General features: G+C 41.4%; 2 protein-coding genes across 2 annotated transcripts; one reads left to right on the top strand and one right to left on the bottom strand.

Moving 5' to 3' along the window:
* Window positions 1-887: 887 nt before the first annotated feature.
* tm2d2 (TM2 domain containing 2) lies at window positions 888-25,365 on the top strand. The gene is given in 6 exon segments (XM_064947437.1): window positions 888-971; window positions 6,415-6,743; window positions 8,330-8,408; window positions 8,608-8,656; window positions 8,659-8,713; window positions 22,985-25,365. Coding segments are annotated over 6 exon segments (747 nt in total). The 3' UTR covers window positions 23,136-25,365.
* Window positions 25,366-26,094: 729 nt separating this feature from the next.
* On the bottom strand, window positions 26,095-41,143 carry htra4 (HtrA serine peptidase 4). Its single transcript, XM_064971386.1, has 10 exons — window positions 40,356-41,143; window positions 33,498-33,597; window positions 33,047-33,251; window positions 31,620-31,709; window positions 31,361-31,465; window positions 31,026-31,058; window positions 29,281-29,395; window positions 29,029-29,086; window positions 28,649-28,744; window positions 26,095-26,800 (listed from the first exon to the last, which is right to left on the bottom strand). Exons 1-10 carry the CDS (start codon window positions 40,774-40,776, stop codon window positions 26,635-26,637), a joined length of 1,389 nt encoding a protein of 462 aa, XP_064827458.1. The 5' UTR covers window positions 40,777-41,143; the 3' UTR covers window positions 26,095-26,634.
* Between the last annotated feature and the right edge of the window lie 19,805 nt (window positions 41,144-60,948).

The following is a 60,948-nucleotide window of genomic DNA, read 5'->3' as shown; positions in this document are numbered from 1 at the left end:
TTCCGCAAATGCTCGTGTGGCAGGGTCGATTTCCGTGCTTATAAACCCAGGGTCATTACATTATACTGAACAAAAATGTAAAGGCAACATGTAGATTGTTGGTCCCATGTTTCATGAGCTGAAATCAAAGGATGTGCGTATGACCACAAGCTTTTCTGAAATAAAAGATCCCAGAAATGTTCCATATGTGCAAAACGTTGGGGGTGCTGAGAAGTATTTCTGTCTTTAATAAAGCCATTTTTTGGGGAAAAACTAATTCTGATAGGCTGGGCCTGGCTCCCCAGTGGGTGGGCCTATGCCCTCCCAAGCCCACTCATGGCTGCGCCCCTACACAGTCATTTGAAATCCATAGATTAGGTCCTAATGAATTTATTTCAGTTGACTGATTTCCTTCTATGAACTGTAACTCCAAATCTTTGAAATTGTTGCATGTTGCGTTTCTATTTTTGTTCAGTATAGCATAGACACTTCTAGTTGCATCAATCAAAGCAGTGGAGCGTGGCCAAATCATTCATCTTGGGGCTACGGGGGGAGCGGGATTGCTAAGACATGTTTAATGAAACTGGGGTCCCCTTGATCTCCCTCATAATGTAATGAGCACTACATTATTATTTTTTTGCAACACTGTCAGTCAATTCTCATTGCTTTCACACATAATGCAAATGCATAAGCACATTTTTTCAAAACAGTAAACACAACTCTCTACAAAAGATGCAAAAGTCAGCTGAGTAAATCATGTCAAACAAAATTAAAACATTTGGTCACGGCTGATACAAATTACTCCCATTAATATGAGCCTCTTCTGCATGTGTGCAAAACCTTTTTTTTGCACAACGAGTCCTTATTCATGCATAAATGAGGTCACCTCTGATATACTGTTTGCACGAATGGACCAAGATGCAGAGGGCAAGGACAAAGGAGAGGTAGAGGGGCCCATAGAGGAAGATCGCTCTCAATTCAAATGGAAAAATGTAAAATAGTGTAAAGCCTTTTGTTTTTGGATATTCATGCTCTTGAGTGACATTGGTCATCTTTGGTAAAATAATTTTATGAAAACAGAATATAGCCCATGCTGTGAAATGTGTGCTTGCCTTTTATGGTGCGTACTATAATTATAGAATCAACAAATGGCACAGACATATGCAAGCGGGTTATGTTAGGGTATATTGATAGTTGTAGTTAGTATTTATTGGGTCATTGTGTAACGCTTGATTGAAATAGCTTTTCATTATATAACAATGTGTAGCTTTTGATGGGAGGTAGTTGATTTTGTGTCATCATTTAAAGTTTTGAAAGTTAATGCATTTTGCAAATTAGATGTGTCATTTATGATGCCATGATATGTGCCGGCATTGATTGTGTGTTATGATCCCATATACTGTTGAAATTTGGATGAAATGTCCTAGGCATGTTAGTGCAGTATATTGAGATGTGTGATTTACAACAGTCAGAATGGCACCCTCATTAAAATGACAATTGAACAGGAAAAGAGGTATGCTTAGATAACCTATGCAGAAAAATATACTTACAATTTTTTTTTTTTTTTTAACATTAGGCATAATGATTATGGCTCTAGATTGCAGGAAAGCTGGTTCGGGTGTTTGAAGAATTCTCCAACTTCCAGGCCAACCATCCTCTTGTACTTCAGACCTCCTATAAAATAATGGGTGCGTGATGCTCCTGCTTAGAGGTAACCCAACTTCAATTCCCCGCGTCTCTGCATGTCCGCAATATTGTAACAAATAGTATCAATTATTCCTCATTCGCTATCCCTACATTGTTGTATGACACTGATGGGACTTTTGTGCACTTGTAGTTACTGATTGCTGGATACAGTCTATGCAATTGCACACATTTATCTTCTGATGAAAACCAAGTGTTATATTCTGTGAACAAAACACTGAACAGTGAATTTTGTATTCACTGATGAACGGGAAAGGGGGATACCTAGTCAGTTGTACAGCTGAATGCCTTCAACTGAAATGTGTCTGACATATATATTTAAAGTTCATAAAAAAGGGGTCAAAGATCTGCAACTCAGTTACAAACGAAAGAACAATGATCAGAAGTTCTGTAAAATGTACAGTATTTGATCATTGCTGTTCTGCAATAGATACAGTTGAACTCGGAAGTTTACATACTGTACACTTAGGTTGGAGTCATTAAAACTCGTTTTTCAACCATTCCACAAATTTCTTGTTAAAATCGGTTAGGACATCTACTTTGTGCATGACACAAGTAATTTTTCCAACAATTGTTTACAGATTATTTCACTTATAATTCACTGTGTCACAATTCCAGTGGGTCAGAAGTTTACATACTGTATACCAATTTGACTGTGCCTTTAAACAGCTTGGAAAATTCCAGAAAATGATCTCATGGCCTTAGAAGCTTCTGACAGGCTAATTGACATAATTTGAGTCAATTGGAGGTGGATCTGTGGATCTACTTCAAGGCCTACCTTCAAACGCAGTGAGTCTTTGCTTGACATCATGGGAAAATCAAAAGAAATCAGCCAAGAACTCAGAATGTTTTTTTGTAGACCTCCACATGCCTGGTTCATCCTTGGGAGCAATTTCCAAACACCTGAAGGTATCAATTTCATCTGTACAAACAATAGTACGCAAGTATAAACACCATGGGACCACACGGCCGTCATACGGCTCAGGAAGGAGACGTGTTTTGTCTCCTAGAGATGAACTTACTTTGGTGCGAAAAGTGCAAATCAATCCCAGAACAACAGCAACGGACCTTGTGAGGATGCTGGAGGAAACAGGTACAAAAGTATCTAAACTCAGCAAAAAAAAGAAACGTCCTCTCACTGTCAACTGCGTTCATTTTCAGCAAACTTAAATGGGCTGCACCAGATTTGCCAGTTCTTGCTGTGAGATATTACCCCACTCTTCCACCGAGGCACCTGCAAGTTCCCAGATATTTCTGGGGAGAATTGCCCTAGCCCTCACCCTCTGATCCAACAGGTCCCAGATGTGCTCAATTGGATTGTGATCCAGGCTCTTCGCTGGCCAGGAAATCATGCACAGAACGAGCAGTATGGCTGGTGGCATTGTCATGCTGGAGGGTCATGTCAGGATGAACCTGCAGGAAGGGTACCACATGAGGGAGGATGTCATTGCACAGTGTTGAGATTCTCTGCAATGACAACAAGCTCAGTCCAATGATGCTGTGACACACTGCCCCAGACTATGACGGACCCTCTACCTCCAAATTGATCTCGCTCCAGAGTACAAGCCTTGCTGTAATGCTCATTCTTTTGACAATAAATGCGATTCTGACCATCACCCCTGGTGAGACGAAACCGCGACTCGTCAGTGAAGAGCACTTTTTGCCAGTCCTGTCTGGTCCAGTGACGGTGGGTTTGTGCCCATAGGCGACGTGGTTGCTGGTGAGGACCTGCCTTACAACAGGCCTACAAGCCCTCAGTCCAGCCTCTCTCAGCCAATTGCAGACAGTCTGAGCACTGATGGAGTGATTGTGCGTTCCTGGTGTAACGCGGGCAGTTGTTGTTGCCACCTTGTACCTGTCCCACAGGTGTGATGTTTGGATGTGCAGGTGTTGTTACACATGATCTGCCACTGCAAGGACGATCAGCTGTTCATCTTGTCTCCCTGTAGCGCTGTCTTAGGTGTCTCACAGTACGGACATTGCAATTTATTGAACCTGGCCACATCTGCAGTCTTCATGCCTCCTTGCATGCCTAAGGCACGTTCACGCAAATGAGCAGGGACCCTGGGCATCTTTTTTTGTGTGTTTTTCCGTAGAATGGCCTACTTCGTGTCCTAAGTTTTCATAACTGTGGCTTTAATTGCCTACCGTGTGTAAGCGGTTAGTGTCTTAATGACGGTTCCACAGGTGCATGTTCATTAATTGTTTATGGTTCATTGAAAAAAGCATGGGAAACAGTGTATAAACACTTTACAATGAAGATCTGTGAAGTTATTTGGATGTTTTACGAATTATGTTTGAAAGACAAGGTCATGACAAAGGTATGTTTCATTTTTTGCTGAGTTTATATATATAATTTTCAGAAAGCGCATATTTTCTTTAGTTCTGCAAGAACTGGCAAATCATGCACTGCTGTCCTTAATGCAGCTGGTGGCCACACCAGATACTGACTGTTACTGGTGATTTTGACTCCCCCTTTGTTCAGGGACACATTATTCAATTACTGTTAGTCATATGTCCGTGGAACTTGTTCAATTTATGTCTGTTGTTGAATCTTATGTTCATACAAATATTTGACACATGTTAAATTTGCTGAACCCCCCCCCCCCCCCACAGTTGACAGTGGGAGAACATTTATTTTTTTGCTGAGTTTAAATAGATATATAGTGCTGTTAAGGTAATCAATGGATTATGGAAGTATAGCATATGGATCAGCAGCTCAGACATCTTTAAAAAAAAAGAAGCTAGATGCACTATTGTAAAGTGGCTGTTCCACTGGATGTCAGAAGGTGAATTCACCAATTTGTAAGTCGCTCTGGATAAGAGCGTCTGCTAAATGACTTAAATGTAAATGTAAATGTAATCCAGGCCAAAGCCCTGTCGTGGAACAATGCAGGTAGAGTTGGGAGAGATGCCGTTAAAGTTGAGACAACAGCTAGCTATGACATATTGGGTAAATCTACAAGGACAGAAGGCTACACATTCTACAAAAAAAGGTGCACATACAGTGTACTAGGAACATGAAAAAAAATCTGAATACAAGCTTTGGGTGGATAGGCAATTGCATGGTAAGAGAGATGGGGTTGTTTGGGAGGGAGTTTAGCCCTTCTGTAGTTCTTCCTGCTATCCAACCTGGGTTTCTCTGTGACTTGGTGAGGTTGGACCCAGGTGCAGAGAAGAGACCAGATGAGGAATCAATAGTTAAGGATAAACATAATACTTCACTGCGAAACCGTAACAGAAGGATCACAGTAACACTGACAAACCATACAAACACAAAGTCTCAAAATCACTCCGGAGACATATGCATACAGCACATACTTTAAGCTTCAGCAAAATAACAACAACCACACACCTCTTTTAACAGGGAAATAATCAAAATGAGTAAATAGGACACACCCGAGTGTCGTTAATGTCTCTAGGACGGTCTCTGCCCCCCTCTGGTGACAGGTGGAACCATGACATTCTCCCTCTGCCAGTGATAGATCTAGGGTTGCCTGAGAGGAGTAGATTCATTTGTAAGCGAACATTTAAGAACACAATACTATGCTTTCTTGAATATATTCAATTATGGATCTAAGGACCCTAAAACAGGGAGGACAGGAGCATATTTTAGTGTTCCTGAGTTTAAGGTGGCAGTGACAAAAAGAGCAACTGATAATTTACACAATTAAGTTGCTGACCATACGTTTAGCTGCAGGGTGGGTGGAGGAGGTGAGGCCAGAAAGGGTAGTCATCTGCTCTGACTCCTGTGCAGCACTGATGAGCTTAAATTCATGTGTCTCAGGGCAGACATGATGTATTGTATGTATTGTATGTTGTTTGCAGTGCTTGTATAGAGTGAAACTGTTGGGGTATTTGTTATGTTCCTCTGGGTACCAGCTCACGTGGGAGTGGAGGGGAATGAGGAAGTGGATATTATCGTCAAACAGGCTCTTAAACATCCTCATGTTGAGATGGAATTGTCAATCAGTAAAGCAGAGGCCAAGGGGTTAATAATAACAGTGGTTAAAAATAAGTGGCAAGAGTTGTGGAACGGGGAGAGAAAGGGACACAATCCAGGAAAAGGTGGGGAGGTCCTCCGGCTGAGAGAGAAGGGAGGATAGTGTAGTCACAAGCCTGGGACTGGAACACACAAGGCTAAATATAACATTGAAATTGGTGGAGAAACAACCGACTGGGAGGTGTGATCATTGTCAGGAGGAGATGGAGACAGTGAAACATTTTCTATTTCAGTGCCAGAAATATGCGAGAGAAAGGGAGTGATTGTTATTAGATTTGAGGAGTAATGGGGTTGAAGAGTCAGGATTAAGTGAACCTGCTGGGGAAATCTGACAAATCTTCAGCGATGTAGTATTTTATTATGTATGTCGTTTCCTTTGGGAGACGAGATTATTGGGTAGGATTTAGACCTTCACTGTCTCTGGTTCACACTCCAGTCCAATTGGTGGCGGTAATACACTTTAAAGTTGGTTGCCAACTGCGATATAAAATCCACATAAATTTTTGAAGAATCAGCGCTTTTGATGACGTCACATCCAGTTTCTTCCCAGCTGGATAAAATAACATAACTCATATTTGAATAAACTATGAAAAAAGATTGTATGCAACATTAATCAATGTAATCTATCTATATTAACCAAACTATCTGGCAGGATACTGGTAGATAGCAATAAAATATGATCAGTTCTAAGCTAGTTCTAACGTCACAGCTAGCTAACGGTTAGTTAGTCATTGCTTGCTGACGTTTCTCCAATCCAATGGCGCAACAAGCAAGCTATAGCTAGTAATAGCCGCAGTTCAACCAAGGTTGAGAAGGTGGCTAGGATTTCGGTCTGCTACATTCTTCTTTGCGGTCAAGTTATCTTGCTACTAACAGTGTTGCTTTTGCAATGTTTGGAAGGAATACACCAGACACATCCGGAGAGAGCAACAGCTGCATTCAGTGAGCAGCCACAGGATAACGTCACGTCGTATCATATCATACCAGTTGAATGCGTGAGTTATACGGAACTATATGAATATAGGCCCCCGTCGCCAGTTGTATTCTGCAGCCATCTGTAAGTATAACATTTATACACTAAACAAATAAACGTAACACGTAAAGTGTTGGTCCCATGTTTCATGAGCTGAAATAAAAGATCCCATAAATGTTCCATATGCACAAAAGTGTTGTTTCTCTCAAATGTTGTGCACATATTTGTTTACATCTGTGATAGTGAGCATTTTTCCTTTTATCAAGATAATCCATCCTCCTGACAGGTGTGGCATATCGAGAAGCTGATTGAATGGTATGATCATTACACATATGCACCTTGTGTTGGGGACAATAAAAGGCCCCTCTAAAATGTGCCATTTTGTTACATAACACAATGCTAGAGGGAGTATGCAATTGGCATGCTGACTGCAGGAATGTCCACCAGAGCTGTTGCCAGAGAATTGAATATTAATTTCTCTACCATAAGCTGCCTCCAATGTCGTTTTAGAGAATTTGGCAGTACGTCCAACCGGCCTCACAACCGCAGACCATGTGTAACCACGCCAGCCTAGGACCTCCACATCCGGCTTCTTCACCTGCGGAATCCTCTGAGACCAGTCACCCAGACAGCTGATGAAACTGGGTTTGCACAACCAAATAAGTTCTGCGCAAACTGTAAGAAAGTGTCTCAGGGAAGGTCATCAGCGTGCTCGTAGTCCTCACCAGGGTCTTGACCTGACTGCGCCATAACCAACGTCCACGAGAGTTGTTGCCAGAGAATTGAATGTTAATTATTATACCATAAGCCATCTCCAAAGTAGTTTTAGAGAATTTGGCAGAAGGTCCAACCGTCCACGTGTATCTAGTTGTGTGGGTTAGCAGCTTGCTGATGTGCCCCATAGTGGCGATGGGGTTATGGGTAGGCATAAGCTACGAACACAATTGCATTTTATCAATGGCAATTTGAATGCACAGAGAAAGCTTGCCAAGATCGTGCCATTCATCCACCACTATCACCTCATGTTTCAGCAGGGTAATGCACAACCCCATGTTGCAAGGTTCTGTATGCAATTCATTGTCCTAGATCTTCCATGGCCTGCATACTCCCAGACATGTCACCCATTGAGCTTATTTAGGATGCTCAGGATCTACGTATACGACAGCGTGTTCCAGTTCCAGCCAATATCCAGGAATTTGCACAGCCATTGAAGAGGAGTGGGACAATATTCCACAAACAACAGCCTGAACAACTCTATGTGAAGGAGATGTGCCGCGCTGCATGAGGCAAATGGTGGTCATACCAGATACTGACTCGTTTTCTGATCCACATCCTTTGAAAAAAATAGTTTTAAAGGAATCTATGACCAACAGATGCATATCTGTATTACAAGTCATGTGAAATGCCTAGATTAGGGCCTAATGAATTTTTTTAATTGACTGATTTCGTTATACGAACTGTAGCTCCGTAAAATCTTTGAAATTGTTGCATATATTTTTGTTCAGTGCCACAAAAAATTGCTTTGAGACTGCTCTCGAAGTTGGTCTGTGACCTCTTGCTTTTTTTTGAGTGTCTTAGCACCCTGTTTGCCCAGCCCATTTTCTAACGTGGTACACAAAAATAGACAGAATACACATTTAAATGTTTCCCTTTTCTGTCGGCATGTGAAGACTTGAGTTCATACCCTGTCAATATCCAGTGGACCATGCACAGAACTCCACTGCCATTCTGGAGATGGGACATCGTTGTTAGAAGGTATGTCAAACCGTAGTGGATAGGCCCTCTCGCTCTCACTCAATCTGTGTGTGGCTTTCTATTCTGCTAGTACATTGACTAGTCAGTCAAAAACAGATGTGCAAACTGGCACGGTTGAACATCGTTTCGATTTCTGTGTGTGAACATTGTGTGATTTCATCTGCTATTCAACTAAATCACCACCTTTGTTTAGTTTGGAGTGCAGGTACACAAAGATGTGAATCACACACCAGTCATCTGCACGACATTGAGTGCGCTGGACCCAGGGAGTTCCTGAGAGGGAATGAGCCGTGCATCAAGTAAGGGAGAATCTAGCTGCTGTACTTGACTGCAGTTTCTGACAAGCTCATCAGTCATTGTTTAATTGTTACATGATGATAGTCATTCCCAGTTTACGCTACTGAGACACCTGCCTGACTTCATCATTCAACAGATTTGAAATACCTGCTTGGAGGTCAATGCTATATATCAGAGTTGTTCAATTCTGGTTCATGAGGGCCGAAAAACTTACAGTTGAAGTCGGAAGTTTACATACAACTTAGCCAAATACATTTAAACTCAGCTTTTCACAATTCCTGATATTTAATCCTAGTTAAAAATTCCTTGTCTTAGGCCAGTTAGGATCACCACTTTATTTTAAGAATGTGAAATGTCAAAATAATAGAGAGTGATTTATTTCAGCTTGTATTTCTTTCATCACATTCTCAGTGGGTCAGAAGTTTACATACACTAAATTAGTGTTTGGTAGCATTGCCTTTAAATTGTTTAACTTGGGTCTAACGTTACAGGTAGCCTTCCACAAGCTTCCCACAATAAGTTGGTTTAATTTTGGCCCATTCCTCCCGACACACTTGGAGTAACTGAGTCTGGTTTGTAGGCCTCCTTGCTCGCACACACTTTTTCAGTTCTACCCACAAATGTTCCATAGGATTTGGGTCAGGGCCACTCCAATACCTTGACTTTGATGTCCTTAAGCCATTTTGCCACAACTTTGGAAGTATGCTTGGGATCATTGTCCATTTGGAAGACCCATTTGCAACCAAGCTTTAACTTCCTGACTGATGTCTTGATGTTGCTTCAATATATCCACACAATTTTCCTACCTCATGATTTTGTGAAGTGCACATGTGCACATGTCCCTTTTGCAGCAAAGCACCCCCACAACATGATGCTGCCACCCCTGTGCTTTACGGTTGGGATGGTGTTCTTCAGCTTGCAAGCCTACCAATTTTTTCTCCAAACATAACGATGGTCATTATGGCCAACAGTTCTATTTTTGTTTCATCAGACCACATTTCTCCAAAAAGTACGATCTTTGTCCCCATGTACAGTTACAAACCGTAGTTAGGCTTTTTTATGGCGGTTTTGGAGCAGTGGCTTCTTCCTTGCTGTGCGGCCTTTCAGGTTATGTAAATATAGGACTTGTTTTACTGTGGATATAGATACTTTTGTACCTGTTTCCTCCAGCATCTTCACAAGGTCCTTTACTTTTTTTCTGGGATTTATTTGCACCAAAGTACATTCACCTCTAGGAGACAGAACGCGTCTCCTTCCTGAGCGGTATGATGGCTGCGTGGTCCCATGGTGTTTATACTTGTGTACCATTGTTTGTACAGCTGAACGTGGTACCTTCAGGCGTTTGGAAATTGCTCCCAAAGATGATGTTGTTGATTTTCCAATGATGTCAAGCAAAGAGGTACTGAGTTTGAAGGTAAGCCTTGAAATACATCCACAGGTACACCTCCAATTGACTCAAATGATGTCAATTAGCCTGTCAGAAGCTTCTAAAGCCATGACATAATTTTCTTGAATTTTACAAGCTATTTAAAGGCACAGTCAACTTAGTGTATGTAAACTTCTGACCCACTGGTATTGTGTTACAGTGTATTATAAGGGAAATAATCTGTAAACAATTGTTGGAAAAATTACTTGTCATGCACAAAGTAGATGTCTTAACCAACTTGCCAAAACTATAATTTGTTAACAAGTAATTTGTGGAGTTGTTAAAAAACTAGTTTTAATGACTCCAACCTAAGTGTGTAAACTTCTGACTGCAACTGTATACTTTTTTGGTGTCTACCTGGTAGTTAATTGCACTCACCTGGTGTCCCAGTTCTGAATTAGTCACTTATTAGGAGAGGATGTGGTCACTGAATGGTTTGATAAGCATGAAAATTATCCAAACCAATGGTCCCCAAACTTTTTTCTCAAGATCACTTTGAGTCAAAAGGCAAACTGATCTACTGCTCAGATTTTTACATTATTTTTGTAAGCCTATGCAACATTAACCAATTCTGTAGTAATGAGGTTTGTGCAGTAGGCTATAAGCCCAATAAATTATCTCTGCATATTGTCTATACTTGAATGGTCCGGACAATTTTGTTCTTAGCCTATTTAGAAATTGTATAGAATTTGTTTTTAGGTATAGAATCACACTGGTCATAGATCATTTCAAATAAAATGTTGGTCACATACACATGGTTAGCAGATGTTAAAGCGAGTGTAGCGAAATGCTTGTGCTTCTAGTTCCGACCATGCAGTAATATCTAACAAGTAATCTAAAACTTTCACAACAACTACCTTACACTTGTGTGTGTGTGTATAAGGAATGAATAGGAATATGTACATATAAATATATGCATGAGCGATGGCCAAACGGCATAGGCAAGATGCAGTTGATGGTATAGAGTTCAGTATATACATGTGAGATGAGTAATGTAGGGTATGTAAACATTATATAAAGTGGCATTGTTTAAAGTGACTAGTAATACATTTATTACATCCAATTTGTAGGTATTTGAATCAGTATGTTGGCAGCAGCCACTCAATGTTAGTAATGGCTGTTTAACAGTCTGATGGCCTTGAGATAGAAGTTGTTTTTCAGTCCCTCGGTCCCAGCTTTGATGCACCTGTACTGATCTCGCCTTGTGGATGATAGCGGGGTGAACAAGCAGTGGCTCGGGTGGTTGTTGTCCTCGATGATCTTTTTGGCCTTCCTGTGACATCGGGTGGTGTAGGTGTCTTGGAGGGCAGGTAGTTTGCCCCCGGTGATGCGTTGTGCAGACCTAACTACCCTCTGGAGAGCCTTGCGGTTGTGGGCAGAGCAGTTTCTGTACCAGTCGGTGATACAGCCCGACAGGATGCTCGCGATTGTGCATCTGTAAAAGTTTGTTTTTGGTGACAAGCCACATTTCTTCAGCCTCCTGAGGTTAAAGAGACACTATTGCGCCTTCTTCACCACACTGTCTGTGTGGGTGGACCAATTCAGTTTGTCTGTGATGTGTACGCCGAGGAACTTAAAAACTTTCCACCTTCTCCATTACTGTCCCGTCGATGTGGATAGGGGGGTGTTCCCTCTGCTGTTTCCTGAAGTCCTCATCTTCTTGTTTTGTTGACGTTAGGTTGTTTTCCTGACACCACACTCCGAGGGCCCTCACCTCCTCCCTGTAGGCCGTCTCGTCATTGTTGGTAATCAAGCCTACCACTGTTGTGTCGTCTGCAAACTTGATGATTGAGTTGGATGCGTGCATGGCCAAGCAGTCATGGGTGAACAGGGAGTACAGGAAAGGGCTGAGAACGCACCCTTGTGGGGCCCCAGTGTTGAGGGGCAGTGGGGTGGAGATGTTGTTTCCTACCCTCACCACCTGGGTGCGGCCTGTCAAAGTCCAGGACCCAATTGCACAGGGTGGGGTTTAGATCCAGGGTCTCGAGCTTAATGACGAGTTTGGAGGGTACTATGGTGTTAAATGCTGAGCTGTAGTCAATGAACAGCATTCTCACATAGGTATTCCTCTTGTCCAGATGGGTTAGGGCAGTGTGGTTGCGATTGCGTTGTCTGTGGACCTATTGGGGTGGTAAGCAAATTGGAGTGGGTCTAGGGTGTCAGGTAGGGTGGAGATGATATGATCCTTGACTAGTCTCTCAAAGCACTTCATGATGACGGAAGTGAGTGCTGATAGTCGTTTAGCTCTGTTACCTTAGCTTTCTTGGGAACAGGAACAATGGTGGCCCTCTTGAAGCATGTGGGAACAGCAGACTGGGATAGGGATTGATTGAATATGTCCGTAAACACACCAGCCAGCTGGTCTGCACATGCTCTGACGCAGCTAGGGATGCTGTCTGGGCCGGCAGCCTTGCGAGGGTTAACACGTTTAAATGTTTTACTCACATTGGCTGCGGTGAAGGAGAGTCTGCAGGTTTTTGTAGAGGGCCGTATCGGTGGCACTGTATTGTCCTCAAAGCGAGCGAAAAGGTTGTTTGGTTTGCTCTGGGAGCAGGACATCGTGGTCTGCGATGGGGCTGGTTTTCTTTTTGTAGTCTGTGATTTGACTGTAGACCCTGCCACATTCCTCCCGTTGAATTGCGACTCTACTTTGTCTCTATACTGACGCTTAGCTTGTTTGATTGCCTTGTGGAGGGAATAGCTACACTGTTTGTATTCGGTCATGTTTCCGGTTGCCTTGCCCTGATTAAAAAGCAGTGTTTCGCTCTTTCAGTTTTGCGCGAATGCTGCCACCAATCCACGGTTTCTGGTTGGACTGTTTTAATAGTTGCTGTTGGTACAACATCACCGATGCAGTTGCTAATAAACTCGATCCCTGAATCAGCGTATACATCAATGTTGATCGACGCTAATCAATGTTGTTTGACTCGTTAATCATAAGGCATATACACCCCCGACCTTCTTCTTACCAGAGAGATGTTTGTTTCTGTCGGTGCGATGGGTGAAGAAACCAGGTGGCTGTACCGACTCCGATAACGTATCCCGAGTGAGCCATGTTTCTGTTGAAGGAATTTAATTCCTCTGTTTTAATTCTCAATTAAAATTAAACACACTGTCAATTCATAAGAATTTGTAAGACCCTTATTTTATAGGAATGGACAGAGCCCCGGTCTTAAAGTCAAGTCACAGCCTTTATTCAAGAGAGTACTGCCAGAATACAGGTTACCACAGGTTATAAACTGAAAATGACGTCATTAGTTCTAACACTACCCCGTGCCATCTCCGTTCCAGTACCAAGGCTGTGTTTCAAGCCTTCCCACATCCGTCTCCCTACCAATTTAATATAATTTACGAGTCAAGGTTTTCTTGTGTAGATAAGCATTCTAGCCAGTCTGATTCATTTGTACCAAGGAACAGACCGTCATTGTTACTAAACTCTTGACCACATTCACACACATTATTTTCAGTACTGGGATCAGATAAGAAAATTCATACATATACAGTAACATAATAGTATTCTGATTAGTACATCCTGATTGATATGTATACATATTTAGTCATTATAGATAAAAATTCCCTTAACAGTTTCTTTGAAACAGAATGTTACTATCTCTGATGTCTCTCTGGAAGGCAACCCTTGCTCGGATTTTGTCTACCTGTTGTCAAGAGACTGTACGTTGGCTGGTAGTATACTCGGGAGCGGTGGGCGATGTGCCTGACCAGAAAACCCCCCCCCGTTGCCCCTTCTGCGGCGCCGTTGTTTTTGGTCTCCTGCTGGGATCCGATCCATTGTCTTGGGTGGTGGACCAAACAGAGGATCCGCTTCATGAAGGTCGTATTCCTGGTCGTAATGTTGGTAAGTTGACGTTACTCTTATATCCAATAGTTCCTCCCGGCTGTGTGTAATGAGACTTAAGATTTCCTTGGGTAACAGTGTAAGAAATAATACATTGAAAAACAAAATACTACATAGTTTCCTAAGAACGCGAAGCGATGCGGCCATCTCTGTCGGCGCCTGAAGTGTCTGTTGTATTACTTGTGAGGCCCAGCTGAGTGAACATAATATACAGTACAAGTCAAAAGTTTAGACACCAACTCATTTAAGGGTTTTTCATTATTTTTATACTATTTTCTACATTGTAGAATAATAGTGAAGACATCACAACTATGAAATAACATCATAACAATCATGTAGTAACCAAAAAGTGTTTAACAAATCAAAATATATTTGAGATTCTTCAAAGTCGCTACCCTTTGACTTGATGACAACTTTGCACACTTGGCATTCTCTGAACCAGCTTCATGAGGTAGTCACCTGGAATGCTTTCCAATTAACAGGTGTGCCTTCAGTTAATTTGTGGAATTTCTTTCCTCCTTAATGCGTTTCAGCCAATTAGTTGTGTTGTGACAAGGTAGGGGTGGTATACAGAAGAGAGCCCTATTTGGTAAAAGACCAAGTCCATATTATGGCAAGAACAGTTCAAATAAGCAAAGAGAAATGACAGTCCATTACTTTAAGATATGAAGGAAGGTCAGTCAATCTGGAAAATGCCAATAACTTTGAAAGATTCTTCAAGTGCAGTTGCAAAAACCTTCAAGCGCTATGATAAAACTGGCTCTCATGAGGACCGCCACAGGGAAGGAAGACCCAGAGTTACCTCTGCTGCAGAGGATAAGTTCATTAGTTACCAGCCTCAGAAATTGCAGGTCAAATAAATCAGGGATGCAAACTAGACACCTTTTGGCGAAATTCGCCGTTTTGAATCATAAATAGATAACCTACGTGATTCGTGTAAATCCAATAAGAAAGTTCACTACTGGCTGTCAGCGAACAAGTGATGCGCGTTTGTGGTAATATTGGCTGTATCTGAAGAGACAACCAACTTGCTAGTTACAGCATCAGCATGCACTCTGTAAAGGCAGAGGAGAGTGGGCAGGCAGGTTGCCAGTTACAGCAGCGCGTCCCCAGAACAATAACGAAGAGATAGGTGAGAAGCCTGACCACAGAAACAGGGGTGAGAAGGTAACCGAAAGATGGGCTGGCATTTGGAAAGTTTGAGGTGATGGAGCAAGTGTGTTGGAACAAGAATTGTTAGCTTTGTTAAGTATCTTGCTAGCCAGAGAAATGTTGAGCAACATTAGCCAACTTAGCTGATGAAATAATTGAGTTTATGGTGTGAAAATTAGCTGGCTAATAAAGTCAGACAGCTAGCTAACGTTACAACATCAGATGATCTAACGTTAGTAACCTAACCAATTCGCTATAGTATTAACTGGTATACGACTCCTTGCCGTTTCTCAAGTTATGTTAGTTGCTTACTGGACCCTGGCAATATGTGTGTACTGTTAACTAGCTAATATACTAATGTTTTCCCTCTACAGTATGTGGTTAATTACCAGAATGAGAGAATTAGGTGAAAATGAGGCGTTGCTTGTTAAACAAGTGGATTCAGGGATCAAGTGTAGCTGGAGCTGGGCCTAGCTTAACTCTTGAAACTCCCCATCCCGGATCCGGGATTGTGACTAAGCCTCAGGCTCATTAGCATAACGCAACGTTAACGATTTCTGAAAATCGCAAATAAAATTAAAATAATGCGTTTGCTCTCAAGCTTAGCCTTTTCTTAACAACACTGTCATCTCAGATTTTCAAAATATGCTTTTGAACCATAGAAATTGACTAATTTGTGTAAGAGTATGCAAAGCTAGCATAGCATTTTGTGTAGCATGTAGCACGCAACATTTTCACAAAAGCCAGATAACCAAATAAATAAAATCATTTACCTTTGAAGAGCTTCTGATGTTTTCAATGAGGAGACTCCCAGCCACATACCAGATGCGCAGTGTTTCCTGAAAGCGTCTGTGTGTAGGAGAAATCGTTCCGTTTTCTACATTGCGCCTGGCTACCGAAACGAACCGAAAATGCAGTCACCTACAACGTGAAACTTTTCCGGATTAACTACATAATATCGACCGAAACATGGCAAACGTTGTTTGGAATCAATCCTCAAGGTGTTTTTTCACATATCTCTTCATTGACATGCAGTTCATGGAAGCTTGCTTCTCTCTCTGTGCCCCATGGAAAAATAGTGGCAGGTGACTTTTGCGCACCAATTTCGGCGCAGGACACCGGGCGGACACGTGGTAAATGTGGTCTCTTATGGTCAATCTTCCAACGATCTGCCTACAAATACGTCACAATGCTGCAGACACCTTGGGGAAACGACAGAAAGGGCAGACTCATTCCTCTTGCGTTCACAGCCATATAAGGAGATCATGAAAGACAGAGCCTCAAAAATCCTTGTCATTTCCTGGATGCCAAGTCATCTTGGTTTTGCCTGAAGCTCACGTTAAAGGGCACGCACAGAGAAGATATTTGTATTTCTGGACACGTCAGAGTGTTTTCTTTCGAACAGTAGCAATTATATGCATAGTCGAGCATCTTTTTGTGACAAAATATCTTGTTTAAAACGGGAACGTTTTTCTTCCAAAAATGAAATAGCGCCACCATAAGTGTAAGAGGTTAAGCTGGATGGCACTATAGAGGTGAAATGATCACAACACACTTTCCCTATTTCTCAATTTTTCCAATACAGTGGATAAAAAGGGGTATGCCACAAATGGTCTCGTGTCTGCTGGCACATTGTAGAACAGATGTCCACAGGCAAAACGTGTACAATGTAATAACGTGCAGTGTAGCCCAAAGATATTGCTTTTGTTGTGTTGAATTTGACAGTAAAGTGTGTGAGTGAGGGGGATAAAAAAAATGTATTCAGTGAATTATTTTTGCACACATGTAGGCTTGTGCACTTGATCGATGTCTACTATAGTGGCCACCTATAATACAGCAAAAATAGAATGCTTGTTTTGTTTAATTCTATTTCCACTTTAAGATGTTTTTTCCCCAAGTGCAATATTTAGATTGTGTGGGGTCTCAAGCGTTCTATGTGTGTATTGTTTTTGCTCAAGACTTGAGTGTCATTTGCAGTAAAGTCTAGGCAACAAATTACATTGGATTGTGTTCCTTTTTAGCTGTGTCAGGTTCACATTAACCACTTTTTTTATTGTATTTTACACACTGAGACTGATCATATAGATCATATTCTCTGTTGTTTAATTAGTTAACCTGCATTTCCCCCTCGCAGGGATTTTTTTTGCATGTGCAACAACAACAAAAAGGTGTCACCTTTTTGGGCCCTCACCAGTTTGCATCTCTGCTAAATGCTTCAGAGTTCAAGTAACATCTTAACATCAACTGTTCATAGGAGACTGGGTGAATCAGGCCTTCATGGTCGAATTGCTGCGATGAAACCACTACTTAAGGACACCAATAAGAAGAGACTTGCTTGGGCCAAGAAACACAATCAATGGACATTAGACTGGTGGAAATCTGTCCTTTGTTCACATTTGAGATTTTTGGTTCCAACCGCTGTGTCTTTGTGAGACGTGGATAAGGTGAACGGATGATCTCTGCATGTGTGGTTCTCACCGTGAAGCATTGCTGGTAACACTGATTTATTTAGAATTCAAGGCACACTTAACCAGCCTGGCTACCACAGCATTTTGCAGCAATACGCCATCCCATCTGGTTTGCGCTTAGTGATACTATCGTTTGTTTTTCAACAGGATAATGACCCAACACACCTCCAGGCTGTGTAAGAGCTATATGACCAAGGAGAGTGATGGAGTGCTGCATCAGATGAATTGGCCTCCACAATCAACCGAACTCAACCCAATTGTTTGGAATGAGTTGGACTGCAGAGTGAAGGAAAAGCAGCCATCAAGTGCTCAGCATATGTGGGAACGCCTTCAAGACTTGAAAAAGCATTCCAAATGAAGCTGGTTGAGTGCAAAGCTGCCATCAAGGCAAAGGGTAGCTACTTTGAAGAATCTCAAATATAAAATATATTTTGATAACACTTTTGAGGTTACTACATGATTCCATATGTGTTATTTAATAGTTTTGATGTCTTCACTATTCTACAATGTAGAAAATAGTAAACAAGGAAAAACCCTTGAATGAGTAGGTGTGTCCAAACGTTTGACTGGTACTGCATATTTTGTTTACTGGACTGATGCCTGGGTCTGATGGTCAGTCTGAGGTGGAGGGAGCAGTGTAGGGATGGGCGATTCACGATATCGCTTTTTCTTCTCTCTAAATAAGTTTTGCTGTACAATTTTAAAGGTCAAATACACTGCATTTTAAGTCAGCAATAATCTAATGAATTCAGTTATACTTAGGCTAAATCTAAGCCTTCCACAACCATAAGACCCACTAATATTTAAATTGTATCAAAACAGTTTAACATGCTTTTTTTTTTTTGCAACAATCATTGATCTGACTTTCAAGTCTGTATGGAAAATATTTTTTTTGTTTTGTTTCAAATTTAAATAGAACCATCCGTAACGCACATACACTAATGATGACTAAATTCTTGTAGCAGGCAGTTAAATTAAGTTCTCATCAATCTCTCAAGCCCATGTATTAGTTAGTGATTAGGTGGTTAATCTTTATATTTACATTTTAGCCAACTTGGATCTATTGACGTGATAATGCCTGAGAAGTCGGTGTTGTAGCTTATATTGGCACGGGGCGGCAAACCATGCCAATATATATCCTCCAAACACTGGCTTCCCGGGCATTATCACTTTTATACAACGTTTTACCAACATTTTTTAAAATTGAACCTTTATTTAACTAGGCAAGTCAGTTACGAACCACCTACTGGGGATTAGTGGGTTAACTGCCTTGTTCAGGGGCAGCACGACAGATTTTTACATTGTCAGCTCGGGGATTCGATCTAGCAACCTTTCGGTTCCTGGCCCAACTTTCTAACCACTAGGCTACTTGCCGCCCCAAATAATGATTGACCTATTTTCATTGAAGTTGTTTTTATGAATTTATTCATACCATTTCATCCTTCCACAAGATGTAATGGAAGGTTCGGTTGCCAGACACGCAACCCAGTCGTTCGTTGTAAAAATTCCATTGCCATACAGGCTGGAAACGTTCTTATCCCTTGCTTACTAGCTAGCCAACTATGGCTAACTTAGTCACGTCAAACAGTGCAGCCAGAATAACAACAGTAGCTGCATTTGTTTAAGCTGTTTTCTAGTGACATTTTAATTGGATACATCCATAAGCATGAGCTAATGAGGCACAATTTCACCCTGGCATAGAAAATGTGCTCACTCATCTGGACACTGTTGTTCAGAGGAGCTAGACAACAACACAGCTTAAAAGATCACTTCAACTGGAAGCTGGAAAGACTGCAAACTTGCTGCACTTTGTTTTGTTTGACCTTTTTTTAATTGACATTTCTTTGTATATATCCATAAAAATGCCAGATGATTCATGATTTAGACTGGCTGAGAAACGCTTCCTGTCTGTCTTGTCCTGACTCCCGACACGTTGATTACTATGGGACAGCTGGAGATTGAATTTTAATAATGAAATAATGTTGCAAATGTTGGAGAGACAGACAGTAGGGTTTATACAAATCAAATATCTGCTATTGAAAACTAAATGTTAGTCTAAAAGAAATGTGAGATAATGTCTAGATGCTTTTTATAGTGGAGCTCAAGTTCATAAATTGCCTGGCTGGGCTGATGACAGTGGATTGCGCAGTCAGATGGTACAGAGTAAATAGGCATTTTAACGACATAGACTTAGCCAGTGGTAAATTGTGGAATAGATACTGGCTGGAATGCGGTTTTAACCAATCAGCATTCAGGATTAGAACCACCTGTTGTATAATTGCTAGCTAACAAGGTTGAACAGTTGAAATGTTATGAACACACATCACTTCTGTTTGAAAAGCATGTTAGCATGTCCACTTTGTTCAGATGTTGAAATCAAGTGGCCTACCTTATTTCTCAGAATGAGAAGGAGTTGCCAATTCCTAAAATAATTGTTTTATGCTTATTGCACATTTATAAAAGACTAGATAGCTAGTATAACAGTCTTTGGCTGAAATGCTGCTAGTGGTATGTGGTACCCCAAGGACAAACTGAGCATTCATTTCCCAGAATCAATGTTCAGTGATACTCTTGTTTTAGTAGTGTCTGCTCTGCATGCAATTTGAGGAGTTGAGACACAAAAAGGGTATTGTTAGAAAAGTTATCACAGTAAAATAATGTCTCAATGTGTTTCGGTGTCCATATGACCGATTTTGTTGGACCAAACTTCAAATGCAAATAATGAGTTGAAACCGCTTGTCAGAGAGGAAGACGTGGTCTCTCAACTTGGTTGGTGTGAGAGACAGGTCAATGGGTTGGTGTGTGTAAGCCATAGAGGTTTCACTCTCGCTAAAATCTGTCCAAAATAAATCCAATGTGTTTCTATGGGCTTATTTTGGACCTGAGCTTGTCGCCTGCCTTCCCGCCTTTGGGACAACGGCTCCCATTGTTAGGGCCGAGACGTGCATCTCTTCATTATATACATCTCTGTGGTAAATGAGAGTTCCACACAGCACAGAGGAGCGAAGGAGATGAGACCAAAAAATACAACATGAGAACAAACACTCATAAAAACGAAAAACAATAACCTTGCGAGACAGGCATTTGGAATATCGCTCAAAACCATACATTAGAATTAATGCCATATCTCCTAGCCCTAGAGCAGTGGTGAGGTTGCCTCTCACCTGACTCACCGCCCCTCCACTCTCCCTCTGCTGAGAAAAGGGGAGACAGTCTTCTGGCTGATGGCGAAACTCATGTCGCACTGCATTATTTCTACCTCATGCACCAATTCCTGTTGTTAATCCTATGACTGGAGAAAGTAAAATATTCTTCCATATTCAAAAAGACACAAGCTGCAAATAATAAGAAAGCTAATCAGAACACTTTATTCTGCTCATTCATTGCAGCTGCAGCGCTGGTTGTGGCGTGAGTGGAAGTAGGCGAACGTACACTTTATGGCTTATAAGTGTTTTTGTATGTTTTGACAGTGCTGAATAACAACTTTAAACATGAACATACTCATAAAAACAGCAGCTCTTTGCTGTATATTCGTTGAGTCTCTCTCTAGTCATGGTTTTGAAATCTCACAGTATCATCTTTGCTGTGCGTTTTGAGGTTTCTTTTTACAGTCTATGGCTCAAGAAATCTGTGCAGACGTGGTGATCTGAGCTGTCTGATTGGCCAGCGGTATGCCTATAGGCGCACTTGATTTGCTCTCCGGGCCTGCTCTCCGGATGGGCGCAATTCTACCTTCAGACACATGAAATGGTTCAAAACAATGGGAACACTATCCTTCCCGGTGCTAAGGAATGTAATGTTGTTGTTTTTTTTACAGAAATGTTTGGTGATCGACTAGGAATGCCTTGGAGATAGAGCGTGATCGACTGGTCGAACGGTTTGTGACCACTGATCTAAACCATATGCCAAGGTTGTCTCGATCACCAGATCTCAACCCAATTTAACCCGTTATGGGAGATTCTGGACCGGCGTCTGAGACAGCGTTTTCAATCAACAAAATACCAAATTATAGAATTTCTCCTGGAGAAGGGTGTCACATCCCTCTGAGTTCAAGACACTTGGAGCATTGACACTGTTCTGGCAGCTCGTGGTGGCTCAACACACTAAGATACTTTATGCTGGTGTTTCCTTTATTTTGGCAGTTATATGTACATTTACTTGGGCTTGAAATGGAAGTTGTTTCAGAAGCTATCATACTTCTGTATATATAGTGTATGTGGACACCCTTTCAAATTAGTGGATTCGGCTATTTCCGACCACACCCGTTGCGGACAGGTGTTTAAAATCGAGCATACAACTATGCAATCTCCATAGACAAAGATGGAGATTGGACTCAGTGACTTTCAACGTGGCACCATCATAGGATGCCACCTTTCCAACAAGTCAGTTTGCCAAATTTCTGCCCTGCTATAACTGCCCCGGTCCACTGTAATTGTGAAGTGGAAACATCTAGGACCAACAACGGTTCAGCCGCAAAGTGGTAGGCCACACAATCTCACAGAACGGGACCACTGAAGTGTGCATTGCGTAAAAATCATTTGTGCAACGCTCACTAACGAGTTCCAAACTGCCTCTGACAGCAACGTCGGCACTAATTGTTCGTCGGGAGCTTCATGGAATAGGTTTCCATGGCTGAGCAGCCGCACACAAGCCTAAGAACGCCATGCACAATGTCAAACGTCAGCTGGAGTGGTGTAAAGCTCGCTGCCATTGAACTCTGGAGCAGTTGAAACGCGTTCTCTGGAGTGATGAATCACGCTACACCATCTGGCAGTCTGACGGACAAATCTGGGAAATCTTAATGCTACAGCATACAATGACATTCTGGATGATTCTGTGCTAACAGTTTGGGGGTCATGCTGTTTCAGCATGAGCCCTGTGCACAAAGCGAGGTCCATACAGAAATGGTTTGTTAATCGGTGTGGAAGAACTTGACTGGCCTGCACAGAGCCCTGACCTCAACTCCATTGACCACCTTCGGGATGAATTGGAACGTCGACTGCGAGCCAGGCATAATTACCCAACATCACTAAAGCTCTTGTGGCTGAATGGAAGCAAGTCCCCGCTGTTGGACCATTGCATCTAGTGGAAAGCCTTCCCAGATCAGTGAAGGCTGTTACAGCAGCAAAGGGGGGACCAACTCCATATTAATTCACATGATTTTGGAATGAGATGTTTGACGAGCAGGTGGCCACATACTTTTGGTCATGTGGTGTAGCTTCACCACTAGAGAGAATTATTTACAAACCAATATATGAATGACATTGGAAGTTCATAATAATGCGCCCCATTAGGAGACCTTTACATCACTTTTCATGGGCTCACCTGGCCATTCCTTCATGTTATTGACACCTCTCCCTTGTGATTTCAGATACGCTGGCCACTATTTCATCACCACTCTGCTGTATTCCTTCTTCCTGGGGTGCTTTGGAGTGGACCGGTTCTGCCTGGGGCACACAGACACAGCTGTGGGCATGCTGCTGACCCTAGGAGGCCTGGGCATCCGGAGGCCTGATGCCTAGTGACAACAGCAACTGGTGCACCTTCTACTGAGACCAGCAAGCATGGGTTGAAGACCTTTTCAGGTGGGTTTACATTGCAGAGATGCAGGCCGAATATTTACCTTTGCTTATTTGTGAATTACAGTTAAGAGCAGTTTTGACCAGGTGTTGGATGCCTTTCTATCCGATTCTCCTAGAGAATCTTGACACCTGACATGCTATCACTTTGTTTGCACATGCCACAGATGACCATTAATCGCACCATAATAACCAACGTGTCGGCCGTTAAACGCAATTTCCTCAGTCTTTTCTCTCACCATGGGAAAACGAGAAGTATGAGCAAATGATGTCTGGACCAGGGGCATGGTTGAGTGGCTGGCATGTTCGAAACCTTTTGCCTTCAGTAGGCTGCTATAGATTTCTCTGCTTTGTTTTGAAAGACTTTGGGTCGAAAGGTTAGACCACTGAACTGTTTTAAGCAAAGGAAATGGTTTGCTATGTTGTCTATATGAAAGCTTAAATCTATATGTTTCATTTATGCAATTGTATGCGTGCACAAGTTACACAACATCTACGATGTCCGAGGGTAATTTCACAACACATTTACTTGAAGAACAGTGCAGATGCAAAGTTTAACAGGATGACTGCCCAAACGGCACACACTGTCCTTCTGTTATCGAACTTTGCACCGCCACTGCTCTTCAAATAAATGTTTTTGTAAAATTGTCAGTGGGAGTTGTTAAAAGTAGTCCTTGTGCATCTAGTTGTATGGTTTGTTTAACTTTGCAATCATTGGATTTTGTTTTGACATTTTAAAGTGAAAAATCCAAGTCCCCCGACTCATTCTGTTACCATGGAATTGCCCATGACCATATGATGAAAATTGTAATAAAATAATAAATATATATGTTCTCGCTCATCACTGAAGCTTTGCAATGTTCTAAAGGATTCATTTGAGCTGTTCCCCTTTCATCGTACTACATGTTGATCATCTCTGCACAGTCCTTTTCTTTACATCTGATGTATACTAAAAGTACATAATATTGGATGTTGGCATTTGCACCCTTCCGTAGTGCTGGTTGCATTAGCCTACAGGGGTCACACCTACTGATACTGTTCAAATTGCATACATGTAATTCCAAATGTAGTTCTGTTGTGTTCATTTGAAAATAACTTCATGAACCAGAGGTTAAAGACACATTTAGGACCCTATATGTAATGCTGTTCATATCTACCCTCAATAATTCAATGATTGTTTTCTATTCCTTTGTTATGCATTGAAATGTTTGTCTTTTATTTATACTTTAACAGAAATATAACAACTTGCAACAATTTCAAAGATTTTTACTGAGTTAATGAGGAAATCAAATAAATAAATTAGGTCCTAGTCTATGGATTACATATGACTGGGCAGGGGTGGAGCCATGGGTGGGCCTCCAAGGCTCACTTGGCAGCCAGGCCCGGCCTCAAAAAGGCTTTATTACAGATAAATACTCCTCAGCCCCCCCCCAGGAGATCCCTCAGGTGAAGAGGCCGGTTGTCGAGGTCCTGGGCTGGCATGGTTACACGTGGTTGTTAGGCCGGTTGGACGTACTGCCAGATTCTCTAAAACGACGTTGGAGGCAGCTTATGGTAGAGAAATTAACATAATTATCTGGCAACAACTCTGGTGGACATTCCTGCAGTCAGCATGCTAATTGCACACTCCTTCAACTTGAGACATCTGTGGCATTGTGTTGTGTGACAACTGCACATTTTAGTGGCCTTTTGTCCCCAGTACTAGGTGCACCTGTGCAATGATCATGCTGTTTAATCAGCTTCTTGATATGTTACACCTGTCAGGTGGATGGATTATCTTGGAAAAGGAGAAATGCTCACCAACAGGGATGTAAACAAATTTGTGCACAAAATTTGAGAGAAATAATGTTTTTGTACTTGGATTTTTTAAAATTTCAGTTCATGAAACATGGGACCAACACTTTTTACATGTTGTGTTTATATTTTTGCACTACCTTATTGTCTTTTAAGTGATAGGCTACTTGAGTAAAATGACTGCCTTCTATAAATATGGACTGAAAGCTGAAATTGATACATTTGATATAATATTATGTCTTCCAAAATGTGACATTTTGGGAAAAAAGGTTGGCAAAAATGCATCTTCCTAGGTGTAATGTGAGAGAATGCAGACTGTGTTTGCCATCCCTGCACATCAAGTGTTTGTGGTTCAATAAAATGTTTGTTTGATTAAGTATTTCTATTTGAATCCTGTTCTGAATCTATGATTTGTTCAAAATGAACAATGTATGAGATGGGTCCTTTTTGTTCTGTGCCTGCATCCATCCATGCACTTCACGATTCATTGTGTGTCTGTATACCTGATGACCTAGGCTTGTTCAAAGCACAGAGATATTTTTACTGTGACATACAGGTAACTGCCAAAATAAAGGAAACCCCAAAATATTGTGTCTTAATAGGGCATTGAGCCAGAACAGCTTCGATGCACCTAGGCATAGATTTTTACAAGCGTCTGGAACTCTATCGGAGGGATGCGACGACATTCTTACATGAGAATTTACATAATTTGGTGTTTTGTTGATGGAAAATGCTGTCTCAGGCGCTGTTCCAGAATCTCCCATAAGCATTCAATTGTGTTGAGATCTGGTGACTGAGACGGCCATGGCATATGGTTTATATCGTTTTCATGTTCATCAAGCCATTTCAGTGACCACCCGTGCCCTGTAGATGGGGGCCTTTGCCATCATTTGGGGTCAAAGCCATGGTAGCCAAAATAATGGCCTGCCCATAATGTTTATACATGACCCTAAGCATGAGATGTTAATTGCTTAGTTAACTATGGAACCACACTTGTGTGGAAGCACAGGCTTTCAATATACTTTGTATCCCTCATTTACTCACGTGTTTCCATTATTATGGCAGTTACATGTACTTAGAGGAAAGGAATCAAGATTTTAGAGCCAAGCACTATAAAGACTTTATTAAGTGTCCACAAATGTCATATTCACCACTTCCAGAGGTAACACATTGTACATATCATGACTTAAAAAAACACAAACCATGCCTCTTAGAACTGCCTATACAGACTGGAGCTGAATGTCTCCTAAGTACATTGGATTCTATAGTTCTGGCAGAGAAATGGGTGTGGCACAGTTCATAAGGGACTCCCATCACCACAATGTTGCATATTGTAACTACGTATATTGCTATGGGAGTATGTCAGCGCTAACACGTGCATGTATGGCATGAACCACATTCACTTGTGACACACAGGCACCATAAACAACCGACGTACAATGCATTTGGCACAACCGTTGTGATACAACAGAGTAAAAAAAAAAATCTATATACAAAATAACACAATCGTCGTGGAAACATGGCACAATGGTTGTGTAAACATTTTGGTGCAGACAAACTGTTGGATCACAGTTGTATCACAACCGTTGTGTCAAAACCTCCGTGTGTGTACGGGGGACACAATGAGTGGAGCGAGTCAGGTAGCCACTCAGTCGATTTCCTCAGGGACAACCTTAATCATGACGTCTTCGTTAGCTCGCCGCACTACCACGGACAGCGGACTGCCTGACTGGACAGCGTCACTCACCTCGTCTGTGGTCTGGATGGGTTGACCGTTGATGCTGATTATAACATCATGGTTAATCATGCCAGCACTGCATGGGGAACATGCATTAGAAAACAATTAACACCACACACACCTAGCCTGCTCCCAGATCTGTTTGTGCTCTTGACAACTCCGTTGATTGCCGTCAAGCCAATGTTTGGCGTGACACGGACTTGGCATGATCGCACAAATACTGGCACTCAGGCTCACGCACCCTCGCTGTTACACGAAACTCAACCTTTCTCTGACTTCTCATCTTATACCCTAAAGGAACAAGCATTGACCTTTAGACTAAGTTGCAGATGCTGTGTCTTGATCTGATAGAGAGAGATGCCGGTGGATTCAAATCCAACAGATAATAGGCCAATCAGTACCATTCACTATAGTTTTGTAGTGTTGGTTTATTATTATTATTGGACCTAACATCTATTAGCCATTTTGATTGGCATTCAGATTCAGAAGCATTTGTTTAAGAGGGCTGCTGCATGCATGTTTGTGTTCCATAGCTGTGGGGGCTACTTCCTGCTATTACCCACAACGACAACATAGCACACAGAGCTATTGAGACAGATTTGAGCTCCTAGCTGTTCTAGCTTTTTTTTTGCATGGGCTAAGAGTGGATGTGGTTGAAAGTAATAGGGCTCTGTTCAAAAGTAGTGCACTATGAAGGGTATAGGGTACCATTTGGGGCATGGCCAGGAAGAGGACGTAATCAGAAGCCTGTCTGTGGGTGACTGCTGGCTGGAGTGTAGTAGAGATCTGGACCAGCGTCTAGTCTAATAGCCTTGATAACCACAGGCCTGTCATTCCGTTCCTTTGAAAATATCCTGATGCCTCCAAACCCCTTTGTGCACAGCACTGTCTGCTAAACCATTTGACCAAGACCTAATGGATAAACAGACAAGTATCCTACTGCGCAGCACAAATCATACAGACTTGTTTCAGGTTGTGTCCAAAACCTTTTAATAGTGAGTAGTGCTACTGTTTCCTCCTTATGTCCCATTAAAACTGCTTTGGTATTATGAATTTAATAATGTTCCTATTCAAAAAGCGCAATGTAACAGGTAATTGTCAGATTTATAGGTCTCTATACCACTCAAATACACAAAACTATCATCTGCGAATAACATAGTAATGGCGGTATTGTCCCATTATCAGGCCTTCTGTGGGTGTTCCCACCATATGCAATAATGAGAAGAAGTCTAAACTTGACTCGGCGTGTGTCCTAAAATAGCCGCCTGTCCCCTGTCTGGCATCGGCACACATTTCAGCAAATAAAAGCAGGGTCTTAATGAATTGTTTATGAGTGAACTTCAGTGAGTACCGTAAAGATTGTGTAAAGTAAGATAAAGGAGAGCAATATCATTGCGGCAGGGTAGCCTAGTGGTTAGAGCATTGGACTAGTAACCGGAAGGCTGCAAGTTCAAATCCCCGAGCTGACAAGGCACAAAACCCACTGTTCCAAGGCCGTCATTGAAAATAAGAATTTGTTCATTAACTGACTTGCCTAGTTAAATAAAGGTAAAAAAATGGATGAGCAGTCGGCTTAACTACGGGGGATACAAGGTGCAACGAGGTGTGTGTGAGAGAATGGTGCTAAAGCACAAAATCGGGGGTGTGTGATTGGCAGCCTAGTCTTTACAAGTCTGATCTGCGATGGATTTGTTATTCTAATGGTCACAATAAGAAAAGCAAGCAAATGCTGTGTGCGTTAAGGAAATAGATCCCAGTCTCTAATAAGCACCGGTTGTGTTAAGTGATTAGAGGCAAATGTCTGGGATATTAATTTAAGTTTTACGGTAGTGCACTACTTTTGATCAGGACCCATAGGACTCTGATAAAAAGTAGTGCACTTTATAAGGATAGGGTGCAATTTGGGATGCACACTCAGTCTTACCTGGAGGCAGCTGTTCCTGGGATCACTTCATAAACGTACACTCCTGAGCTCACATCTGGGAAGCTGCTCTCCCGCTCCCTCAGATCTCGGATCAAACTGGGAGGAGGAAATGGAGGATATTACACACAGTATGGCAAGACTTGGAAATGGTCACACACAAGATTTTAGCCAGCAAAATTTTGAGAAAGGCAACAATTTGACCGTAGCCTTAATATAGATTGTGGCTTAATCGGGATCAGCATTTATGGTGCAGAGTAAACCTGCCAGTAATAATGGCAAGGTCTGCATCCCCAATGGCACCCTATTCCCTATCTAGTACACTACTTTTGACCTGCCATGGAAAAGTGATCCCTTTTGACCAAAAGCAGATCTTTACTCACTGAGTTGAGAGTTGAAGCATCCGGACACCCATGTATTTCTTTTTTGGCAGTGTCTTTCCTGATAACAATGCAGTAAAATAAGAACGGTTATAGAATACAAAATAATTGTATAGAAATGTGCCAAAGAAGAATTTGATCTTAACTGACTTGACTAGTCAAATAAAAATGATCCGCAATCTGAACAAGAAAAGCTGTCATGTAAATCATGGGGTATATTAGTGAAATCTGTAGTGAAGAATTAGTCATACAAACCCTTGATTTGTCTGTCGTAGGAATCCGCAAGGAATTGCCGTATTCTGTCAGCAGGAATTGCAAAGGATATTCCTGCTGTGACCTTCAGAGTATTTATGCCAATGACATCCCCATCCTGGAAACAAGTCAAATTGAACATAACAAATAATGAATATAAACAGAACTGTAGCATTCAAATATGAAAATATGCATTTGATATACAGTACCAGTCAAAGGTTTGGGCACACCTACTCATTCAAGGGTTTTTCTTTATTTTGACTATTTTCTACATTGTAGAATAATAGTAAAGGAATCAAAACTATGAAATAACACATATGGAATCATGTAGTAACCAAAAGCTTTAAACAAATCAAAATAGATGTTATATTTGAGATTCTTCCAAGTAGCCACCCTTTGCCTTGATGACAGCTTTGCACACTCTTGGCATTATCTCAACCAGCTTCATGAGGCAGTCACCTGGAATGCATTTCAATGCCTTGTTAAAAGTTAATTTGTGGATTTTTTTTCCTTAATGCGTTTGTGCTAATCAGTTGTGTTGTGACAAGGTAGAAGTGATATACAGAAGATAACCCTATTTTGTAAAATACCAAGTCCATATTACATCTCCATGTGTGGTTCCCACCGTGAAGCATGGAAGAGGAGGTGTGATGGTGTGGGCGTGCAAGGCTGTGTAAGGGCTATTTGACCAAGGAGAGTGATGGAGTGCTGCATCAGATGACCTGGCCTCCACAATCACTACCGACCTCAATCCAATTGAGATGGTTTGGGATGAGTTGAGCCACAGAGTGAAGGAAAATCAGCCAACAAGTGCTCAGCATATGTGTGAACTCCTTCAAGACTGTTGGAAAAGCATTCCTCATGAAGCTGGTTGAGAGAATGCCAAGAGTGTGCAAAGCTGTCATCAAGGCAAAGGCTGGCTACTTTGAAGAATCTAAAATCTAAAACCTATTTTGATTTGTTTAAAACTTATTTCAGATTCCATATGTGTTATTAATAGTTTTGATGTCTTCACTATTATTCTACCTTGTAGAAAATAGTAAAAATAACGAAAAACCCTTAAATGAGTAGGTGTGTCCAAACGTTCGACTGGTACTGTACATCCATGGAATATGTACTTTCATTAAAGAAAGTTCCTTTGAACATGTCAGTCAACATTGTGTAATTTTCTGTTCTTTCCTGTGGTTCCAAGAATGTTCTGTTGTTTCCATGTGTGATGCTAAGCATGGTAATTCTCACTGAGTGAAGGAACAGAATGAGATGTGTATCCTTTTGGTGTATTTGAAAGCAAAGCAATCTTTTTACAACATAAAGCTTGAGGCCACTGCTTTGATATATCCTATATAATTGCACTGCACCAATGCAATGTTGTGCAAAAGCCTTCTGTTATACACCACAAGGACTTAGATGGAAAAAAATGATATAGCGGGTGAAGAAAGGCTTCGTCAAGGGCGACTCTAGGAGAATTCTTCTGCTTTGAGATCAATAGGCAGACATACGTCATCACTATTACAGGAGTCTGCAGATAAAGAATGTTTCCTGTGGCGGATTTTAAAACAACAGATGTCACAGTAAAACATAGAATGGGGACATTGAGCAGTAAGCCACATATAGAAAACAGAATTATGACCTTGCAAATCTTTCTTAAAAAAAAAAGAAAAGAATACATAGCCTGACTGCATTTCAAATGTGCTGATTTACATATTACAATCCTCTCAAATACAATATCAAGTAGTAAATCCCCTTACCAAGTTAACAAGTGGTCCCCCTGAGTTGCCATACTATAAAAGAACAGAGCAATAAACAAAAGGTAATGACAATTGTATTGCAGTGCAATGTTTCATCCAAAACAGAAACAAGAAGAGAAGATGGACACATACAGTATGTAATGATATGTAAAGTGATGCACATGCAGTAAAAAAACATTCTCAAAATACTGCTGCTTCACGTTTGCATCCTAAATAGCACCCTATTCCCTATATGGTGAACTACTTTTGAACATGCAGGGCCTATAGGGCTCTGGTCAAAAGTAGTGCACTAAACAGGGAATAGGGTGCCATTTGAGTCACAGTCTATGACTCACGTTGATGATGGCGTCCGTCTGGATGTACTCCATGTCAGAGTCTTTGAGTCCCAGCTCCAGGCCATTCCTATGGGCCGTGCTGATGATGCCTGTGGTGACCGTGTTCTGCAGGGGGAAGAAAATTCAAACAAAGCTTCAAAACTCATATCCAAGTGAGCGCTGGCCTTTTTCATGTTTGTTGTGATCTATTTGTGGTTCCAATCATCCTTTCATGTGTTTACGCAAGAGGATAACAGTTGAGCATGTTCCTTCCCTTTACCTGCAGGGAGAAGGGACTGCCCACTGCCACCACAAACTCCCCCGGCCGAAGGTCAGACGAGTGGCCCAGCAGAAGCACCGGCAGTGGACTCTACAGAACAAGGCAAACATAGAGATCATATCAATCACAAATCCACTGTTTCATGTTGCTGGGATATCAATGTTCATTCTAGTGTTCTATTTAATTATGTGAAGAAAGTGAGTTAGCATCGCTACTGCCTTCCTGAGACCTGTAGTACTGTCCTGGAACCCAGAAATGTTTGGGCTTTTCTTCAAGCTGTGTCCGAGCCAGAACGGCCCATAGAGCAGGAACCTGTTTCTGAAGCTTGAGGCAGTTTGATGTAAAGTACACCCCCTGAACAGGGCGCTAGTTAGCTTTTCTGGGACAGTAGTATTGATGTTGCTTCTGGAGTATGTTGTGTCAATAAGGCGTGGGTTTGAATCCCAGGTCTGCCATTGTAGAGATGGACTGTGTTGTAAATGCAACTGTGGGCTTACTGACTGACACATTGCTAGCCCTTTTCATTGAGTCATCACAGCTACTTCCTGATACTGTATATGCAGTAAGGGAAGACAAATCACCCCCCCAAAAAGGGAGAGAGGCTTTCCAACTGCTCTGTTATACATTGTCCCTATCAACAGAAGACCCTATGGCACTGAATCATCAGTAAAGCCAACAAGGCACTCTCACTCTAACCTTCACGCCCAGCCTAAGCGTGTATCCACATGCCTTTTCTTGTCGTGGGTTGAAGTATTTGTATTGCTGGAATCTGACGATAACAGTTTATTTCCATTGCCAGCCCCTCTAGGGCCTAAAGCCTTGTTCCATCAGAGCCACACTTTACAGGCAACTTTTGGGGTCTGTTGCAGCCAATGACCGCTTACTGCCTGCCATCACAACTCATTCTACCTAATCCCTTTCTACTGCGTTTGTAGTCTCCACGGAAGTTTCGAGTCTTCTGAAGTATATTGTGTAGTGGTGAGCTGAGTCAAAATGATCAGTTGTATTGCCTGTATGGTTTGGCCCTGGCCTAGATTGGGTTTTAGTGGACTGTGCTTTGGCCAGGGATCCCATAATGCCACACAAAGTAGCTGTTTAGCCAAGCTCCTGTCGTTGCGGTGACAAATGTTTTAGTAACAGCACCACTTGCGAATGCTGGAAGAAAAAAAGGGCTGAAGCTGTGAATTTGTAAGACCAGAACAATAGCCCCTAGAGGAAAACTTGGCGACAAATTGACCATGTCAAGGAGTGCAATCCAATTTTGGTCAGGCGAAAGGCCCTCGTCGCCTTTTTTATGTTAGTCACTGATGACAACCCAGTCGGCCAGTGGAAAACACCAAGCAACATTTTGTTTAAGGACCTGTGGAATGAGAGAAGGCCCTTGGAACAGCCTCATTTTAGGGAGGAGGAAAAGGAAGAGCACTCACATCCGACTCAATTTTGATGAGTGCAATGTCTAGCTTTGTGTCCACGTCCTTGACGGAGGCATCGAATTTGACACCGTTCTTCATCTCCACTTTGATTCTCTGCTTGTTGGTGAGAACGTGGGCGTTGGTGACAATCCAGCCGTCCTCTGACACGATGAACCCCGAACCACTAGAGACGGGGACTTCCTGGTTTGAAAATGCCAACCTGAGTGAAAAGACACAACAACCAATCAGGTTGCTTTCATCGTCATACCAAAATATAATGGAATCAGTTCCAATGAAGGGTTTGCCAAAAACACCTAGTCAACAAAATGCGGAGCTTGAAAATGAAGTATTGGTCACAACTCTGTTAGACGCCTATTTCAATATGTTGCTGCAGAACGCATTGGAAGAGAGGCACATTACTGACAGAAAGATTAAAGGGCTCCAATACTGTACTTGCGGCTTCTACCTCTTGAAAAGCTCTAGGTGCACCACAGCAGGGGCTATCTTATCCACCACATCAGCAATGAAGTTGAATTTGAAGCGGATACTTCCTGGGTCCAGGGAACCTGAGGGGACAAAAGACAGAAATACAGAAAGGAAGGTTTATTCATGTGAAACCAAGTTCATGCATATATTGGAGGTAGGTTTCATATGTTGTTCATGAGCTGTAAACCTTTTTTTAAATATAAAAAGCATAACATCTGTCAGACTTTTTACAGCAGTTAAAGAATAGTGGGAGGGCAAAGTGGTAGGATTTAAAGCCCTCTCTGAGCCTGATATGGGTATGCAAATTTCTGAGCTTTGGGTTTGGTGCATGGTCTCCTTATGAACACAATGACAAATACAGTGGGGCAAAAAAGTATTTAGTCAGCCACCAATTGTGCAAGTTCTCCCACTTAAAAAGATGAGAGAGGCCTGTAATTTTCATCATAGGTACACTTCAACTATGACATACAAAATGAAAGAAAAACCCCCCAGAAAATCACATTGTAGGATTTTTTATGAATTTATTTGCAAATTATGGTGGAAAATAAGTATTTGGTCATCTACAAACAAGCAAGATTTATGGCTCTCACAGACCTGTAACTTCTTCTTTAAGAGGCTCCTCTGTCCTCCACTCGTTACCTGTATTAATGGCACCTGTTTGAACTTGTTATCAGTATAAAATACACCTGTCCACAACCTCAAACAGTCACACATGTATCATACAGGGAAGCACTTAAGGCAAGTAGTAGCATATCTCGGCATTTTTAAATGTTTTCATTACAGTTGAAGGAACTTAGATAAGTAGGGAATTGCCCACAGGACCTGCGGGTCCTGACAAAGATCATTGCAGCACAGTCTGCATTTTTCATGCTGTGGTTGGGAGCGGTCGGGCCGACAGACAACTTTGGGATAAAAAATATTTAAGTTGTCTCGCAGACTATTTGGAAACAGAGACATTGTATTAAAATCACATCTTTGTTGCATTATTCACACACACTGCGAATTCGCTGCTTCAAGTTCAAGTCTCCTAATTGGGTGTGTGAGATCAATTGTGCCTAGTACAGTTGAAGTCAGAAGTTGATATATATCTTCACATGACCTCAGTATATACAGTATACACCCGTTCTGAAAGGCCCCAGAGTCTGCAACACCACTAAGCAAGGGGCACCACCAAGAAAGCTGCACCATGAAGACCAATGAGCTCTCCAAACAGGTCAGGGACAAAGTTGTGGAGGATTACAGATCAGGGTTGGGTTATAAAAAAATATCCGAAACCTTGAACATCCCATGGAGCACCATTAAATGAAAAGAATATGTCACCACATCAAACCTGCCAAGAAAGGGCCGCCCAACAAAACTCACAGACCAGGTAAGGAGGGCATTAATCAGAGAGGCAACAAAGAGACGAAAGATAACCCAGAAGGAGCTGCAAAGCTCCACAGCGGAGATGGGATTATCTGTCCATAGGACCACTTTAAGCCGTACATTCCACAGAGCTGGGCTTTATGGAAGAGTGGCCAGAAAAAAGCAATTGCTTAAAGAAAAAAATAAGCAAACACATTTGGTGTTCGCCAAAAGGCATGTGGGAGAATCCGCAAACATGTGGAAGAAGGTACTCTGGTCAGATGAGACTAAAATTGAGCTTTTTGGTCATCAAGGAAAACGCTATGTCTGGCGCAAACTCAACACCTCTCATCACCCTGAGAACATCATCACCGCAGTGAAGCATGGTGGTGACAGCATCGTGCTGTGGGGGTGTTTTTCATCGGCAAGGACTTGGAAACTGGTCAGAATTGAAGGAATGATGGATGGAGCTAAATACAGGGAAATTCTTGAGGGAAACCTGTTTCAGTCTTCCAGAGATTTGAGACTGGGACGGAGGTTCACCTTCTGGCAGGACAATGACCCTAAGCATACTACTAAAGCAACACTCAAATGGTTTATTGGGAAACATTTAAATGTATTGTAATGGCCTAATCAAAGCCCAGACCTCAATCCAATTGAGAATTTGTGGTATCTTAAAGATTGATGTACACCAGCGGAACCCATCCAACTTGAAGGAGCTGGAGCAGTTTTGCCTTGAAGAATGGGCAAAAATCCCAGTGGCTAGATGTGCCAAGCTTATAGAGACATACCCCAAGAGACTTGCAGCTGTAATTGCTGCAAAAGGAGGCTCTACAAAGTATTGACTTTGGAGCGGGGGTGAATAGTTATGCATGCTCAAGTTTTCAGTATATTTGTCTTATTTCTTGTTTGTTTCACAAGAAAAAATATTTTGCATCTTCATAGTGGTAGGCATGTTGTGTAAATCAAATAATACAACCTCCCCCAAAAAATATATCTTAATTCCAGGTTGTAAGGCATCAAAATAGGAAAAATACCAAGGGGGGTGAATACTTTCGCAAGCCACTGTATCTTATATGCAAAACGTGCCGACAGAATTTGATCTCCCTGTGCTGCTGACGGCTATTTTTTCTATTTGTATTATACATTTTTTAGATTTATCAGGGGGTGCTGCAGCACCCTCAGCACCCTTACTTTCCGCAGCTATGCTAGAGACCCCTTGAGCCTTCGGCTCCTATTCTGCTACCTGTTTGCTTGGATAGCTTGTCAGGTTGGTTTCCAGGGACCAAATTGATATCAGCAAGCTTCTGCCTGCTGAGCTCATGGCCTTGTTTGCCCACAAGGCAAATCAAGGTTTGAATGCAGCGAACACCCAGCCTGTAAGCCCACCTGATTGGTTGGCAGGAGGTGGCGCGCCTTTATAGGCCACCTAGCTCTCCTCTTCTACTTAAAGGTTATTTATGACTCTCTTACTTCAGGCGAACTTGAAATCTTTGCCCCCCCAAAAAAACTATTCCCCTGCAGTATCTCCTCTTCCCATTTATTGGGCATTTCTTCTCATGTAGGCTACGGCACGTTGCTCTCACACACACGTTTATCACATGTACTTTCCCTAAAGCTCCTGTGCACCACACCTTATCCTTAATGCATTCAGACACACGGTTTTGAGATTGATATTTGCATAGCAGCACAATGAACTAATCTCTGCGGAAACTTCTTTGAATGCAAATTTAAGCATGGCAAACAAAGGTACTCCTTTTGGCAAGACATATCCTTGGCAGGACACCGAATATTTTTTGCCTTCACCCCCCACCCCACCCCACCCACCCCCAAAAACAACTTCTTATAAGCTACTAGTGCACTCTTTAAAATCATTGCCGTTTTACAAACATATCCAAATGTTTAACACTTTCTACATAAGATGATTATCAGAACTGGGTGCATTCTCCTGGTGCTGTCAGAAGCCTGGGCCCTTTGGGAGACTGAGGCTGTGTCCAACATGGTACCCTATTCCCTATACAGTGAGTATACCAAACATTAGGAACACCTTACTAATATTGAGTTGCATCCTCCAGAACAGCCTCAATTTGTTGGGGCATGGTGTTTAAAGCGTTCCACAAGGATGCTGGCCCATGTTAACTCCAATGCTTCCCATAGTTATGTCAAGTTGGCTGGATGTCTTTGATAAATTCTTGATACACACTGGAAACTGTTGAGCGTTTGTCAAACCGGTGTTCCTGGCACCTAGTACCATACCCCCTTCAAAGGCACTTAAATATTTTGTCTTGCCGATTCACCCTCTGAATGGCACACATACACAATCCATGTCTCAATTGTCTCAAGGCTTAAAAATCCTTCTTTAACCTGTCCCCTCCCTTTCATCTACACTGATTGAAGTGGATTTAACAAGTGACATCAATAAGGGATCATAGCTTTCACCTGTATAGTCTATGTCATGTGGAGTATAGTGCATTACTTTTGACCATTTGGGACACAGCTGAGCGATTGACTTGAGGGAGGCCATGGAGTGCACTGCATCTGTTCATGGATACTGTCCCTAGGCTCCACTGCCAAACCCTGATGATTGGTCAGAGCTTGGAATGCCTTGAACAATATAAAAATACTGGGTGCACTGCACGCATCACAAATTTAGTATTTCAGATAACATGCACTTTGAATGGATTCCTCTGGATATTACTTGGACAAGATTCAGCTTGTTTATTTTCTCATTTTGAGATATAATTCTATTTAAAATTGTGATTCAATTAATTAACTATACCGGAATAACTTTGGTGAACGTGCCTTCCATCACTGTGTTGTGTCAGTAGTGATGGGGAAGAAATAAAATCGATATAATCAAAAATCAATCGTATTTGACTATCACAATATTATTTTTTTGCGCTAATTGACTGTACCTGCACCAAAAGATTCCAGTATTTTTATTTCATAGCGTGTACTCCGTCTTTTTAAACATGGAGACAATTTGTTTTCAACACTTTTATTTCTATGACTGATCAAAACTAGTTTTCTCCAGGCTCACTGTTGTCCCTCTGCAGCAGACATGGTGAGCAATATGTTTGGAACATCGAATCGCAATAATATCACATTATCGATACATAAAGAATTGTGAGAATTGCAATACATACTGTATCGGCACTTAAGCATCATGATAAAACTGTATCGCAAGGCCCCAGACCTATATTTCTAGCCATATTAGACTGTTATACTCCTCCTGTATGCTAGGCTACGAATCAACTAAAATCTCTGTAACAAATCCACAGAGACATAAAGCATAAATAACACACCGCCTACAGCTTTTATACAATGAGCAAAGAAAAAGCTGTCAACACATTCAGCGTGGCTACTTATTCAGGCTGGTGTTATTACTAAGAAATGCTAAAGAGAGGTGATGAAACAATGTGTTAACACCTTTCTTGCCTGTAGTGTACATCTGAGGCCGTATGTATCAAGTTTCTTAGAGTAGGAATGTTGATCAATGATCAGGTCCCCCGTCAATGTAATTTTTATTAATTGTGATCTAAAAGGCAAGACGGATCCTAGATCTGCACTCTCGTCACTACTCAGACACACTTTATTAATACAGGCTCTGTAACTCAGTAAAGTGTTGAATGTTGCTGCAAAGGTCGTCGACACAGCTCTGTTTTGTACACAACTTTGGCTCACATGTGGAGGAATCCTGTCATGCAGTGAAATCTGAAGTACTGTTCTCTCTACGATTGCTCTCTTAACCCCTCCACATGCTCCAAGCCTTTTATAGGCTGCTTCTCATTCAGGTGATTACTCAGTCCAATCACCTCATTCTTGTGCCAGTCCGTTAAACATTATGTGACACCCTCCAAAGCACACAGTAATTGGAAGCCATGTGGTTTGCACACCTGCTTTTCTTAGAAACCAGGAGGGGATCTAATGCATGATGAATTTCTTATTTTCTCCATACACATTCTACTGTGGGTATAGCAACAATAAGTAACCACTTGCTATGAGTAATAGGCCTAGATTGTGTTGCAATGGACACATTTCCGTTTAGGCATAACAACAGTTTTGTCAATAATAATGAAACCATTACCATGTCTAACACTTTCTGGCTGGCACAACATGGAACAGCAGACTGTAAACTGGCATTTGTTATCGTCTCAGATCCATCAAGATATCAACAGCTTGATCATGGAGCAAGTACGGAGGCCCAATACCAGATCATTCACTCCTGCTCTCTTTGACTACAATGACTGTGTACAATTCACCATCTCAAACCGTGCTAGAAAGTAATAGCCTACATCCCGAATGCCTCCGTATTCCCTATATAGTTCCCATAGGGCTCTGGTCAAAAGTAGTGCACTATATAGGGAATAAGGTGCCATTTGGGATGGACCAACATAACATGTAGGCCTATGCTTATGACCAAAAATCGATTGAATATGCTCAGGATCCATGCTAGATGAGGAAATTAATTGTATTGTAAACAACATCTACCCTAACGCATGTTGCATTTTAGCATCGGATGGCATGTTAACAGGATCAACCTTTATCAAATAAAGTTGATCTGTCGATCCTTTATTCAATGAAATAATGTTTTACTGGTGGGCTTGGTTGGAAGTAATGTTGTAGTTCTGCCAAGGCTCTGGTCAGGGTGTTTTTTTCTCTATTGGAGAAAACAATTTAATCAAGTTTTCCTTTACATAATTGGATCAGAGAGAGAATGAAAAGTGAAGCATTCTTCAGTAGACTGTCAAATAAGATGATGGCTTGACCTTAGAGGGAAACAGCAGTTTAGCCTTCCTACTTAATAGGTTCATTACAATCCCTAACATACAGGATGTAGGCTACATGCAGCCTGGCTTACACATTGCAGTAGAGCACAAATACCCATGTTGGGTCAACTTGATAAGTAGTTAGGACTGTACAATCCAGTTATTCAACATTTAGGACTGTACAATCTATTTATTCAACAATTAGGACTGTACAATCTATTTATTCAACAATTAGGATTGTACAATCTAGTTATTCAACAATTAGGACAGTGCAATCTATGTATTCAACAATTAGGAATGTACAATCTATTTATTCAACAATTAGGATTGTACAATCTATTTATTCAACAATTAGGATTGTACAATCTATTTATTCAACAATTAGGATTGTACAATCTATTTATTCAACAATTAGGATTGTACAATCTATTTATTCAACAATTAGGATTGTACAATCTATTTATTCAACAATTAGGATTGTACAATCTATTTATTCAACAATTAGGATTGTACAATGCAGTTATTCAACAATTAGGATTGTACAATCCAGTTATTCAACAATTAGGATTGTACAATCCAGTTATTCAACGAAGAAAATGCATAACACATAAACACAAACTAGTGTCTTGATAACAATAGGCTACTTTGCATGGTTGACTGGAGATGAATAAATGTAGACTGAAACTTTTCTTCCTTTGGCCCTCAACCACCACTAGGATACTCACCCGAATCACAGTGGCCTTTCTGAATCAAGATGACCGGGGGATTTATACTGAGTTCTGCTATTTTGTTCTCGGCTCTCAAACGGCACATACTGGGGTAAGTCCTTCCATCACTTCCGCACACCGGTTCTGCAAGGGTGCAAACGCATGAACCGCGAACTCTGCGCTTTCCCGCTGGATACTCGCATGTCATCCCCTCGCCACAAAGGCCAATACCGCGCTCCCCGCAAATGTCACCTTCTCCAGACGCGCATACTGTGCAGCATCCGCAGCTGTCCTTCACTACACCGTAGTAACACCGTGATTCAGGTGCGACAGGACAGCGGGAGCCATCACAGACTTCCGGACACGGAGTTTGTCTCTTGCGAAGTAACCGCGCATGAACCACAGAGGCGAAGACAATGCAAACCACAAACTTTATCATGTTCCAAAAAAAGCGGATAACTCTTGTAAATTCAATTCGTAACCAACAATGAACAAGTTCAAGTCCTCCTGCCCGTTTTGCCTATACCTGTCTATATCACCTCCTATTTTTTAAATCTAAATTATGCCTTATTTGAAAAGAAAATGCATGTGCAAAATGTGCATTCAGAATCCACCGCTTCTGGTTGGTCTAGTTTGCAGTTTAAATGTCCTGTAACTATGTTTCCAGTAGCTGCAGTCTGATTTTGAGCCTCACTCTTGCTTAGTCCTTTAAGTGCCTCAAGTGAACTCTCCGGAATGCAGCTGTGTGACTTTATGTAGAGGATTTGAAGAGACCCACAAGGAAGGAGCACCCTTTCAGTTTTCAGTACAGCTGTCTCCTGTGTGGATGATCAACAACACTCACATCACTGTAACTCACTTGATGACATATGACAGCATAAACCTCATTTTTTTGTGATCATTTTGAAGATTTAAAAATTACAATTTCGGTGGGTAACCATGTCTGCATAATATCTGCCTGGTCTATTTAGTATAGTGGATGTTACTTGATGTTAGGTTACATTACATTGATTAGATGTAACACAGTAAATACGGAACACTCAGATTACACTGAACAAAAATATAAAAACGCAACATGTAACAATTTCAAAGATTTTACTGAGTTAGAGTCAAATGAAATAAATGCATTAGGCCCTAATCACATGACTGGGAATACAGATATGCATCTGTTGGTTACAGATACCTTAAAAAAGAAAATAGGGGCGTGGATAAGAAAACCAGTCAATATCTGGTGTGACCACAAACCCATTTGCCTTATGCAGCAAATAGAGTTGATCAGGCTGTTGATTGTGGTCGGTGGAATGTTGTTCCACTCCTCTTCAATAGCTGTGTGAAGTTGCTGGATATTGGCTGAAACTGGAACACGCAGTCGTACACGTCAATCCAGAGCATCCCAAACATGCTCAATTGGCTACATGTCTGGTTAGTAAGCAGGCCTTCCAGGAATTGTGTGCAGATCCTTGCAACATGGGACCGTGCATTATCATGCTTAAACATTAGTAAATGGTGGCGGATGAATGGCACAACAAATGAGCCTCATCATGGTAGCTCTATGCATTCAAATTGCCATCAATAAAATGCAACTGTGTTCAGTGTCTGTAGTAAAAGCCTGCCCATACCATAACCCCACTGCCACCATGGGTTCACAACGTTGACATCAGCAAACCGTTCGCCCATACGATGCCATACACTGTCTGCTATCTGCCCTGTACAAATCGGGATTCATCCATGAATAGCACACTTCTTCAGCATGCCACTGGCCATCAAAGGTAAGCATTTGCCCACTGAAGTCGGTTATGACGCCAAACTGCAGTCAGGTCAAGACCCTGGTGAGGACAACGAGCACTCAGATGAGAAATTCTTATGTTGTGCAAGCCCACAGTTTCATCAACTGTCCAGGTGACTGGTCTCAGATGATCCCCCAAGTGAAGAAGCCAGATGTTGATTTCCTGGGTTGGTGTGGTTACGCGTGGTCTGCGGTTGTGAGGCCGTTTGGATGTACTGCCAAATTCTCTAAAACGACTTTGGAGGCAGCTTATGGTAAAGAGATTAACATTAAATTCTCTGGCAACAGCTCTGGTGGACATTCCTGCAGTCAGGAATCTCTTGAGACATCTGTGGCATTGGGTTGTGTGACAAAACTGCACATTTTTGTGTGGCCTTTTATTGTCCCCAGCACAAGGTGCACATGTGTAATGATCTTGCTGTTTAATCAGCTTCTTGATATGTCACACCTGTCAGGTGGATGGATTATTTTGGGAAAATGCTCACTGACAGGGATGTAAACAAATTTGTGCACAGAATTTGAGAGAAACCTTTTGTGCGTATGAATTTTTGTTCAGTGTAGTATGATATTTTATGTTTGTTATGGACAGTAGGTTATATATAACGCAAAAGTTTAGTAAGCCAAATGTTTTATGTTCGAATCTCAACACGGACAACTGTAGCATTTTATCTAACTAGCAACTTTGCAACTACTTACTACTTAGCATGCTAGCTAACCCTTCCCATAACCCTTTAACCTAACTTCTAACCTTAACCATAATCCCTAACCTAACGTAGCGTATCATACTAAAGCAATCAAACGTAATATATCATACTAAACAGATCAAATGCGATCTATTTAACAAGTGACATCAATAAGGCATCATAGCCTTCACCTGGATTCACCTGGTCCGTCAAGGTCATTGAAAGAGCAGGTCTTCTTAATGTTTTGTACTCTCAGTGTATGACCGCTATTACATTGGTAGGCCAATATTATGCAAACTTACAAAGTAACATATACTAAATGGAGTGGCATGATTTTAGTAAAATATAAAATGTTTTGCTCTGGGACCAGGTTCCAGCATTGGCCTGCATTTCCGATTAAGTTTGATTGATCAAGGCAAGATATTAGCTCCATATTATCTGGACTTTAAAAAGGCAAACACATACAAAAAGTACAAATAAAGTAAAGTAACAATGTTGGGAACTTTATATAAGTGATCTAATTCTTTCCCACATAAAGCTCTCCCTTTACCACTAATGGCTTATTCATCTACCAAATGTCACCACCCGAAACAATACAATCCATCACACACATCCACATTCTTGTTATGAGCAAGGACTATGTATTTAAAGGGATACTTTATGATTTTGGCAATGAGGCCCTTTAGCGTGCTAACAGATACCCATAGACTTCCAGTCACTGCGCTAATGCCGGTTAGCGTTGGCTCACAAAACTACTTCTAACTTCCATCACATTGGACACAGAGACATACAAATGGTATCAAAGAGTTGATCTGACATGTGTAAAGGGCCAAAATCATTGCCAAAATCCCGAAGTATCCCTTTAACCTAGCCTGAAATACCTGCAGTGTCATTTAGTACAAGGCTGGGTTTTTATCTAGTTGGCAGCTGCTAATATAAAGATGGATGTTGCGAAGTGTCCTTCCTGTGTAGGCCTAGGAGGAGACCCTATACTCCGCATTAAAAAGAGCCAGTCCTAGGTTTGATGCAATGGAGTGAAACCCACCTGGTGTATTCCAAGCATGTAATTCTTGGAGCAGATACAAAGCAATGCTTTTTTGGAGAGAACAGCTCAGTGTATAGGCTGTTTTAGTTGTCACTGAGAAAAGTATTTTTTGTGGTAATTTTATTCACATTATTAGCTTACATTTAAAAAGGAAATGTGTGATGGCGACAGGAATGCTCAAGTTCAATCATCGCTCTCCCTCGCACTTGAGCCTAAATTGTAGGCCCTAATATGTCAACCTTTCTACTGGTTTTAACATATGTAGGCCTAGGCTACAATTGCAAAATGATCTCCATTGTTAGCAAGTTATGCTGGTATCTTTGTAGCTCCAGTGAAATAATTTTATTTCAGTTTGTGCATTCATTTGAAGTGATACTTGCATTCGTCTCGCTTGCTGCTTGTCAGAGCGCCACTCGTGGCACATTCACGTTCTACTAAGGATGCCTACGAACATCTGCGTGTAGGCTACACTGCTGCAAGCTCGACAAGCACGCACCTCTTTTACCCACTGGTTCTGTTATTTTGTCCTTCTTAATTTAATTTAACGAGATCTCTCGTTTTAGGAATGTAACTGTGAATATTATGTGATGTTATGACGGACCCTGATTCATTTCCCCATAGTCTTTGACCAATGAGCCATGGCTAACTAATTTCTGTTTTTTAGGAGTACAAGCTGGTGAGCTCTATTCTGGCTAAGGGGGAAGTAAAGAAAACAAAACAATATTTTTGGTCAATGTTGCTCAAGATCACTTTTTGAAGTGAATTGAGTCCCCTTTTGTCTATACATATATATAAAAAGGTGTTTACTCTCTTTAAATGACAATTGTTTTATCACACAACTATTTACTTCAAAATTCTGAAAAATAAATGATAGCATAATCAAATGATGGTAAATGACCTTTTTAGTACTAATGTAGATCGTATTTTGGAAAAAAAGCTGCACCTTATATATAAACAAATATATATTTAGCTAATTAACTGTATTTTTGCTAACACAACAGTCTGTTTTGGTAAAGAAAAAAATGGGATAACATTAATTAATGTCTGTGAAATAAGTTGATATTTGCTATTGCTTTTTCCAATAAATTCTTCTTGGGGTCAAAATTTATTTTGAATATTTTGTTACTTTACAGCCTTAGTCTAAAATGGATTGACAAAGCAAAAACAGGTTTTGACATTTGTGCAAGTGTATAAAATAAAAAAATGGAAATATCACATTTATTAAGACCCTTTACTTTGTACTTTTTTGAAGCACCTTTGGCAGCGATTACAGATTTGAGTTGTCTTGGGTATGACGCTACAAGCTTGGCACACCCATATTTGGGGAGTTTCTACCATTCTTTTATGCAGATCTTCTCAAGCCCTGTCAGGTTGGATGGAGAGCGTCACTGCACAGCTATTTTCAGGTCTCCCCGGAGATGTTCGATCGGGTTCAAGTCCGGGCTCAGGTTGGGCAACTCAAGGACATTCAGAGACTTGTCCCGAAGCCACTCCTGCGTTATCTTGGCTGTGTGCTTAGGGTTGTTGTCCTGTTGGAAGGTGAACCTTTTCCTGAGTCTGACGTCCTGAGCGCCCTGGAGCAGGTGTTCATCAATGATCTCTCTGCACCGTTCATCTTTCCTTTAATCCTGACTAGTCTCCTAGTCCCTGCCGCTGAAAAACATCCCCACAGCATGATGCTGCCACCACCATGCTTCACTGTAGGGATGGTGCCAGGTTTTCCCCAGACGTGATGCTTGGAATTAAAGCCAAAGAGTTCCATCTTGGCTTCAGCAGACCAGATAATCTTGTTTCTCATGCTCTGAGAGTCCCTTCGGTGCCTTTTGGCAAACTCCAAGCGGGCTGTCATGTGCCTTTTACTGAGAGTATGGCTTCCATCTGTCCACTCTACCATAAAGGCCTGATTGGTGGAGTGCTGCAGCAATGGTTGCCCTTCTGGAAGGTTCTCCCATCTCCATAGTAGGAACTCTGGAGCTCTGTCAGAGTGACCATTGGGTTCTTGGTCAACAGGTCTAAATACTTTACGAATGCACTGTAGAACCCCAAAAAAACCTTTCTTCTATGAGTGTACAGTATATGGTCACCATGTGGAAATGCAAGACAAAACCTCTACTCATCCATACGCCAACTTGTAAGAAGGAAAACTCTGATGTTTCTATGTTGAAATAAGCATCACTCATTTTGTCAAAATGTTACATTATCTGCCATTGTACACATGGAATTTAGTTTGGGGAAAAATGCATTCTAATTGGCTGGGCCTGGCCTGCTGTTTTGCATTGACATTTATATCCATATGAATGATCCTGCTGCATGATTTCACAGTTGGCAGGGGAAAGATTGAATTCCTATTTTGCAAGATTGGTGCTGAGGTCTGAGTGGCAAACAGCTAGGTTCATACAAACCTGTGCTGTTGCAATCTAAATGCTAGCTAGAAGCAAGAGGATATAATGTGTTTAAAGTGGAACTGACAGCGTTTAGCAACATAAAATCTTATTCAAATCTGTTCATATTCCTTCAAGGAAGAATTACACTTTTTTTCTGACAAGCATGCACTTAGATTCTTAGAAGGTTTGGGGAATGACGCAAGTAAGGCATTTGTGAAAATTCTTCTGAAATATAGTGGGAAAGCAGCTGTGCATTTGGACAATTAATAGACACTGCAGCAACTAAAAGCTAATAAAAACATCTGATTCGTCCTGGATGGAGTCTAAGCAGACCCGTGCGCCATAGCCAATTAGAGCTACAGCAGGTCTTTATGCAAATAGCCATTTGGCACAGGGGCCTGCTATCCTTCACTTTGAACTGGACTGTGTGTTTACAGGCAGTAACAACAGCGCGACTTTAGATCATTAGAACCACAAAATACATGGAACCATTTCGGTTCAGTGAAGAAGATCCTCTAGGGTTCTTATCGGAAGCAAGCGATGGAGCCCTTTTGGTTCTACAAGGGACCTTTTTTTCTAATAGTGTAGGTATGATTATGCAACAGCATAATTATAGGTAGGTGTGTGTGTGTGAGAGAGAGAGATATGAGGGCCCAGACAGAGCTGAACTGAGGTGAATTTGGCTTCTATTACTATCTACAGTGTCTGTGCTGTGAGCAGGAGATAAATGGCTTAGACATGGCACTGGCACGTAGGTCATGTTCAAGGCTGAGCGCTCACATAGGGATAGTTTAATTAAATTGTTTCAGTGGCAATACACCATAGCAGGGCCTGCATTGTCAACAAATGAAGCCAAAACAGACAGTTACCATCAGCCAGGTTTCGCTAGCTCTGAATCAAGTGATGTAGTACAAAAAGTAGGCTTACTTACTTAGTTGTTTTAGTCCGCAATGATGAAGAAAGATTTAGCAATGTTAACTTACTTTAAAAAAAAGTAAATTAACACTATAATATGGACAGACAAATCCCCATGATCTTCGAGGAGCTCCACTTTAAAGAGCCAAACATAATCGAATGACATTGATCATGCCCTGATGGTGGTTAAAAGGCGAGTCATGGAAAGCTAAGACCGTGAAAAGGTTATATGGAGACCACAGGAGTTTGGTGGCACCTTAGTTTGGGAGGACAGTCTCGTAGGAATGGCTGGAGCAGAATCAGTGTATCAAATACATCAAACACATGGTTTCCAGGTGTTTGCCACTATTCCATTTGCTCTGTCCTCCTCTCAGCAGCCTCCTGCGTTTGTGACATGGGGCAACACAACTTGTCACACTGCCTTTCAAATTCACTTTGTCACAACTAATTTAGAATCCTCTAACTTGTGTGTACAACAGTACGTGGGGATGCATTATTTAAGAAATGCATAAAAAAGTTCATTACAGTTAATTCATTCTTTGTCATGTTTGTTGAGTGAATGTCTCAATTCACTATACAATTGTGTCTGTGAGTCATACAGTTCCTAAGTACACTGCTACAGTGCACTCACTCATTTGACTTGATTTTAATTTCACTAGCGAGCAAGATAACAAAATAATTGATATGATCTTCAAACCTCTGATAAATCAAGTCCTTTTAACATGAAAGATTCAGTATTTGTTGAGAACCATTTTTGATATTGTGGACAATCATTATGATATGCTTTACACCTTTGAAGTACAGCAGCTAAAGTTTCACCTCAGAAAGTTGCTCCTCAACTTTTAAAGTCAGCATAATATAGAATATATGTGATGGCAGGCATGTGGTTTAACAATAGAAAGCAGTCACACAATGTTTTTCAGTTGTCAAACTATTTGTTTGATTGAAAAAGACACGGAATGTCCATTTGTATAGTTAGTTACCCATCATTGTCCTCCACCTCTGTCCATTTCAGACCTCCCCACGTCTCTTAACAATAAATGACTCATTATAACGCAACCTCAATGTTTTGTACCCAATTCTCAGACTTTATGAAGCCCAAATATGGCATCCTTTACATATTCATAACACTGCACCAGACGAATGTCTGCAAGCTTTGTCCTTGTCCACCAAACTTTGAGGAGTGTTATTTGATGAACACTGTCTTTTTTTCGTAGAAGCACTGCCATGTACTATTGACCTTTGTGTTTACCTTTGGAAAAGGTTCATTGTTAGTATATCAGTTCATTGGAAATTGTATGTTTGTATGCATTATATTTGACATTATATTGTTGAAATCCTGGTAAAATTGAGGTTAAGAGAAAAAAAAACACTTTCCCTTAATTTAACCAGGAAAGTCATTGAGGACACATTAGTTTTTACAATAGTCACCTAAGACGATAGATATATGGTGAAACATATTGTTGTTTGATGAAAGCTATAAACTACACAGGTAGCTGATAGGGATTCTGGCTGGAATAGTTTTTTTTCTGGGCTCATTTTTAATGACATTGATGTGCTAAAAGGCTTCCAACATCCTTTATTGGGAACTAAGATATCCTCTTTATTAGGCTGCACCAGATGGACAGAACAAAACAGTCTTATCTTCCCCCGGTTCTAATTCGTCAAACAGGAGAGTCCTTTGAGTGTGGCCTTGTTGTGAGTGCTCTCTCTTTGCATCTCAAAAATAGACTGTTGGGCAAAACACTGAGATAGGCCTGCATTGGCTAAGGAAGTGAATACTAAATATGTCTATGAAAGATGAAATGGAACAGACACTGTCTCTTTTGTATGCATCAGAAGCACCATTATAGCCCTAATGGAATTGCCCCAAGGGGACAAATAAAGTAGTCGGAATTGAACGGAATGGAGTTGACAGATTTGACTGTATTTTAAGTCAGTGTGACCTGACTGGATGATTTTCTATGCACTTAAATACATCCATGGATGTAGTCAGGTGCATTATAGCCGAGTACTTTCACTGTTCTACATCCACGATTTATAACTGCAAACTAACATGGGTTTGAAATCTTATACTGCACGTTATCCTTATGCTTATTGGAAAATGAGTAGCCATAAAAGCATACCGCTTAAGTAAAATTGTATGATTATTTGTATGATTACTGTTTGCCCACACCGGAAATAGATTGCATTTGGGTCATTCCTCGAAGAGTGCCTTTTGCATCCTATTTATATTTTAGGTATAACTTGTGAAGTGTTGGGGAATAAGAGATGTGAAAATATAGGTTTGACATAAAGTATGCCACCAATTACTGTTCCAAAATGATTTCCTTAAAAATGAAAGAAAATAACTTTGGAACAGTAATTGGTGGCATATTTTATGTCAAACCTCTATTTTCAAATCTTTTATCCCCCAACACTTCACAAGTTATACCTAAAATCTCAATAGGACGCAAAAGGCACTCTTCGAGGTGTCACTCTAAACATGTGAAAATTCCCATAGGAACACAGCCATTTTAAAAGCACAGGTCTTGTGCAATGTCATTTTTCGTCTTACAGGAATAATGTAAATATGAGGAGAAAGGGGGCGTCTCCACCGAGCCATTGATGTAAATATATCCCCTGTCTGATTCCCAGTTGGTCCGCTAGATATCGGTAGGAGATCACATGACATCTCTTTTTCCTATTGTAAACGAGTGAGATATATTAACTGGCACATGTGGAGAATGCATACAAGGTAATGTGGATGGAGATGGACATGCATTGTTCTGCAATAACCACCAGGGTGGGGAGATTCTTATAACATTGCCAGCAGTAAGATTTTTAGTTTGATTTCCAAAAAGACAGGGGCTGTAGCTTTCAAATTATGTGTACCCCCAATTCTCGCCTGACCCGGTACTGGGTCCAAAACAACCGCTCAGAGTTCACAATTAATAGGCACTTTACTATAGTCATTTTTTTATTTAACCTCGGGATGAGAAAACGTGTTTTATGTTAAGTTGAACATGTGCTCTTTATGACAATGTAAAAAATTATGTGAAATCTTTTTTCTTTTTTTTTTCTTTTTTTAACCAAGTTACACTTCTCAAAGGGCACCGAATTGGTGGAATGACCCATTTAACGTCTTACAGTTAAGAACATTAACGTCTGAGAGGAAAAAACTGACATGACATTTCCATAATGGGTGAGTGTGACTGCATAAGTCATGTTTTTCATTTATAGCTGCTGTCATTCCGCCTGCTCGTTCTGCATACAAATCCATTATTTCCTCTGGAAAACTCATAATTCATAAGCTCATTATGGAGGTTGTGAATTAAAAATCTGTAAAAGGCCTTTGTAATGCAATTTCCTGATCAAAGGGACCTTGTTTTAAAAGTCAAGAACAGTTTGAAATAAGTTTTTGTCTTTCTTCTGCTGAAGTACTTTGACTTTTAAATTGACTGAGTAGCCGGTTTATTTGTTTATTATTTGCTTATTTGAATCCCCATCTTTTGCAGAAGCAGCAGCTACTCTTCCTGGGGTCCACGGTTGTCAGTTACAAAACCTTTTTCGTAATGCATTTGGTATGTTACACAGCTCTGCTGTACAGTTATAAATGCAATGAGTTTAATACATAGCTGGATCCTGTAGGCCCTATTTGATAATCCTGTGTTGCTATTGCTTCAGACTCAGCCCAGAGGGGTTTACTACAAAATAGGTTCAATGATTTAGCCAGCTAACTTGCGTAAATATTTTGAAATAACATTTTATTTTTTGGAAAAATAATCTTGAAATGGACTAATTGACTCTACAACCAAAAACACATATTGAAGGTTAGCTTTCTTAATGAACCGGAATATCAGTAGTTATTTTTTATTGTTTATCAAAGTTATTTGGCTAACTCATTAATTCTGCTTTGCAGTATACCCCTATGGCTCATCAGGTAAATTGTCTCAAGATACCAGTCACCAGTAGAGGGCAGACGTAGTCCATTATGTCATGCTTCTCCTCATCTTTCTCCAGGTCTCTCACTCTCTTTTTTCTTTCTCTTCCTGCAGCAGTGATGACCGCAGGACTAATTTGCTATGTGTTGCCATGATTAGGGCTGGCACAATTATCATGTAATCTACAATTATGGACAATAACCTCAAACTAAAAAAATGTATAGTCATAATCGCCTTAATACACATTTTAGGAGTAGGGGGATCCAACTTTATATTTAAGTAGATATAGTTTACCCAAAATCAGTTTTTCATTTTTACATGAAGTGGGGAAAGTTGGTAACAATTTTACAAGCGGAACAGCATGGTTGGACGGAGAAGCGTAATTTTCAAATGGTCAGAACCATTCATTTTTGAGACAGTGTTGTCACCAATGCTGTGTTGTATTCATTAGGTATATCATAGTTAATTTTCAAAGATGCATTTCAAGTGCAAAACATGTTTCAACTAAAATGACAATTATAACCAAAGCTATTTGCATGATAATTGATCGTTACCCAAAATTCCATAATAGTCACAGTGACACCCGGTATTAATCTGAACCAAGATGACATAGCCAACCCTCTGTTTATAGAACATTTGCATGCTTAACTCAATGTTCTGTCAAATAATGTCCTGGATGATAATTGTCAGATTTGGAGTTGTTGTGTGAATAGAGCTTCTAATATCATATTTCATTAAGCACATCATATAGGTAACCTCCTCTGTTGTGTATTGGATGTAAAACTGTCATAAAAAGCATCTTAGACTTGAGTTCACGTTCACGTTTATCCATGTCCTGAGGACGTCAGGAAATGCCTTCAAAACCGGCCACTAGGGGCAACAGTGAGAGCTATTACCATCAAGTTGGCTTGGGTTGAGCTAAGGCATTGTGGATAAGGGTGGTGGTAATCCCTTGACTCTTGATCAGAAGTTTGCATTCAATCCCAATTGTGGACACTGTTTTTTGGTTTTAACCCTATCCCAAACTTTAAACCTTACCTTAACCATTTGGAATGAGTGCCTAAATTTAACCTTTGACTTCAAAATTTGACATTTGGAGAAATGGAATGATACATAGGAGCAGCAGTCTGGGAAGCACTTTAATGTAGCAACGGTAATGAAATTGTATTTAAATTTTAAAAAATCGAATAAATAAAAGAGTTGGACAATGGATGAAGAATTTTTTGAATTTTCATTATCCATTAGATATTGACTGAATTATAGCACATAAAACATTTTGTGTTAAAATAAAGACAATGATGTGCCTAATTTGCATAAATACACCAGGTGTATTTGCATATTTTAATAAATGTACATAAAGGGATGGAACTCCCTCCTTGCTTTGTCTAACCACTATCATGAATCTAGCAAAGAAGTTTTGTGCGTCAGAGTACAGTATTTATTTAGGTTCATAGCACAAACGTTTGTTAGCATGTTTTTCACACTGGTTTTAGCCATGGAGGGAGCAGGGTTGCCAAGGCAACTGCAGGGTGGTTGCCAAGCAACACATGCCTCAGAGGGAGACATCTTCATAGCTCGACAAATTCCCATGATTTGTGAATCTGTTTTGGACCTAACAGCTAGCACAACAGCAAAAATGAATTCTCATTCCAAAATCATGGGCATTAATATGGAGTTGGTCTCCTCTTTTCTGCTGTAACAGCCTCCATTCTTCTGGGAAGGCTTTTCACTAGATGTTGGAACATTGCTGCGGGGACTTGCTTCCATTCAGCCACAAGAGCATTAGTGAGGTTGGCCTCTGATTTTGGGTGATTAGGCCTGGCTCGCAGTCGGCGCTCCAATTCAACCCAAAGGTGTTCGATAGGGCTAAGGTCAGGGCTCTGTGCAGGCCAGTCAAGTTTTTCCACACCGATCTCGACAAACCATTTCTGTATGGACCTCGCTTTGTGCACAGGGGCATTGTCATGCTGAAACAAGAAGGGGCCTTCCCCACACTGTTGCCACAAAGTTGAAAGCACCCTATCGTCTACAATGGCATTGTATGCTGTAGCGTTAAGATTTCCATTTACTGGAACTAAGGGGCCTAGCCCAAAACATAAAAAATAGCCCCAGACCATTATTCCCCCTCCAACAAACTTTACAGTTGGCACTATTCATTGGGGCAGGTAGCGCTATCTTGGCATCCGCAAGACCCAGAGATGGTGAAGCGTGATTCATCACTCCAGAGAATACGTTGCCACTGCTCCAGAGTCCAATGGCGGCGAGCTCTACACCACTCCAGCCGATGCTTGGCATTGTGCATGGGGATCTTATACTTGTGTGTGTGCGGCTGCTCGGCCATGGAAACCTAATTTCATGAATCTCCCGACAAACAGTTATTGTGCTGATGTTGCTTCCAAAGGCAGTTCGGAATTCGGTAGTAAGTGTTGCAACCGATGACGGGTGATTTTTACATGCTACATGATTCAGCACTCGGCGGTCCCATTCTGTGAGCTTGTGTGGCCTACCACTTTGAGGCTGAACTGCTGTTGCTCCTAGATGTTTCCACTTCACAATAACAGCACTTGCAGATGACCAGGGCAGCTCTAGAAGGGCAGAAAGTCACTGAGCTCTTCAGTATGGCCCTTCTACTACCAATGTTTGTCTATGGAGTTTGCATGGCGGCGTGCTCGATTTTATACACCTGTCAGCAACGGATGTGGCTGAATAGCTGAATCCACTAATTTGAAGGGAGGTCCACATACTTTTGTGTATATAGTGTATCTACCAAAATAATTACAGTGCATTATGGCATGACCCCGAATGACACAGAGAAGATTTCTAATGCTTCCTCGGTCCGGACAACCTGGAACAACAGAGACATTTTCTAATGCTCACTACCTTCGTCCTCTTTCTCAGGATCATGCCCTGTGCTCTAAATACCTCAACTGGCTAGTTTCCCTGTCTGTACAGAGAAGGGTGGGGTGTACATTGATCCTGCTGCTCTTATTGGATAGGGCAAAGCTGTCTCCGTTCACTTGCTTTATATTTTACCTGATCACTTCTCATCACACTTCTTTCAGTTTTCACCTGCAACAACTGTGGTCGAAACACTGACCAAAACTACTGACCATAACCACAGAACTACTGACCACATAACTACTGAACCACACAAGTAATGACCACAACCACACAACTACTGACCACAACTACTGACCACAACCACACAACTACTGACCACAATTACTAAACTACAACTACTGACCACAATCACACAACTACTTACCACAACTAATGAACCACACAACTACTCAACAAAATTACTAACCACTACTGACCACAACTAGTGACCACAACCACACAACTACTGACCACAACTACTGACCACAGCCACAACACTACTGTCCACAACTACTGACCACAACTACTGACCACTACTGACCATAACTACAGAACTGCACAACAAATGACCACAACCACAAAACTACTGACCACAGCTACTGACCATAACCACACAGCTACTGACCACAACTACTAAACCACCACTACAACACTCCTGACCACTACTGACTACTACTGACCATAACCACACAGCTACTGACCACAACTACTAAACCACCACTACAACACTCCTGACCACTACTGACTACTACTGACCACAACCACACAACTACTGACCACAACTACAACACTCCTGACCACTACTGACTACTACCTACCACAACCACACAACTACTGACCACAACTATCAAACCACACAACTTCTTAACAAAATGACTGATCAAAACCACATAACTATTTACACATAACTATTTACCAAAACTACTGACCACAACTACTGACCACAACTTCTGAGCAAAACCACTGACCACAACTACTGACCATAACCACACAACTACTGAACCACACAACTACTGACCATAACCACACAACTACTGAACCACACAACTACTGACCACAACAATACAACTACTGACCATAACCCCCTGTCCACAACCACTCATCACAACTCCTGACCACAACCACACCACTACTGACCACAACTACTGACCACAACCACACAACTTCTGACCACATATTTACTGACCACAATCACACAACTGCTGACCACAACCACACAACAGCTGACCACAACTACTGAGCAAAACCACACAACTTATGACCGCAACCACACAACTGCTGACCACAGAACTACTAACCATAGCTACTGACCACAACCACACAACTACTGAACACAATCACTGACCATAACTACCCACCACCACTACTGACCACAACAACACAACTACTGACCACAACCATACAAATATTGAGCATACAACTACAGAACTGCACAACTAATGACCACAACCACAAAAATACTCACCACAACTACTGACCACAGCTACTGACCATAACCACACAACTACTAAACCACAACTACAACACTCCTGACCATTACTGACCACAACTGCACAACTACTGCCCATAACTCCTGTCCACAACCACACAAATATTGAGCATACAACTACTGTACCACACAACTACTGACCACAACCACATAACTACTGACCACATAACTATTGACCATAACAAAACAATTACTGACCATAACCCCCTGTCCACAACCACTCACCACAACTCCTGACCACAACCACACAACTACTGACCAAAACCTCAAGTTCTTCCATTACCACAACCATATCTACTCCCGTGATCACGTGATCATGCAATCGGTGAAACACAAAGGCCACAATAATTGCAACAAAACATGACTCCATTCATTTTTAGATCAGACAACAGACTCAATCAACCAAAGACGTCATTGGTTGAATTCTCCGGACGTGAACATTAAAAATTATAGCAATAGTGCATAATTATGTCTGAAACACCCTTTCATCACTCATAATGATGTAGGGAGACTGGAAAAACACATCAAATAGTGTCTTTTAGACAAAAGGTTAGTGTATGACATCTTGATCTACTTCCCTGCTTTTCATATCTGCCCGTGGAACAAAAATATCTTATTCAGATAAAAAGTTACAGCTGTTTTAGTAACCACATCAACATTTTCTAAAACCTTTTATAAACAACAGAAATTTTGACCACTTTCCAAAGAAATTAGACAAAAAGTTAGGAGGTATGACAGTAGTCCATCAGGTCAATAGATGGTGCTGTTGTACTGTGGTAGTAGGAGAAACAGCAAGTTCTGGCCAAGTGCGAGCACCATTCTTCAGAATAAATAAAGTGGCAGAACTTTGCAGACGTAAACTTGTGTCCGTTCTTTTTACTATTACAGGTATGTAACAGAACTTCCGAACGTTCTAATATCGAAAGAATATGTAATAACATGCTATTTAACAACTTTGTCAAGGTATTATGACGTTAGAAAAGGGTTTGTGTATCAAACTGAGTGAGAGAAGAAAGTGATTTTCAATGAGTGAGAGTATATGTTCGCTAGATGCTAGCTGAGGTACAAAAACGATTTACGAGTCACAGAGACTATGTTTACTGAGTAGCTTACTTGTACTGGATTTTGTCTAGGAGATTTTACAAAGAAACAATTTATTAGTGATTTCTGAGTTTGTTTTACATGCTATTGGTTTTGTGTAAATTTGTGCTCATGAGCTGGTAAACTGGCCACGCACGCTCAGTCTGGAGGGTGGGCTTTTAGTGCATACAGTGCTGGTGCATGAGAGAGAGTCGATTTTACGGAAGTGCCACTATCTTAAAGCTGAATGTATTGTTGTCAGTTTTCTATATTGGTAGTGGTATGTAGAAAAACATGTATTTATTTCTGTCTTCAGATACAGTATAAGTGTTTCTATTGTATGAATGGGAAATACATTTTGGTTTTCATGTGAAATCCTACAGTAAGACAGGGTAATTTGTGGAATATTTTTGTAATTCTGCTTCAGGTAAATGGCTTTTATGTTGTGTAATTTAAAGTGTGCACTTGTTTGATGTGGATGGGAAATACATTCATAAAAGTTCGAACAAGAAAATAGACAATTGAACAAGAGAATAAAAACATTTTTCAGCATAAGAAAGCGCCCGAACTTTGCAGACGTAAATAAACCGTTATTTTTTACTATAACAATCCACCTCAGCTACAGACCGAGGCCGGTAACATTTTGGGGGCTCGTCCGGGATAGCACCACCATCTGGTGAATTTCTGACCCTACAACTGGGTGATACGGACGTCAGAGCTGCGAAGGCTTCGAGAGTTATCCAGAAAGCTGAGGTTACAGGGACAATTTCGAGAGTCACAAGAGAGCGTATTGAGACATCCAGTAATGATGGCGCCACAAGATTATTTGGGATCTTCAGAAACAGTTATCATCAATGAATGGAAGCCAGCTGCACACACTATCAGTGGCACTCGACCACGAGAGCGAAAGAGACATTCCAGAGGCATCTGAGTCCAACGAACAAGAACTTTTTGACTACATCATTGACTACATCAAGGGCGAGGAGATACTGAAGCTGGAGGGCGAGGGCTTGTCCTGCCTACTTCACCTGCATGATCAACTTGATTAACTATTATCAGTCACAGATAATGACACTACACTGACCGAGACCAGCAACGCATCAACAACCAAAGACACTGTGAGCAATGGGTCAGCACATGCAACACCCCTGGTTGCAGAACAGGTATCTGGGTTGATGAGGGTTACTGATGTAGCAGCACTGTTTCCCCGTAGAGAATTAAACATCTTCGGGATCGGTGTCCCGTCCGTGGGACGGTTGAGCTAACATACGCTAATGTGATTAGCATGAGGTTGTAAGGAACAAGAACATTTCCCAGGATATAGACATGTCTGATATTGGCAGAAATCTTAAATTCTTGTTAATCTAACTGCACTGTCCAATTTACAGTAGCAATTACAGTGAAATAATACCATGCTATTGTTTGAGGAGAATGTACAATTTTGAACATGAAAAGTTATTAATAAACAAATTAGCCACATTTGGGCAGTCTTGATACATCATATTGAACAGAAAGACAATGGTTCATTGGATCCGTCTAAAACTTTGCACATACACTGCTGCCATCTAGTTGCCATTATCGCCTTTCTCTTGCATTTCCAAGATGATGGTACAAAAAAATACAAAAGACTGGTTGGTTTTGTCTTTGTATTATCTTTCACCAGATCTATTGTGTTATATTCTCCTACATTCCTTTCCACAAACTTCAAAGTGTTTCCTTTCAAATGGTACCAAGAATATGCATATCCTTGTTTCAGGGCCTGAGCTACAGGCAGTTAGATTTGGGTATGTCATTTTAGGCAAAAATGGGGGGGAAAGGGGCGTATCCTTATTAATATACATGGTGGCCAAATCTCTGATTCTGTTTCTGATTTTACTTACAGTAGTATATGTAAATAAATTGATGACGGCCTCTGAGAGAAATATCCTAAGTCAGAGGTAGTCAGAAATGTTCTGAGAGTAATCAAGCCTGATACTTTCAGGGACATGTGAACAAACAAAGATGGTCTTACTGTAGCAGAGCTGCATATGCCTATCACCTATTCCCCCAGAGCACCGAAATGAGAGGCACCGAGATATGCTTCTTCACCACCATCCAAAGCAACGACGACAGACAGGGCCCACACTAAGGGTAAATGTCAAATTGAAAGCTGCCCTCACTGCTTCCGTTGTGGACAAGAAGGACACAGAGCTGTCGGCTGCCTAATGAGACAGACATCGGGAAACGGGTCCAGTTTGCTGGCGAGGGACAGACAGTGACTGCTGCAGACAAAACGGCCCTGCTCCAAATCAACTGCGTGAAGACAGAGAAACCAGCTACATGCCCACACACAGGAACATCAACACACACTCAGCTTAAGACACCAAAGGTGAAACGCGTTGCACAGCTTATTGGCAATATATGTATGGTCTCATGCCTATGTTATGGAGTCAAAGTTGAGATGTTGTTAGACACTGGGGCAAAGGATAGCATTGTAGGGAGGGCCTGGGTAGAGAATGCTTTGCCAGACTTTGTTAACTGAAGGCCAGCTCCACATGACTGCAGCAAACTACTCTCCCCTTGATGGCTAGATTGAAGTGTCCCTGGAGCTTCTAAGTAGTAAACATGGGAAAATGGCCATACATGTGCCTATGCTAGTTAGTCAGAGAAGTGTAGACTGTTCAGTACTAGGCTTTAATGTCATATAGGAACTCATCAGAGAAAACAGTGAACAGACTAATGGTGTCAATCTCAGTGCACTGCTGAGTGAGGTGATGAATGCAAAAGAAAAAGCTATTGAAACCATGGTCTCTGCCATTAAAGTGATGGCCCATGAAGAAATTGATCTGAGCTGTCTGGTAAAAGTGGGAAAGAAAGAACTTACCATTCCTACAAGTCAAATAGCTGAGGCAAAATGTAGAATCAGAGCCTGGCCTGGAGGGAGGAGTCAACAGGCACCCACCTGTTGACTTAGAACATCTACAGGAAGTTGAACAGAAAATAGTCCTAAGAATGCTGTATGAAGAATCTGATGTGTTCGCGCATGAAGATGGAAATATTGTCTATATTCTGAACCTTAAGCTTAACCTTAATCCTTCAACTTGAAGGATCACACGCCTGTCCAGAAAAGTTACAACTCCATTCTGAAACCTCTATACAAAGAGGTGAAAGAATATGTCCAAAACCTACTGGAGAGAGGCAGGGTCAAAAGATCCACATCTCCATATTCATCCCGGTGGTCTGCATGCGCAAAAAGGACAGCAGCCTGCCGTTATGTGTCTACTTCAGGGAGCTGAATCGCAAGACCATTCGTGACCGCCATCCGTTGCCACGGATACAAGACCTAATGGATAACCTAGGGGGATACAGATGGTTCTCGATACTTGACTAAGGCAGCGCTTACCATCATAACGCTTTGTGGATGAAAGCTCAAGACAAACCATCCCATTCAGCACCCCCTGGGGGCTATATGAGTTGGTCCGCATCCCCTTTGGTTTGACCAACACCCCGTCCGCTTTCCAGAGGTGTATGTAAGGAGTTCTAGAGGACATGAGAGATGACGGCTGTTCTCCATATCTGGATGATGTTCTCTACTATTCCAAGACATTCAGTGAACATGTGGAAGACCTGAGAAGAGTGCTTGGTCAGATGAGGAAGCACAGTATCAAACTGCGGACGGAAAAGTGTGAAGTCTTCAGACGCCAAGTGAGGTACATTGTATGCAGTGAGGGAGTACAAATCGACCCAAAAGACTTGTAAGCTGTGTTGCGGCTAAAAGACATGGAGCCACAGACAGTTGGAGAGGTCAGAACACTGCTGGGATTCTTTGGCTACAACAGGTTCTTTATCCAAGATTTCTCCAGGATGGCCAAACCCCTATTTGAGCTGCTACAATGTCCATCAGAAGAAAAGGGTATAACTGCCAAGCCCAAATCAACCAGAGGAAAACCCCAAGCCAAAAAAGGTTAGCAATGAACAACAGCATCTTAAGACACCAGTTCAGTGGACGGCTGTACACAGAGCCATCGTAGCAAAGTTGGTGGACATGCTAACCAACCCACCCATACTAGCATACCCAGACTGTGACTTACCGTTTGTGATATACACTGATGCTTCCAATGAGGGTCTAGGGGCTGTCCTTAACCAACATCAGACCAGGAGACTATGTGTAATTGGGTCTGGGTCCAGAACAGTACCACAGAAAAACTACCACAGAAATCGTCCCTGTGTTCCAGAGAAAGCACCCATGGGTTCTATCACTACCAGTGCACCCTTTGAGCTTCTCTCCGTCAACGACTTGCATATTGAGCCAAGCAATTGAGGCTATGCTCCGTACTCTGCAAGAAGAGAAGAAGACAGTGGAAAGACGCGTACAAAGCTCTCCCTCACCCTCCATTTGGCAAATCTGACCATAACTCCATCCTCCTGATTCCTGCTTACAAACAAA

This window comes from Oncorhynchus masou, chromosome 1, assembly GCF_036934945.1.
Source record: "Oncorhynchus masou masou isolate Uvic2021 chromosome 1, UVic_Omas_1.1, whole genome shotgun sequence".
In the NCBI taxonomy this organism is placed as follows: Eukaryota; Metazoa; Chordata; class Actinopteri; order Salmoniformes; family Salmonidae; genus Oncorhynchus; species Oncorhynchus masou.
This window is presented reverse-complemented; position numbering and strand designations above follow the sequence as displayed.

Excerpts from the sequence above, each read along its gene's own strand:
- htra4 (XM_064971386.1), bottom strand. The coding sequence starts at position 40,776 with ATGATAAAGTTTGTGGTTTGCATTGTCTTCGCCTCTGTGGTTCATGCG. Across the intron at positions 29,087-29,280 it reads CTACGACAGACAAATCAAGG|GAAAGACACTGCCAAAAAAG; the intron begins GTTTGTATGACT and ends CATTGTTATCAG. Across the intron at positions 26,801-28,648 it reads CCAGGAACAGCTGCCTCCAG|TGCTGGCATGATTAACCATG; the intron begins GTAAGACTGAGT and ends TTCCCCATGCAG.